The sequence below is a fragment of the Homarus americanus genome, unplaced genomic scaffold, assembly GCF_018991925.1.
Source record: "Homarus americanus isolate GMGI-L3 unplaced genomic scaffold, GMGI_Hamer_2.0 scaffold52512, whole genome shotgun sequence".
NCBI lineage: Eukaryota > Metazoa > Arthropoda > Malacostraca > Decapoda > Nephropidae > Homarus > Homarus americanus.
Genome location: NW_024735442.1, coordinates 15193900 through 15265988, shown reverse-complemented (window position 1 = coordinate 15265988; position 72089 = coordinate 15193900). Strand labels below are relative to the sequence as shown.

The following is a 72089-nucleotide window of genomic DNA, read 5'->3' as shown; positions in this document are numbered from 1 at the left end:
GCCTTAGTGTCTGATTCAGGAAGCTCTGGTAGCCACTTGTCATCCCAACCAAGCACTGTACATTCTACATCTATAGCTTCAACATTACTAGATGTAGGAAAACTTAATTTGTCAGAGTCATTAGTTCATAAACACAATGAACATATCACTGCTTTAGATTATAGGCCTCATTATGCAAGTCATACACATTGCTCTCACTGCCCCTACTTCACACAACCTGTTATTCAGTGTCATCATAACAGAAGATCATGTGGTCTTGTGCGTAGCAACAGTTTACCTAAACACCACAGCTCAACCGGAACAGACCAGTCTGGCCCAGATACCATACACGTTAACCGTCCTTGGCCTCTCACCCCAAAGAACAGAAGACGTGGATCATGCATAGGAGATTGTGATAATGAGCAAGGGAGGGAAAGTCCAGAAGGAGGTATGTGTTTTCCTTGTGTATCAGCACCATCAAGAGTTGCCATGAAATCAACTCCAGTGATATTCCATCACCATCATGGGAAGATGAACTTGCCGGCATCTCACTGGTGTCCTCATATGATGCATCATTGTAGCCCTCATGGTCACTGCTGTCATGGAAATCATGCCATTATATGTTCATCATTTTCAGAAATAACTGGTAATAAAGTATAACTTGAGAGCTTTATTTTGTATTGGTGTTTCCTACTTGCATTTTTTTTGGAATCTACAACATGAATTGCTTGATTCATAATTTGATTAGTCCTTCATAAGCCGAGGTACAACATACAATAAAAATTGCATAAAGAAGTACTGTACAGTAATTATAATCTTTTGAAAGTTTAACAGAAGTGCAATGCATGTGAAGAAAAAATAAATCCTATTAAGGTTGCTCAACTGAGTGTCCCTGTACAGTACCGAGTATGACAGCTCTTGACTGAAATTTATAATATTTGTTAAGATTTTCAAATGATGGCTGGTTATCAACCAATTACAAAATGTTTGTGGGTGACCCATAGCAATTGCCGTATTTGTACTTTAAAAGTTTAAAGGTTAAAACTCAAAGTATTTAGGAAGTAGAACACCAATCCTCCACAATGATGACTCGTATCAATGGTCAAAGTTTGACTTTAACTTAATCTTAAAACTATGGATTGTAGGTTAAATGAGGGTTGCCAAGATTTGGCAGTTAGTTGAATTATTGGTTAGTGATAAAGGAGTTTAACATCCATAAGGAGAGTATGAATAGGTAAGGGAATGGAAATCCTGGAGGTGTGTTCTCCTTGTGTAACTACACCATCAACAGGTATAAAATAATTTAATTACTTATTGTGTGAATGAGTCAGAGGCTTGGGAGAGTGAGGAAGAGGGATTGGAAGCAACAAATCAGGAGCCTTTTATCTATAGGGTTTCCCATTTTATTCCTAGGTTTGCACTTCCCCAGGTACTGTACAGTTGCAGAAATGTGTTTCTACATCCCCTGTGGTAACTCGTGTATCTAATTGGCAACGTCGCAGTAGTAGTAGTACAGTAATCAGTAGTCGTATTGATGCTTGGAAGATTATAATGAAATTTTTTCAGTGCTAATTACTACTTGCCAACTATGGGTTTCTGATGTGACTTTTTGGTGTTATTCTGGAAATACTTAATTAGTTAAATCCTTTAAATACCAATTTCAAGAGAAATGTATAGATTTGGTCCAAATATCTTAAACCATTAAGCTTACACTTTTGGCTGTTTTGGCCCAAAATTGGATTTTGTTCAAAATCTCATTAAAGGTACATACTGTATTCCTGAGCATGCTGATTCTGAATCTATGGATGACAATTAGATTGAGGGGTAATTAGTTATCGTAATGATGCTTGGAATATTTTAACAAATGTATTCACAGAGGTAATTACTGTATTTAATTTTTTCATGTTTACGGTACAATAAAATCTTAGTTTCTTTTATAATAATGAGGAGTCTTTGTCTATATTGTTTGTTTAATCTGCACTATCCGTTCATGCAATAAACGGATAATACAAACTTATTGTACCAATAAGGGGAGCTATCGATGGTGTATGGTTTGAATGTACGTACTGAAATTTATTTTCTCTGTTGATGAACGCCCTTACTTGAGAGAAGAATTTCTATCTGTCTCCCTTTCCCCAAATTACCAATATCAGATCTACACTAAATTCTTTATAGAAAAGAAGACATGGAAGGCCAGACTTAACCAACACTGGAGCAGGTTCCGATATATTCAGGAGCCAGTGCATGCCCAGTATCTGCCAACAGTGTGTATCAGAGACGTGACCGACCGCCCAAGCGGCTAACGCGCCAATTAGTGGCGAAGATGATAAAAGTAAGAAGTAAGAATACAATAAGGCTTGGTGTTGAAACTGATTATTACTTAAACAATTTGAAACCATAGAAGTAAAATCCCAATTCTTGTGTTACTTATGAAATCATTTGCTGTTCATGCACAGCCCCCCAAAAGTATCATTACATTGTCCGTCACTATAGTTTGAAACACTAGACAAAATTCTTTGATATGATCCCCAGTGCATCATCATAAGTTGGTATTCATGCTCGCTATATCATCACCAATTAGATATGGAGGTAGGATTGGGAGAGGGAGTCGTCCTTTTAAGGCATACTAGATACTTCAATATTACAAGAAATCCGTTAAACTATATTATTGTACAGTATGTATCATTCGAAAATGTATATACTTTATTCATGCTCAAAGATTGTGGATGTAGAACTACCAACCATTCAGAAACTGGTCCTGTAATATTGCTTGGGAAGCCTCGAATCTCATCAACCCTATGGTTAACGATCCTTTTTGGGGGGGACTGTACCTTTCTTACAAGCTGTGTCAAAAATTGGGGAAAAGATTCACTAAGGTATTCATTACTTATAAAAGTAACAAGTTAAAATAAATAAATAGTGCTACAGACACTATTAAAATATACAGTACTGTATTATGCTGAAATCGCTTTGTTTGTTATTTCAAATAATATCATCATCCAAACTCTAGTAATACTACTGAATATTTCAATAAATTTCACATCAGCAAAGGAGCAGTTAGCATGATGAATCTCAAATACTCCCTGTATCTTGTTCAATTTGAATAGACGGTGACTGGATGGAGATTATTAGCGTCATTTAATTCCTGATTTTGAAGCTATGGGAATTAACTATGTCTAAGCATCAGCAAATGTACATTAACTTAAATAAAATCTATATATAGTATCAAAGTTTTTAATATTTTGTGACTTGAATTTGCTTATTTTGTCACAATATGACAACAAACAAAAATTCATGTGTGACAGATACAGTTCAGTACATACTGTAGTTCTTGCAACATGATCACACACTCTAGGGTATATTCTGTATACTGTACAGTACTCGGCAGTCCATAAAAATATAAAAATACAGTAATTTCACTTTAACATTAATTCCTCTCTACACTATTTTCAAATATACATCATAAATACAACCATATTCTTAGGCACAAAAATGTACTGTTCAGATTATAAAATAAAGAAACAGTTTATAAACTTTGACCTCTCTTTAAAACTGTATACTGTACTGTACTTAACAACTAAAAATAGCAAACAACAAAAGTTAAAACTATTTTGCAGGTCTTTAAAAATAGTAGAAGCACTATGGAACATTTTCCTTAAATAAGTAATAAGTAGAGGGGTTCAGTCCTACAAAATTCCTAAACTGGGGCGCTCGAGGTCCCGTCTGACAAAAATGTAATCGTCGCCGAGGGTGGAGTGGAGGGTGTAGCCTCGCTCCTGTAGAAAGGAGCTGAGAGCGAGTTTCCCCTCAGGCACGTGACGGTACTCCACACATATTACCTCAATCCTCACTGCCTCCCATGGCACTGTCCTCAACACCTGCCGAAAAATTTCATTATAGAGTTTGGGTCGGTAACACCTGTCACTATGAGTCAAGTCTTTAACACCTGTGGGCAAATAACTACTTGGGTCATCATTTCATGTGGGTGAATAATACTACGGTTAGTCTTTGAGAGTCGAGACATAAATTTTCAATATTCTTTGCGTGTTCTCTGCCATAGGGGCAACTACAAGGGTTGAACCATACAATACACACCCAAAATATACTAAAACCCTTGACAGCAGAATCATACAATGCAGCATTCAAAGCCACCTTATTGATAACACTATCATAAAAAACCCTTCATTACATCTTTTCCAGTAAGCCACGACACACCTGTAACTCGGCGCCTTCCACATCGAGAGACAAGAGGTCTAGGCGGGTGGTGTTGAGGGCGAGGAGGAGGGAGTAAAGGGGGAAGCACTTGACTCTAGTGAAGATGCCGTGGCGACTAGCGTCATCACCTCCATTGACGATGTGACCCATGGTGTCGCTCTGCCTGTGTGGAGTGGTAACAGGTTGAAGGAGGAGATTGTTGCTAATAAATAGAGAGAGAGAAAATGATAAGGGCTATATAACAAAGAATGATGCTAACTTTGAAAAAAATTTACACAAAAAAAAGTGACACTCACTTGAAGGTGACCTCCCTGGGGAAGGGGTAGGGAGAGAGGCAGGCGTGGATGGAGTGGGCTCTCCTGCCTCTTTTGCGGAGCGCCCAGAAGTTCCAGGGGTCTGGTTCCACCAGGAGACCCCGCCAACCCAACTGTCGCTCCAGGTATAAGGTGTTGCTTAGCTCCTCCCCGTTGTATGCTCCTGCCTCCACGAACAACCCGCCACGCTAAACATCACACACTAACTCCGTGAAACTTAATAATAGGGAGGTAGGTTGCAGAGACTTCAGTTCCAATGGGGCCCAATATAACCAAACCATAAGGATTAGGTCTCCCTGAATACTAGGTACAACTAGGATCTTGATGGTTATGTTGGACCCAATTGGGCTGAGATTATATTTTAAACATAAATGAAACATAAAAGTTTCATCTTTCTGACGAGTTTGATTTACAAAATTGGTACAGTATTCACAATACCAGAAATTATTGCAAGGAATACCTGTCAAATATTTTTATTATTGCCGCCGATTACTGAGAACACGCCACAAAAATAAGATGTAGTTATGAGTGGCAGACTGAATGGAGAATGAATAATTGTTGTGTGGCTGTAAGAATGAAGTAGACGAAAGTATGTGGAAAGGTCTTGGGATACTTAATATGGATGTAAGAATGAGCAACATGAATAAAATATGAATAATTAAGAAATTATAGATGTTAGATGTCAGACTATTTGGGTTATCAAAGATGATTAAATGTTCTATTATACCTATGAGATTTTCTTGATCTCAAAAACTACTGAGTGAAATTATAAGAACACCCACAATGGATTTGCAACAATTCCTTAATACCTAAACTTTTAATACATAAAAACACTTACCCTAATTTAGGAGAAAAGAGCACACCTTAATAAAAAAATAATAAGAATTTACACAGAATTCCAAATTATTTTACAAGAATCAACCTTCAATTGCCAAACACATGTAATATTATTTAGAAAAAGCACAGAACTGTATACAGAATGTACTGCATTAATTCTGGAAAGACTACAGTACTCTCTCTTAACCACACCTTCTCTGATGCATAACAAAAAACTATCAAAAAGAAAAATAATGAAGACTAATATACAGTATTTCTACCTAGTAGGAAAACCCTAACTATCTTACCAAATAATACCATGAGCCTCACCTTGCCTTTCAGGATCTCCTCTATTTGTCTACTTTGGCCATTCTGGGAAAAGTCTGTGGTGTTGGGGCTGTGGAGGTTATAAGGTCCCAAGGATGGCGACACCAGGTGGAGCTGCCTGATGTAGGTGACCAGGTCTGGGTGGTGTTGCGGCGCCCCCTCGAGGTCATGGTCCTCTAACTCCAATACCTGGCGAGGGGACGAGTGGCGGTTCAGCGCTGTGGATGATGGAAAACAGATGATGAATAGGAGACACTGACATAAGAGGGATAATCAGAAGAATACCATAAACAGGAATGTAACTTAGAGGAAATAATATGGGATCGATAGAAATGGAAGTTCACCATGGAAGACCAAATAGGAGGTTAATTACCAGCAGAGGACACTTGCCAAGGACGACTTACTAAGAGAGGTCAAGTGAAAGGAAAGGTATCAAGGAAGACTAAAAAGTGCTAAAAAGAGGTCTCGAATAAGAGGTTCAATATATTGATTCATACGTGGTGCTGCTATTTCAGTACTATAACGGTACACAAGCATAACTAAGGATCCATCAACAATTATGTTACATCATCTCGTATGCAAAAGTATTATTATCACTTCGCGAAAAATCCACATACTAATTCTTTCTTCTGTATTAATTTTATTCATAGTCACATTGGCCGCTTGGGCAGTTATCAAGCCTATCAGTGGTGAAGAGGATAAAAGTAAAAAGTAAAAGTGCTTTAAGGGGTGTGTTACGAACCACGCCATCAATTGTTATGATCTACCTACCCAGCACTACGAACCACGCCATCTATTGTCATGATCTACCTTCCCAGCACCACGAGCAACGCCATCTAGGGACGAAAACCGAGTATGACTAGTCTTAGTCACCACTCCGGGGTTTCCTTTCTCTATATCCTGGTTGTTGCGTCACCTCCTCCAAGTCTTCTTCATCAGCTCCAGATCGAGGGGAGTTCAGTTCACTCTGGGAAGTGACCACACTAGGGTCACCTATCCTGGAGACCTACGGAACAGTGACTACCTACCATCTTCTTCAATACTCAGCCTTACTCGTCAGCCATCTCAGCACTGCACTTGAGTATTTTGTAATCTTATATTGCCTCCCCACCTCCACCTTGCTTCAGATTGTTGTATGTTGTGTAAATATGTATATACTGTTAAGCCAATGTTGCGTATGTTTAGGTTAAGTATGGTTAAGGGTAAATTGTAGGAAGCTGAATATTTTGTTAAGGAATTTATGGTACTTTATTATACACAACAAAAACTCCCATCCTTTGTCTACCCTTTTATAGTCCGATTGTCTTTGTTTTTTTATTGTTGTTGCCTGTTGGGATCTGGGTAGACGTTTAACTATATTCTAAATCCCCAACTCGTAACAGGGTGTTATCTGTGTGACTTATAGGGTTGGCGGTAAAAAAAATTGCGAGGCATACTCCACTTTAAAGACTTGCCAGATGAGTGTGCATCCCAACTTAATGCGAGGAAGGACATTAAGTCAACGTCGACAATACTGCACTTGGGTTAGGTTGAAAACAATTATTGTATTATCGCTCATTTTCATTCAACAGCAAAAACAGACACCGTTCCTGCAAACAAACGCTAATAAAATTTTAAATATTTATTTTCGCCAAAAATGAGTTGCATACTTAGAATCAGCATAAAAAACTGTACTTGTGACAAATTTAAAAAAAAATTTAACACAGTCCAAATTTTTAATAAGATCCCATCTGTGGAAAAAAAATACGAAATCGAACAACTCCTTCTGGTGGTAGTGTGGTTCTCAGAAATTACTGAGATTTGATCCAGAGCGGTGTCCTAATTTGAAGCATTTCGCATTCAAACACAAATTCTGAAGCGACCGATATATAATATGTTAGTACCCCTGCTACGATACTCGTTTTCTATTTCAAGCTCTTCAGAGAGCATGGAAATATTAATACGGAGAGCCAAAAAAATCAAAGCAGCGAAAAACGCTTTCTTTATTGCTATGCTATAACAGGCGGGAACAAGAAAGTTACCAGACCACATCAAAACCGGTTGCAGTATGAAGCAATTCAAAGCTAAAACAAAGAGGTACATAACAGATGAAGCTACAGCAAGAGAAGAGCAAGTTTCTATATTATTAATCCACAGAATGTACAACTGTGGTAGTGATCCGATACTCGGATAGTCCAAGATCAATGTAAAACTTGTTGACAAAGTCTATCAAATAAACTTTTATTAATACTCCCCTTGACATACAATTACTGATTAGAGACCATACGTAAGCCTAAGCAAAAGACCAGCAGCTTTGTCGGCTATCATTGGTCAAGTTGCCTGTGTACCGTTGTTGTTTCCCTGTAATGTGTCTGTCTGTACACAGGGAACTACACTCCCACGGCCTGCGTGCACCGTATACAACACCTACATTGTCTTTATCCATGCTGAACTGTACAACTACATAGTTTATAAACATTCTTATCAGATAGTAAACCTGTATGACAACTTTACAGAATAAAATATTATCATAAAACCGAATACCTATACTGTATGTTTCTGGAAACATGTACTGTACATAAAATGAAAGTCTGAATAGCAAAGCCACCACCAATGAGACGTTCCTGTCTCCCTGTTGTAGGTCTGAGTTCAAGCCTCCCTGGTGAGGTTTGGAATGTTCTATGCAGAACGAACATAAAGAAATATTCCTTCATAGAGGGTGGTAGACCTATGAAACAGTCTGCCAGCTCAAGCTGTAAGATCGAGAACAGTACTGGGTTTCAAAACAGCCCTAGACAAGACTATAGAACGATGGAGGGATCCTGCGCGGGCCACTGGCTTTAATGGCACACGATAGGCAAAGAAAAATAAAGGTAAAAGAATATACTAAATAAAAAACTATCTTTTCCACTTCTTATCGGCTTGCTAGCCGTTCGGATGGTCGGTCTGGTCTTTGTCACGACTTTCTTTGTCCACTGCAAAGTTTAATTAGACTTTGGTCCAGTGTTAGTAGCCTACAGGAGAAAACCTACGATGTTTGTTAGGACGAGTGGGTCACAGCTCACGGTTGAAGAAAAATGAGAAACTTTTTTGGAGTAAGAATTGCAAACTCTTAGAACAATCTGCCCGAGTGTGAGCTCCTTCAAGACCAGACTTGACCAACACTGAAGCAGGTACAGTTATAGTATTCTGGGGCCAGTACAGGCCCAGTACTTGCAAACGGTGCGTAACAAAGACGTGACCGACCGCTCAAGCGGCTAACGAAACGATTAGTGGCGAAGAGGATAAAAGTAACGCACACGGTAATAAAATCGTAATACCCGCAACTTTAGTGATGAGGCAATCGTTCTTTCGCTGTACCACCAAAGTATTCTAGTTAAAAAGAAAAACTTGAATTTAGGATTATTGAATAAAAACAATGGATGATATTTAATTAGCTGAAAATAACAATACTTACACATCAAAACACCAAAATTGGACGGATATTTGTTTCGGAGTCCTGGACCAACACTAAGCCGTGTGTGCGTGTGTGTGTAAGTTTCTGGAAAGGGGAAAGCCCATTGGCATATGATTGACTCGCTCAAACTTTTTGAAATGTTTTATTTTTTATGATCATGTTGAATGAGTTGAGGGCAGTAGCAAAGGGAGGGGGCCACGGCCACATACACCCCCCCATATACGCCACTGACGTGTATGTGTTAAAAGACTCACCTTTAGCATTGAGGAGGAAAAGAAGGGAGATGAGGGTGAGAACTGTTGCCAGAAGGATGGAGAGAGGCGCAGCGCGAGGTAGACGACCTGGCCTTGCGCACCACCACCACCACTCGCCACAGGCGCTCATCCTCTCCCACGCCCGCCTGTGGGTACAACATAGTGTTATTCGCCGCACACACTTGTTCTAGGCAGCACACAATTATCATAAACATGCCCATCTCTCCTGAGTATATCTATGAGTGTGAGCATTATCATGAGCCAATTTCATACAGTATAAAAAAATTAAACTCGATATCTTGATATAGAACGGGTTTATATTATGTGAATTAAAAATTATACAATCATTAATGTTTTTGTACATTATATTAGTTTTACTATAAAAGAGAGAGAGAAACTTTTTTTTAAACGATAGGCTATGTGTTTACCAGAAATGCCTCCAACGCTGCCTTAGATAAAAATCTCCTTTAACCAAGGTACTCAAACTATTGGAAACATTTCCTTTATTCTGTTGGTGCACGGGGCTAATAACATGATCGTACAGATTGTCTGTATGATAGACATGGGGTTTTCTGTACCCGTGTGTTTGGAATATCACCTTAACAAATGGTCTGGCCTTATAAATCCGAGAATATAATGCTTAACTAGAAATTTCATCATACTTAATTGCTACAAGTACGAACTGCATGTACCTAATAATAATATGGAATGAAATCATTATTTTGCTCAGTATACGGAGAGCGACACTGGCCAGCACCAATACTGCACTCTCATACACACTGGTCAATACGTCCTCTGCCACAATTATTGATCAGGTCCAGTAGCAGGTGATTCCCCCTCTCAACCTCAGCCGCAAAATATTGATCAGCTGAGTAGCCCAATGATTATTCACACTAATTTAGAAGCTCATGTTCCCCACTACATTTTATCACATTTAACATGAAGAATATTAAGTTTTCGCTTCCTATACTTGTCTTGCACCATGAGCCGATCAGTGGCGAAAACAATACAGTATTTCTTCCCTTTTCTGAAATTAGTTTTCTTTTATCCATCCCATCCAAAAGTGATGGGGTAAAACACTAAAAAAAAAAACTAACGAATGGTCCAGTATCAAAATGTAAGATATAGGTGGAATTATTAAAATATATAACAATATATAACGTTTGTGCCGTATTTTTTTTCAACGGGATAGTACCTTAACCCTCACATAACACCAAACTTAAGCTGATGTTAACTGTCAGGGCAAATACTCAGTATATGTAACGGTAGCTATCTTATTGGCATGAAGTTCAATCTAGTGTTTGTACAATCAAAACCTTACATGGAAAATACTTAGAGCAACCGAGCACTTTATACAGTATTGTAAAGGACATTGGACATTCCCTGGGTTTCTATGTCAAGCAAAAGTGAGATATTGCCAATTTCCAACAATAAAAAGCAGAGACACGTTTCTTTTATACAAAATATATGTTTTATAACACAAAGTTTGCAATTACAAATCATGCTTCTTGAAAACTACATATATAACACCCCCTTAGTGACGAAATGTTGTACCATCCGACCAAATGCAAACCTTGCCGGCTATTCATTAATTACGGCCATAGGGTAAATGCCAAACCAGTGACGATGTTGTTTTTAATTAATTCAGTCACCGCTGAAGATAGTCTTGTCATCATTTTCTTTAACACCCTAAAAATATATATATATATTATCATAGCGAGAACCGCTACCATGGTAACCTCGATAAATTTAGGCGCGATTTGCATCACGAGTTTAGGATGTAGATCTTGTCACATGTTGATCAAACCTAACAGGTTTGATGCAAACCCGTTCTAGAGTTATTTTGGGGACAGGCAGAGGACCAAAAACAATACCCTACCATGCAGGTGTGGGCAGAGTAAACACAACACACGTCGGTTGCATTGCAATTTTATACCTCCCAATTTCTGCAGGGTTAAATCATCGTTCTCAAAGGGTTAAATCGTCGTCCTCAAAGGGTTAAATTATAGCCTTTCAGGGGTTAAAGTCCCGTTATCTCTTTGCTATTCAAAGGCAAGACCCTTATCTAGACATCATTAAAGCTTTTGGACCACTTCATAACTGCAGTATATGACACCAACATCTAATACAAAATTAATGTACCTTAATTAGCTATTTTTTTAATTATTTCTAGGTTTGTTAACATGCATCATAGCAGATAAGCTAAACATTCTTGTTCCTTCTTCATTCAAATAAATTTCTGGTTTACGTAGCCATCCGTCAGCGTTACACAAGCAATTTACTTAACATATACAGTATGTGACCTACAGCATGTTAAACTATCATACAAGTTATTTACTACGCTATCTTATCATTCGGGTAACTCTCCCAACACTAGTGTTTTTTTTTCTTTTTTCAATTCAGAGAAGACTTAAGACGAATGCGAAAATAATATTGAGTTTTCGATATACAGTAGGCTATAGATGATAGTACTCTTATTACAAATAGTACAGTGGTATTACAAAAATTTGTAATAATAATAATAATAATAATAAAGAACCATAAAGAAATACAGAAATGAAAAAAAAAGATCAAGAGTGAGAAACAATATATGTATATTGTGTTGTCAAAGTAAGAAAAACAATTGAGACCCTGCAATTGTGTGTAAATGAGGCAGGAAGTCAGATCAGCAACCTGGGGACTTGGTGACAATTTTCGTGATGCCATATGGCAGCAGGGTCTACCATTAGACAATACATTATGCCTCCAATATCTTCCCTGTTTGGTAGCTGCGGTAAAGAAGGAAATAAGTGGTTATTGCTAAATTAACAATAAATCTTAGAACGAATCATGGTAGCAGACTTGCAATTTTGTAATGACCAGGATGGAAACTAGCGGTTAGTAGTTACTCAAGAAGTAATTACAAGGAACCTTCATGATTGGCTTAGATCTTTGTTGCTAGTCTAGGTTGTGGCTTCCGACAGGCTGATCGGGAGAGGGTGACAGGAGGTCGCGATGTGAACTACGCTGGAGGTGAGAGAGTATCGTGTTATAAGATTATCCAACCCCTCCCCAGCAGTGTGTTAGAGCGTGGATTATACTCGACCGGGAAGCCTGTTGGTGGAAGTCTTGTGTGAGGGACTGGCAGGCTTTCGAAAAGTGAGGCTACAGAAAAATGTTTTATTAGTTATACTGACAGAAAAAAATTGAAATGCGAATACTGATTCGAGCGCCAACAAAAATACTGTACTGAAAAGTTATAAATAAATAAGTGATATATAAGATGCTGTGACCATATAATTACAGGTGGGACTGATGCTAGGATAACGGTGAGATCTAACTTGGAAGGAACTGGGATAGGTTAATGATAAAATATAAAGACTGGGTCTCTGGGGACACGAAATTTGAGAAGATTAGTAGACACCCTGGGAACATTAGGATGGTGAATCATAGTTACCAACCCTCAGACTTGAGGATGAAACTTTTAGTGATTTTATTTACTATTAGCTTACCGGAGCAAACTGGATGATGAAATACTTGGAAGCTCTCCGTTTAAACACATTTCTGGCCAAGCGAGTTAAATGTGGACAGTAATACATTCTAAGGTACATGAAAAATGAATAATATTCTATGAAATCCAATCGATCATTCCTTTTCAAGATTTACTTGTAAAATATTATTATGATTATTACTTTTATTGTGTTTCTTGGTAAATTATGTCATGCTGTTGAACAGAAAAGTTAATTTTATGCCTGTCAAATTACATACGAATGTTGTCATTATTTACTTCGCGGTTCAATTTTACGGGAATTATTATTTTCTGTGATCTAATTTCTATCTTCATTTTTTTACCATTTTTAACAATTATTATGTCTTAAAAATTCAAGTTTGGATAATGCGGCAGAAATACTATCTGCGAACTACTACTTAATTTCATTGATCTATTCAGTGGTTGACACGAGTTGAAAAAAAATGGTTATTTTTCGTTATCCACCCATCACCTTTTTTGCACATGAAAAATTTATTTTGTCGCTAGTTTTCTTGCTGTTTTAGATGATTCTGACATTTATATTTGAGGCAAATCACTTCTTTTTTTTAGTTAGGTTAGGTTGGTTGGTTGGTTGGTTGGTTGGTTGGTTTCTTTGGTTTGAAAATAGGTGATGTTAGGTTAGGTTTGTTGGTTGGTTGGTTCCTATGGTATGAGAATACGTTATTTTTGGTTTATTACTCAAATCTGACCTTCATTTTTTGCGCAAATTACATTTTTTTGCAAAAAATTTAAATTTTCATTTTAACAGAAACTGCTAATTTGCACAAAATGGAGGTCAGAGTTGAGTAAAACGCACCAAACATAACATATTCTCATACCATAGGAACCAACCAACCAACCAACCTAACATAACCTAACCTCACCTAACTAAAAAAAAAAGTTATGTTCCCAAAGATAAATGTAAAAATCGTCTAAAACAGCCAGAAAACTGGCGACAAAATATATATATATTTTTTTAAGGTCATGGGGTGGATAACGAAAAATTACCAAAAAATAATGTGAAACCGCTCAAATAAAAGAATATAACTAGAGTAATGAGTATTTTTCTTTCTGAAAGTTTATAGATACAAGTAAGGAAAATTGTTTAGTCTACTAACTTGTTAGTACTGTTCTTAACCCCTAAATTACCGATAACACTTCTAAGTTATACATCTCCACGTTAGCCAACCTAAGTTTCGAAATTAAATGGAATAACGTAAAACACTGAAATAATAAAAAAAAACATTCGTGTCATCGGTGCAAATAAGGGAGGGGGAGGGGGGGGATCATGAAGCTGTACTGTGGGTTACTAAGTGAGCTCACGTATAGTCTAACTTCCAAAGAGTAACGCCGCATTTCCCAGCCCCTACTTAGAAATATACTCTGGGAGCCGAGCTAACTGAAAATCATTTTCCTGCGAATTAAACATTACGTAGCCAAACTTCATGAGAAATTCCACGAACCTAACAATCTAAAACTTCACCTAACCTAACCCTCTACAAAAACTAGGTAGCAGGTATTAATTAGACAGCTATCAAACAGGGACGTACTACCCGCCTGGGAAGATATTGGAAGCAGCATAATGTGTTCTCTACTGGTAGACCCTGCTGCCATGTGGCATTACGAAAATTGTGACGGTAGTCTCAGCTAGGTTGCTGATCTGGCTTTCTGCCTTATTTACACACAATCGTATGGTCTCAATTGTTTCTTAATTTGACAACACTATATATATATATATATATATATATATATATATATATATATATATATATATATATATATATATATATATATATATTTCATTAGCTTAACGTTCCCCAGTCACAGTCATAGGCTCGTGGGCCGTGGGTTCGAATCTGGCAGGTTGAGGTGTTATATTATATATATATATATATATATATATATATATATATATATATATATATATATATATATATCGTTTCTTACTCTTGATCTGTTTTATATTTTCGATTTTTATTTATTTATGGTACTTTCTTATCGCCCCCCCCCCCAAGCCCAGTTGTGGGTCGGTGACCTGTGACCGAGTGGGCTAATCCCCATAAAAAAAATCCATCACGCAACGTAATCAAATATGATGTATAAACATCAGGTAGCTTATCCCGTTATAACAAATAAACATCGAGTATCATCTTCAGAAGCCTCACCCCACCACCTTGACCCTGAGAACTGCGGAAACTCAGTTACTGCTGCTGAGTTTTTCATTCATCTCTCTATAACGTAACACTTCGATTCAGTATTAATCAACATTGTGATTATGTGCTTCGAGAATTTATTTTAAATCGATGAAATGACTTAAATATTACATTATATTGACGAAATATTACATTATTCCACTAAACATGAATAGGTTTTCCAATACAGCTACGGAGTCGTCTCCAGCATTTTCGTATTATCCGATAAACCAGGTACCATCCACCATATTAAGGTTTACCATGTACTTACCTAAGCTTTCTCCCACTGTATGTTCCAGAATCACATGGCTACACCTATTATTTATCACGTAATAACGAGAAAATTGCAAGAAAATTCTGGCCGGTCACTACTCCCTCAGTTTCTTCCAGTACACTCCAGCTTTCATTCTGTGTTTACCTGTGGCTCACCTGGATCGAGAAATGTTGAGCTACTCCTGCTTCAGACTGTACGGGCGGGAGTCTTACGTACATATGAAGATTTTCGACGTTCTCGTTTCAGGATATAAGGGGGACTCTGGGGTCATGGGGTGATATGCCTGGAGGCTATACTTTCATAGAAAATGGTTGAGTGAGTTGAGGGGTAGACTATATTCTTTATTGGTATAACCCTATATCCTTTTTTTTTAATGTGCATTTACCCTCCCCCTAAATCCAGCCAATGTTTTAGTGTATCCTTGGGAATTTTACAGACTCTGCCCTAAATACCTGTTTGTTGGTTACGTAAAATCTATTTTTTCTATTCACAGATTCAGTCTTGATATTCTTTTGTTCATATATCGTTTATATCAATGTTTATTTTTCCACATACAACGTCCCGTGTTGGAGTTGCTGCAGATATTACTAGCTCTTTCCCATAATTTTCATTTAACTTACTAATGTTCAATACCATAGACAGAAACAAGAAGAGGGGTGACTTAGCAAAACACCAAGAGGGCTGCTATGGGTCACCTCAACAAGCTCCCCAAAAACAATGCTACTGTCGTAATGACCCAGGGGTTTACGGCCAACAAAACAAGGAAATCAAATCAAATCAAATCTTAACCTATAGGCAGCTAACCATACCTTCGTACTTTCAGGATTTTATTCTGCTGATTCCTGTCTTCCCCTGGATACTTATTGTATACAGTATATTTCTACTTCAGGTCATCCTATAATTATATTTACTATGGATAAACGGAATTAACATTCATATAAGAAACGAAAGTTATTTTTAATACTGGAAAAAGAAGCGTAAAGGGTACGAGAATATTTTTTTCCTTGCAGCCATTTATGTGGGTGTTGGTATTGTGAGTGTGTTGGAGTAGGCAGGTTACCCATGTTTACGTTTCAACGTTTGTAAACACACCATCGCCATGATGCTTTACGAAGTGATTGTTTACCTTCTCCAGTACGGCAGCGTGGAACAGATGCTCATTAATATATACTCAGACGATAGAGTAAGTGTAGCCAAAGGCGCCGCGCAGAGGAAGGTGAAACTTTTACCTTTGATTGGCCGGTACCAAGTTATAGTAGCCACGGAGATAACGGATGTGGGTTAAATGATTTGCGGGAGAAAAATAGACAGATGGACAGATATACTGAATATAGACTGAGATGGATTAATATAATCTTTTTCTTATCTATTTTTAATTTCTTTTTACTCTATTTTTTCGCCCCCTAGGCCCCGTTGTGGGTCGATGACCTGTGCCCGGGTGGGTTATTCCCCGTAAAAAAAGACTGAGATTAAATGTGGACACGGACCCATAACAACAGATATACTGTATATACAAATACTGTAAATACATAAATGTGGGATTGTCTAAACACAGTATTATTGTAAGAATTGTAAAAGAAAAGTTAGACACGTCCATTTATAAAGATATCCACTTATAATAATAAAATAGTTGTCAATAACATCTTAAATTTAATAGTCACGAGGTGTATTGGTATGCGGAACTGTACAAATTAGCATGTGCGTGACAGTTGGAGCCACGGTAGACGCTTGTGTCTACAGTATACTCGCCAACGTATGTTCAAGTCAGCACCTTGTGTTTACATAAACTTCCGCTTTACATTCGCTTCATTATTAGCTGTTTCTCTCACCACACTGGCATCTTTCTAATGGAGGGTTGGGGCAATGCACACATTTAACCTCCTTGCGAACTCAATGAACCGCTTTAAATGTCTCTGTATAGTTGTTATTTTTCAGTTTGAAAAATTAATCATTACTTATTTATAGATATCACAAAACGTACTATATAATACCTATGAAGCCGACAGTGAGCAAGGTACTGTAAAGGGTATTTTATGTAACCAGGAAGAATTGAGTTACAACTGCGTCGTACATTCCATAGTAACAGACAAGGAACTATAATAAATCTCCTTGGTAACGGAGGTCTTACAGTTACACCATATTGGGTAAGGTAGTAAAAATCAAGTGGCCACACTTGATAACAAATCACGCAGAATACAATTCCAAATTTAAAGTTTTTTGTCAAGTTTCAATAAATTATGATAGGGAGCACTTCCAGGAAAATGCCAATCCATTATGGTTTTAAAAGACAAGAGTGGATTTACATGGAATCGGCATAGTGACAGCTGAAAGATCACCAAACAACTTTTGATGATAATCAGTGTCGGATGCACCTGAGAGATCACGCACAACATAAAACGGGCCTAACCCAGTGAGTGTCATCGCATCATTGTCCCTACAGTACATAATACGAAAATGGAGTTAGAAAACCAAATGCACTAGAAATAAAAATATAAATAAAGGGGGCAATATTGCAAATACATACATCATGATAGTGATGCGGACCACTAGACTGAAGATAAGCATTCACTATGTTGTATTGTATTAGATTCATATAGTTAGATTCGTATCCCATTTATGGGTTTTGATACATTTCCAATTTCTTTCGAGTAGCATTGGATTCTAAGTGAACTTGTATGTTCATGAGTTCTTTCTGGTTGGTTAGGTTAGTTATATCAGGTAACCTTCTTTTGGGTTCTGTTCATTATCGTTTCCATTTTCAGTATCATGCAAATTGTATCTAGAAATTTGGTGTAATTCCATAAGTTATTTCGGTAATAGTGGAGTAGGTGGCTAACACTAGAAGTTGTTCGATTACATTATCTCTTCCACATATGTTCTTTGGATGATAGTTATATAAACGATGCTATAACGTTATTCTAATTATAAATATTTGTTTTAGTTTTTTACTATCTACGATCACAAATCACCTGTAGTGGGTAGGGTATGAAGGATGGGGGAATTTGTGGGGTAAAATACGGCGAAAAACTGACCATATGAGACACGACTGCCAGAGTTACTACATACAGTATCCCTGACACACATCAAGCGCCATCTCAAAGCGCATGCCTAGAGCCTCATTAAAAACATCCGCCGGGAGAAAAGAAAGCGTTAGAGGATTGTAATATATGCCAAAAGATATTTTTTTTCGATAAAGCTGATAGTGAATCCTGTATAATCATATGATCTTAGTTAATATTTATGATTATTTGAACATCGTGTTAGCACGGGCTTCAGCGGCTAAGACATACTAAATGGGTCGACTTGATAGGTCTTGCTCTCTGACAGACTTGTTACATACCATATGCTCCTTGTTAAACGCCAGACACCGGATGCGAGACCTGGTACATCTCGACCATTGGTCCATCAAAGTTAAAAAGAAAAAGACTTTTCTGCATTCTGGTTTTTCGTCTGCAAAACTTCATCAGGGAAATTGTTCTTTCTCTTTGGGTTATGAACCATCTTCTACATTTTAAAGTTCAAACAGTCCCTCTGAAAAAGAATGATGCACAAATGTATTTGGTTTTCTCGAGAATAAATGCAAATATTGTAAATGCACAGTACCATAGGCCTGGGAAACTACACGGGCAAAGTATAATTTCATTTATTATGTTTTATCAATTTGCCCTTCGTTGGCCAGTTATAGTACAAGAGAAACAAGGAGTACCCAGAGAAAACCTACGATGTTTGGTAGAATTACACGAATTAAAATAACACCATCCCTAAATCCATGTTATCACTCCACGAAATTTATATTCTAACTGTGTGTGCGCAGTCATTCCAGTCATTTCATCGACTGGTCCAAATAGAGAACAGTGTAAAATGGTGTCCGATTCTTATTTTTGTTGTAGCGCCCCCCCTTCCAAATTGCTGTTTATCACGCAAACCCAGGCATTCCTGGTGGCTGAAACTAACCCAAAGGTAGTGTATTATATGACCTTAAAAGGTTAGGACGGTGCCTCTGAGCTTCCAATATCTCGGGATTAGAAGATGACCCATACATATACAGCATGTAGTACTTTATGACTCGTATTTATACTTACTGTAGTAAACAGAACCCATACATATCTAAGATGAAAAATATATCCTATATATATATATATATATATATATATATATATATATATATATAATTATGGGTGTAATGCAAATCATAGGGTCAATATTTTTAATGTTGAAAAGTAGGAGCTATTCCGGTGGTAGTAGGCAGTATACATGTAGCCAGTAGCCTTCCCAGGAATAGTTGGTATTGTCAAATTTCTTTCAAATTCGAAGAATCAATTTTGAAATAACAGCACTTGTGATTTCATACTTATTTAGATACAAACACAAGGGTTGTGCCTTGGTCTGTATGTGAACACAAATGGATTTAAAGGTACAAAATATGCGAAAAAATATAATCGGTCTCCCTCAAGTTTATCTCGTAAATAAAGTTCATACAACGCTAGATTAACTTCCCCAGGAGCAAAGTTGCATAGAAGTGCATTATGGAGATACTATAATGTTTGTCCTCAGAGTGTCACCAGGTTTGTATGAAGTGACAAAAAAGTTAACTTTCTGGATAGAACAGAGAGACATTGAGGAAGCATTAATGTAGTATGTGCATGACCGAGACCTATGAAGGACATGCTGCTGAGGTAGTGACGGATTATCATTGAGGCAATTGAGGCTGAAGCTTCAGACCCCTTGCTTGAGGGATCCCCAATCAATGCGCAAACGGCAAAAAAAAAATAGTGTTCTTTTAGGTTTGTTTCTTAACTAACCAAAGCACCTTATGCGTAAATTGTGTACTGTATCAAGGTCTATAGACCTGTACTATGTACTGTTCACGACTACATGTACAGGTATTGTTAATAAAATCTAAAGAATAGGGCTTGACAAAAATTTGTGAACTTGTTATGAAAGAGGAACACCATTGCAGAACATATCTGTGGCAATAATTAGACAGTATGAATGACATTGAATAAAGGGAATTTGTGTTGTTTTTGGCCCTGGCTTCCCACCATGCGGGGAAAGGATCGCGAGTGAAAAAATTTTCTACACCGCAAGCCAGGGTTAACGTACATGATCATGATGTATAACTTATAATACTGCCCAGATTTAAGACATCTTCTCAGCCAAGAATAGATGTCAGAGGATCAAGTGAGGCTTTGTGTTGTGACTCACAGGGGATGAGGTAGCTAGTTAAGTCTACCCTCACCTCCCCACCCCATCTACCCCTCCTTAGTACCTACTACCCTTCCTGCCCTCCATACCACAACCACCTCCATCTCCTTGCAACAACCACCACCACCTCCCTCTTCTACCCTATCACCACCCTCCCCCTACTACCACCACCCTCCTTATCCAACAGTACCCTGCCCCTACTACCACTATCCTCCCCCTACTACCACCACCCTTCCCCTACCACCCTTCTACCACCACCCTTCCCCTACTACCACACCACCCCTTCCCCCTACTACCCTCTCCACCACCCTTACTACCACCACCCTTCTACTACCACCTTCCCCCTACCACCACCCTCCCTACTACACCACCCTCCCCCTACTACCACCACCCTCCTTAACCAACAGTACCCTGCCCCTACTACCACCACCCTCTCCCTACTACCACCACCCTCTCCCTACTACCACCACCCTCCCATTACTACCACCACCCTTCCCCTACTACCATCACCTCACCCTCTGTACCACCACTTACCTCGTCACCAGCCTCTCGCTCATCACTTGGTCAAACCAGTTTAGTGTCAGGCCCAGGGGAGATGTTCTAATGCTCAGCGAGTTGGCTTTGACCAAGATCAGTAGTCGGCTTCATAATCCAGTACAGTATACACCAGTTTATTTAATTATTGATGTATTTATTTATTTATTTATATTAGTTCATATATTGCATCTCTCTATCATTCCCCTCATGAAAGTCTTTTATTGTTTTATGTAAAGTCGAGATACTTAAAGAATGTTTAACTTTACGAACTTATCTATAAAACCACGACAGCTCCACCGATAAGTCATAACAGGTTAACAACATTGGAAACATCTGCATGACATTAACACATAAAATACATCCATGTTTAATTAAAAGATGTCTCTCGATTAATGCATATCAAGGCCTGTTGGTGGCGAATGAATTCCTTTCTTATTCATAAATACAACTTTATTCTATTTGGCTAACACTAAGTAGGAACATATGGGTGATCAGATAATTTACTCGCCACTCGGTAAAACATAGACAAGGGTAAGACTGTAACATGCTGTACACTAGTGAACTTGACGTTTTGTTTTCAATCAACACCTCCAGGCAGTATAGTCCTATTTACTAGACAGTGTATAGGAGACATTAAACGGGTCTGAAAATGTGTACACTGAAGACGTTAATAGTAGTGAGTGGAGGGACGTTAAGAGAATGTTTGTGTGTGTAGAGACTTTAACAGTGTGTCTTATGTGTGTACAGGAGACGATAGTGGTACAGTATGCCTGTGTGTGTGTGTAGAAGACGATGATGATATCCTATTTATATTTATTTTATTTTTTGTATTATTGTGTGTGTGTACAGGAGACGTTAATAAAGTGCCTTCATATTTACAGGAGTGCGGCGGTCGAGTGGATACAGCGTTTGCTTCCACTTCCAGGCCTCGGTGGTTAGATTTTTCGAGCGGTCTCACTTCATCCGTTTGTAAATGCATACGTAAGATACAACTTGGGGAAGTGAAGGCGGTCAAGAGCAGTACCGTCCTTGCTGCCTTCTTTTGTACCGAAGGCGTATAGTGTTCTGTAACCATAATGTCCCTAACAAGCGGGCATGCCTATTGAACCCATTTTCACTTTTTTTTACAGGAGGCATTACTATTGTGCTTATGTGTATACAGGAGGACGATGATAATGTCTGTAGATGCAGTAAGAGTGTCTGTGCCTATGTCATTTTGGCACTTCAATAAAAGTGTTATGTCCTTCAGATTAGATCAACGCAAAATTGCATAAACAGCCTCCAGACAAAATATCTTCAAGAGTTTATGTCATCGGCTTTATTTAGATTTCCAGGCTGAAAAAGGAGCTGCTAATTATAATGACTACGGAATGTAAAAATCTTGAAATATTTTTAACGGAAGCTGATTAATTGCTACGTGCCATAATGTCATATACAGTATTTAGTTATTACTTTGTGGCGGCATATATTTTACACCCTATAATGAATGATAAGATCAAAATTATTTATTTAATAAAATAGAATATTTTATTAACACTCTCTGCCAATGAAGCCTAGCCTTATTTAGTAAAAGATTGTGTAAGTCAGACGTGGTATAGTTCTGTAAAATGTACGAGGAATTAGCAATGGTGATATTCAGGATTTGTACACAGTATAAAGTAAAAGGTTGAACTGCAAGATTATAATTTTAATCATTCGTTTGGTTATCTTTAAACTGCTACATTGCACTAAAAATTATTCTGTGTCCTAAATTTACATCTCATGACAAGTATTACGTAGCTAATTTGGTAGAGCGTTTTCCTCGCAATCAAATGATCGTTGATTCTATCCCGAATGGACAGGACTGAAAGATTGGGTTTCCTCATTATACACTAGCCCTTTTACACTAAGCGATAAGTACACTATCGGGTGCACTTGCCGATGGAAAAATAATCCATCGGTGGACTCGTATCCTGCCCAGGTGATGGGGTCACCCACTGAAGCAGCCGAGTGCGAAGCCAGGGATTACGTCACGACCTGCCTAGCAAACATGAAACGTGACAGAAAAAAAATCTTCTGTACAGTATATAATGTGTACGTAACCATATGTATGTATGTATGCACGTATGTATGTATCTATGTAAACAAGCAGAAACCGCAGGCAATGTTGACAATTCTCGCGGGAGGAGGAGGAGGAGGTTGAAGAGGAAGGGAACAAGGGGGCTCTCAGCTGGTGTTAGTGGTCGTCTGTCTTGCCCACATCTGGCCTCTGTTGGCCAAGATTATACTTTGACCCAGCCAACGGTGATGTGGCATCATGTGTATATTAATGACGGAGAGGTTGCGGAAAAAAGTATATAATCATCTACACATTAATATTGATATTAGTTAAATAGAAAGTATGGAAAGACTTGAAAATACACATGCAGATAGGTAAAGAGGCAAAATAACAATCAGACAAGTTTACAAAGAGAGGATAACTTTCCATAAATGACAAGATGCAACATACAAGATGTGCGAGTAGAACAAGAGCAAGGTACGTACCAGCAGAGTGGTAGAGATTGTGCCTGTCATGGTGGAACTAGCGCTTGAGGGCCCAGCTGACATGCCTGTGTTGGGTCCCCTGTCTGTGTTCCCAGCTGGTTGCCCTCTCCTCGACAACTGCTTTTCAAGGATCTCGATGAGTTCTCGGACAGCTGGTTATGGGAGCTTCTCCACCACCAGCTAGGTGATGGGGCCGGCCCATCTATGTTACCAGATGGCCGTCCCCACCCCCCTCCACCACCTGCCCTAGGTGTTGATGGTGTCTCACGCAACTGTAAACAGGATCTTTACGACAGTTGTAGATAATGATACGTTGCCAGTACATCACCTGGTAATGAACACTGTATTTGATATTAGAATTTCGTTTTTGCATCACGGTTCAGCTATTTTCCGTACTTTTCAACAACCTTGTCACCTCAGCTTATATATAATTTGATAAATAGATCTGTCTGTATTATTGTTGTATATCTAGGATATAATTTTATTTTGTTAACTTCAGAAATAGATAAATGTAATGATAATAATAAGAAAATAATATACTCCCAGCCCTGGCCTGACAACAACTTTACGTATTATTGTCCATTTCCTGATTCATGTTCTTTAGTATCTTCTATTTCGTTGCAAGAACATCTCCCCACCACTGATTCAAAATAACACTAAATTTTATTTTATTTTGCCAATTTTATGACCTCTTTATTATTATGGTTTAAAAGTTTGACGCTATATAGTACAGCAATAAAGAACATTCCCATCAATCCCAGAAATCCATTCGTGCAGTTTATTTACGTCAATGTTTGTCTTATCTAACTTTAATCTCATTGAACTATTCGTAAAACACTAGCACTGATTTATTCAGATTCATATTAGTAAATAAAGTAACTGCGTTTTCCCTGTCTGGACTGAATTATTTCTCGCTTTATCACAAGATTTACCTAACTATAAAATCCAAGCTACAAACGTCGCTGTTCTCTGAGCCTTGGGTTACCAGGGTGTGGTGACCTTTGATTTCTATAAACACCGAGTAAATATTTTTGTTTCATGTCAGCCGAATAAGGAAGAAAAATACCAACTGACACCACACATATTCCTCAGTTGGAACACGTCTTTGATTCGACTTTGATTGTGTATTGTAAGTAATGCTTCGCTGTGTCTGGTTAAGGCTAATTACTTGAAATATATATTTTTAAATTATGGAGCTAAAGGAGAGTATTCCGCCAAAAGTATATAAGAATAATTGCCTTACCTTATAAAGAAGAGTATAATAACATTGTTTTTCGTGGTAGGATAATTACAAAGAACAGCTTAAGATGAGAGTTTCGCCCTAAAACATACCAAACCGATTTAACCAGTATATATGTACTGTATTATATTATAAAGCTGCGAACATGTTAGAGTTAGACTATCTCCAAATTTCCTTGACTATCTTACGAGTATATAAAATAGATGCAATATGAGTAATATCTCAAACGACGATAGAATTCGGTTCATTTATTTTATTTGTCACTAAATTCTTTTATTCGAAAGTAGAATAATTAAACTTTCAATGATACATTTCATGGCCATTCTCGTTTCAGAGGATGTTTTATATTTAATTCTAAGCCAGTAACAAGTTTTTGTTTTCCTATTTACAATATTTTTATGCCTGATAGTTATGTATCTCGTCATTCCCATGGTAATCTTTCGCTTTATATAACCAAAAAAATATTTATTATTATTATTATTATGAGAGTTTGTAAAGGATCGTAATGATGGTAATTTTATCTTTTAAGTAAACCATAATGCGTTTTGTTAACTACTCTCAGTTAATTCTCGCTATCAAACACAATACACATATATTTTTCTACTCTATTTGTTCCTTGTCCCTTGTGCAGACATGTCTCTACTCTTATCGGGTTAAGTATAATGAGTTTAAACGTATATAAAAATATTAAAGTTATATAATACCACATTAATTTACGATTTACTTGTGATAAGTAAAAGCACTTGTCAGCGAAGACACAATATCCTTATGTTACGAACAATGCTCAAAATACAATACATATGGTAGAGGTGTTTAGGTCCAGCATGTAGCGGTAAAAAAAAGGGCATGATTGATATCCTTCCCAAGAGGATTTCTCTCAACAATTGAGCGAGGCAAACTAGCTCTTATGACCACGTGGCCCAAAGGCGAGATAACAGTGAACACTCTTAAATGGCAGAGAGCAACTGTGATATGAAAATCCCAATATATACTGTTAAAGCAATATATAAATAGTCAGTTCTTTAAATATTATAATGATATTGACTCTAATATAACGAAGAAAAATAATTGATTGGAAACCTTTTGTCAATCCAAGAGTTTACGAGCGTATAGTATACTCCTTTTAAATATAACTCCAGTTAATATATCTTAAGTAAAATTCTATCTATTGCAATATAAAAAATATAGAAGTTCTTAAAATATTTTTATAAACTACACAGCTTAGCTATATAATCAACAATTAATATTTACCTAAAAATATACACTGACACGAGCTACATTATTGGAACGTCTTAGGAAAACATTAGGGTGGCAGCCATATTATCGGTCCTGTACACGGGGAGTCTCGGTGTACGCCCATTAGACCTACGGACCTTATTACACGTGTACAAATGGAAGAAACTAAGATTATTTATCACATAGATGACGAGGAAACTCCATATTTAGTGAAAATTCCTAAAGCACCTGATAAAGTAACGTTATCAGATTTCAAGAATGTTCTCAACAGACCAAGTTATAAATTTTTTTTTAAGTCTATGGACGATGATTTTGGGTAAGTTGGAAAATTATGATGATTGATGATTGTTATTTAGTCAGGGAAAACTTGGGGTAATATATATATGAGAATAAAGAATAATGTCATGTTATGTTAGGGTCCAGCCTTCAATGTGACCTGTATCATTTTCTCCTAAGATTTTACCTAAACTACTTGGTAATTTTACTGATGAAATGAATTATGTGATCATTAGCTGTGTAAATGAACGGGGATCATATGATAAAAGTGTTAACTAGTGAGGAAGTGACAGTCCACATCAGTAAGTGTTGTTTGTCTTCTACTTATCGGTGTAAATACTGTACTGTACACAAACTTTTCACTTCATGTACACTTCTCATTAGCTACAAGATGTACTGTGATGTAACCAAGTCAATATTTAAAGTAAACCGAGAAGACATATATAAACTTTATTGATGGGTGCTTAGTAACAGCAGATGTTCATGGCAACAGATTCCTGATAATTGTATGACTGTAGCCCCAGCTAGACCCAGTGAAAGAATTAAACAATGGAAGAGCCTTACTTAATCTTGGAATCCTTGGACAATGATGTGACTTGTGCCATATTTTATTTAAATTGCCAGAATGCTGAGAGTGCATAGGATGTGTTGTTGGGGGGAAACAGTTGTATACAGGTATTAATTTTTATCTGATTTTGTTTAATATACAGTAATTCAACTTAAACAATTCGGAATAACTAAGACATTTTGTTGTATTTTTTGTTGTAAATTTATGGATGAGCTGGTGGAGCTTCTATTGAATTTCCTAATTTTACTGTTTTAGCTATATCAAACTTCAAATTTAGTATAAGCTGTACTGTTAGTTTTAGGTTTTAGAAGGACATTACTATGTGTACTGCAAGTACAATACATATCTTTTATAAACACAGCTACTGTATTTACTGATTAAGATTATTATTTAAAAAAAAAACCTTTTCAATGAGAATTTTGTATAAATTTTTTATGTAATTACACATTGTGTACAGCCGTACAAGAAAAGTATACTGTATACTTATTACAGTGCTGCATTAACAGAAACTTTCCCAAGTTTTAATACTTTATAAATAATGTGTAAAGTATATATTCCTGTAAAACACGTTATATACGAACAAGATTTCCTTATGGAGGTTGCCTACCAAAACCATTTGGGATTCTCAATAACACAAATTAACCAAACCCAACTTAACTAAAAGAATATTCCCTTCCCTGAGTGTTCCACATTAGTTTCCTTAGTATGGCCATGTGCTTTCTGCACTAATGTGTAGTGTGTGTGTGGAAGGTGGGTGTACAAGAGGTGCAGTGGAATAATTGGCAGACTGCAGGTGTTACTGACTTTTTTAAGTGTCCTGTGTGTGCAGGTAACCATATAGCCTTAGCAAGGCTAGAGAAACTCAGTGTTGGGGTAGCAACTAGGCTAGAGAAACTCAGTGTTGGGGATATATAATTGGACTGTGTTATGAGTTTTTTTACCTGGGTGACACAATCAGTGCTGGAGTTGTAGGAGTCAAGAAGTGGCTGGTGGAAGTTTAGGGAGTTACTGCCTTGATTGACACCAAGAGTACCTTCCCTCCACTTGAAAGGGGAGATGTATGCAACTGACATGAGAAGTGTGATGAATGGCAGTGAAATGTGAGCAGTTTAAAGAGGATGCCATATGCAAGCTTGAGCAAACAATATTGAGAATGGGTAAATGGATGTGCGATGTGACACTGAAAGACAGGAAACCCTGTTCCGAACTAAGTACCCAGGGGGTCAGACCATCTAAAATGAGGTGCACCTGACCTGGTGTGCTATTTTTGGTTCGATCATGTAGATGCCTTTTATAGGAACCTAGTAACAAATTAGGTAGTTACAACCCTTGCAGTTTTTTGCTCTAAGTCTAAAATCATAAAACCAAGATACCTGTAGTTGCCATTCAATTTATTAGAATAGCACAATTTTGGTTATATATTGGTACACAAAAAAATTTAAAACCTTTAACTAAAGCTTAACCATCCATTTACCTGTACGTATTAGGTTTTTCTATTGGCTCACCATAATTGTGATATGTCGCTATAACATGAGAAGAAAGTGGTGATATTGAAGACATCTCACACTCAGCACAAAAAGGAAAAGAATTTGAGAGACTAACAGACTGTTAAGCAAAGCAATGAAAGAGCGGCTTTACTGAAAATGGCACAGTTCATAGCTTGTAGTGAAGATGTAGTAGTTTTAAAAACTGTAGGAAACAATGAATGTAGTACATTCCTTCCCTTATTATTCAGTGAAGATGGCAACATGTGGGTGAAAGGGACGAAATTCAGCCTCAAGAAAGTGTTGATGAAGGAGAGGAACACGAATCCTGTTACCTAACCTTCCAGAAATAGGATTTCTATCAGGAAGTGGCTCTTCAACAAGGGTGAAAACTTTAAAACAATAGCAAATTGCTATCTGCAAAAGCTGTTTCTGTACATGATGTTCCTTCAGATAGCTATGAAGAGTATACATTTCAGCTGTTATAGGTGCAGAAAAGTCAGCCTGCCCCAACAGTCAGATACACCAACAGAGAAAAAACCTTACACCAGAGAGGCAAATTGTATGAAGTCAGCGAGCATTATTCTGCCGCAGAAACAAATGTCTTCTTTGCTCTGAATCAAAACAAGGTTGCACTTTTAAATGCTACTGACCAACTGGTGTCATCTTTTTTGGAACTGGAATCAACATCAGTTTATTTTGCATACTGCACTACCCATTTAACAAAAACAAACTCTTAGTATTAGGCACTCGACTATTCCTCAGCCTTAGGATTGGATTTGGATCACTTTACTGTATTGAAAGGCAATTCACATTTACATTTGTAAGCAGATTAGTTTTATCAATTTTGTTGTTGTTTATTATGGGCATAGTATGGAACATTTAGGTCTTTTCATTGTAGTGAAGTACGTTAGACTCGTACAACCAGGTTACACCGAGCTTGGATGATTGGTTTTCCTTAGCCTTCTTAGTAGCTTGTCTTTGGGATCATTTCGCTGGGGAGGAGTACAGGTATGGGAATTAAAGAGCATGCCCTTTTTAGAATTTCTGGACAATCCCTTTGCACAGTTGGCCTGCATGGGACCTAGGAACTTGCAGTGTTAAATCATTATTTCCAGAATACTGGATGCGAGTTGTGCTATTGCTTGGAGTTCATGTATCCACCTTCCCATTGTAACTGGCTGAGTTGAGCCTACATAAGTTGTTGTATCTTCTGTATCAGTTATAAATGATGGAGTGTTCCTGGAGTCTCATTTTATAACAGACATTGATTGGGTGACTGATCTTCCATCGCCTTGATGATCCTTAAGAGCTGGGAACTGAGGGTCAAGTGAACCTGCGTCTTGTTTTATAACCTGCTTGGGTTGCATAAGGCATGCACAGTGGATGATGGTGTAGACTGAGAAGCCTCACCTTGGCCTGTTTGTAGGGGCTGTACTTGAAGAATTGGGTGAAATCCCATCTTTAGTTTACTCATTTTATTTGATTTCTTGGGCATAGCCCAGTTGTACAAGTTCATGGAAACCCCAGAATTAAACTTACAACCAAGTTTCATTATGACTATGTCTTAATGGCAGTGAAGGACCCTGGAACCTTGTGATCAACATGGTTTCATGATTTCAATGTTAACAGTTTGATTCGAGAGCAGGACAATTCTATGAGTACTGTAGCATGTGTTTAAAGTATGGTGAATTATCAATAGAGTTTCACACATGTTATATTGATTATATTCAGGGTATCAGGTGTTCAAAGTTGGTACAGTATCTAATGGGAATTACAATACTGTAGTTAAACTCTCTTTACCGGGTGAGAGTTTGAATGTATACTACAGTACAGTATTTCCCATGGGGGTGAAAACTTTACAGACATCTTGTACTGTACAGTATTTGTGATCAAGTGATTTAAGTACAGGATTGATATTGTAGATTGTTAGTGAATGTTTTGTAATTTTACAAATGTATTAAGCTATTAGCAACACAAGTTTAACCTGTTTTAGTCATACAGTACTGTACTTGTACTCTTAATTTTATATTTATAGATTTACTGTACAGTACAGTGTATTTGATAGGCATGTGAAATACTTATTGTGATTCACATGGAATTCTCAATGCTGCATTTTCTTCTTGGTAATTACATTTGTTAATACAGAGTAGGTGTAATGTTTTGTACTGTATATATACTGTACAGTCTCTAGTAAAATCAAATGTTGTGTAGTAAGTCTAGTATAATTTAAATACCTTTACTGTAGCTCTATACATTATTGACAAAAATGATGCTACAGTACAGTAATAAGTGATACTGTTACAGTACTAAACCAAGACCATTGATGTGTATGGTTGACTTCATATGTACGGTAGAAGTCAAACAATTACTGCTAGATTAATTTATGATCTCAAAGATTGCTAATTACTAAGGTTTAAACTACTGTATAGATAAGTAATGAAAACAAAATATTATTTAATGGACAATGGATGTGGTACTCTTTTAACAAAAACATTTAATAAAAAGAAATAAGAAATTAATCTAATTGAAGAAATCAGATTTTTAACAAGTCAAATTTTATACAGTACAGTACAGCATTATATTTATTAACCCAAAGTATGCCTTGTAGTAAACCAGAACCAAATACTATAATTAATTTTAACACAACATGATGCCTCCAAAAGGAAGTTTATGTTGCAAAATTTTAATTACAGTACAGTAATCATCTTAAATTTATGTTATAGATACATGTAATATGTAAAAAAAATCTTAACTTTATTAATAAGCCTTTGATCTTTTGTAAGTTGTTTAATAATTTTGAGTGGCAATATCTTGTTTAATGCTTCACTTTGAGGTTTAGAATGGAGCTGCAGTGAAAAGGTTATAAGGTGCAGCATTTCTAGGTCCATCTTTTGACCTCTTGTTCTTGGTCATATAACCTAATGTTTTGTATCTCTTCTCATCTCACTCTTCATTACACTTGGAATAACTTCATTTAAATCTTTCTCACTGAATATACCATTTACATTTTTTAATACCTGTATTGTTCATTTAAATTTTCATCCACAGTACTTCCTGTTATTCATTTGAGTTGATATTTGGGGATCAGCTGCTTCTGGTGCATAAAGTTTAGAACAGATTTGTACATGAAGGAAAGGGTTGTGGTTTGGAATGATGATGCCATGTTGAAGAGGTTGTAGGACAAGGTAATGTGAGCCAACAACTTTCACCTTTATCTCTTGGATGACTATGAGAATACAGTATCACCTTGCACTAGATACAAGATATTTATCTTTATTATCTTTTGTTTTTCAAAGGTTACATGTTTACACAACTTGATAATTACAAAATAGCATTTAAAGTGTTGACTCAAGACCTCCAAAACTGCTTGCATATCACCATTTTCTCATTAGAGCAGTATTATAACAGTTCATTGGTAAACTTATACCACAACATATGAGCAACTTATTCTTTTATAAAGTTGATAGTCCATGTTTAATGAAGTATTTAAAATTCACTGGTAAGAACTTGTTAGGCATAATTGTTTCTTAGTATCTTCTTTTACTTTAGTATAACACTCATAAATATTTGTAGTTTGCCCTCATCATAGGGGGATTTTTTCACTGGACTGCAAGGAAGTTTGAAATACCCTGTATATAGTTCAAGAGTGTTGTTCTTATTTCATATATCCTCCGTCAGATTCAATCGTCTAGTTTAAAATTTCTTCACTCATGCATGGGGATGGCTCACTGAATAGATTTGACAGCAATAATTTTCTGATCTGTTACAGTGTTTTTTACTTGTTAGAAAAATCTTTTTAATCAATGTTTGCAAGGTACAACATATGCCCTAGAATCTAGATATTTATAAAATTGTGTAAGTGCCCTCTAGGCTGGAACCAAACTCTTTATCCTCCCTGTAAGCCAGACCAATGATTTAATTACTGTACTTCAGTTTACCATTTCCAGACACTACAGTACTGTAGCTTTTTCAAAGGAGCTTGTAAATGTATTAAGAATTTCCTTGCCACAGTTATATAACCACAAAGAAGGTTTATAAATATGGGAAACAATAAGTATGGTACTGTATATAAAAACAAGTAATTTATTTTTGAGTTAGGTAATGAGTTTAAGAATTTTACTTATTGTATTTAATTATATTCTTCAAGATCTCTAATTTTTTGTCATTTAAATGAACCCAACATAAAATAAGCAAATGGCAGTAAGCTAACTACTCAAACATATGTCTAACCATTATTCAAAGTACTGTATAGTACAGTATACTTAAGTGTAAAAATTTTCTCCAAGCATATTGTACTGGAGGCTTGGCTCAAATGATCAGTTTGACTTGTGATTCTTAGGTGGATACGTTTTTCATGGGACTTAATGTAAAAAAAAAAAAAAAGAAGCCAATACTACCCTGTATGGCAATAAATTGACACACTACTGTACTATAAGAATTTTTTAGTTTCGGTCAAACAACCAGTAGATGGAACTGGAATATTCAAGTTCTCTAGGATTTTGACTTTAATTACTGTACAACGTTGCCTTCCAGAATTTATGCTAGGCTCCTTCTAAATTTCAGATCTTAGTTATTCTTTTTTATTTTCCCATTTTTGCCTTTCCTAACTGAAAAGGTTTTGGGGGACATAGTCATGTTTCTATTGGTTGAATGTCTGTAGATAAGTGGTTTCCACAAAGTACAGTGATATCTCTGTTAGTCGGAACAATTGGTGCAGAGCACCTCCGGGAATGAGAGATTTCCGGGTAAGGAGACGACTCTCGAAGCCGGAAAAAAACTCACCCATCCCCGGAATTTTACGGGTATCGGGAAAATTTTCTCAGAATTTTCAGGAAAATGTGCCCCTCGGAAAATTGATTTTCCCAGAAAATTTCAACTCTGGCTATCGGAGAGTTTCATAATCAGATGACACTAATTAAATTTCACTTTTTTAAGTCTTGTCCCTCTATAATACTCGGTAGCCAGATTCAAGAACGAAGGCATCAGTCACTTTTACCGGTGTAAGAAATGTGTTCTACTATGCCACTCTTCCTCATCAAGTCCCAAATATCTGTGTGGATTATCCCTGTTACTTCACACACTAATTACAGTACAGTATTGTCTGTAACTTAGAACTTTAATTTTGAACCACCTTGTTATGTCTTGAATAATCCATTACCTTGGGTAGGAATCACAGGATTACAGAGTCATGTACAAGGTATATACTGTACAACATATAGCTACAGGTAATAATGTTACCTTATTTTATTTTTCAGGGTAGTCAAAGAAGAAATTATAGACGATGATGCACCGCTTCCATGTTTCAACGGCAGGGTAGTTTCTTGGGTGAGTAAAAATTTTATGAGGGCTGTGATTGAATTGTAAAATTCAAATGAGTAATGTAGGTGGAGACTCTGACTCGTTGTTATGATTAAAATTAAAGATTTTGGAGTCGACTCTGTAGTAATTTTTCTCCAAAGAATATCCAGACATTTTCAATAACGTTTTCAACTTTATTAGCTGTCTACAAATTTGATTGCAAACTAATTTAACTATTGATCAAAAGTTTACTGAAATGATTTTTCATGTCATGCCTCAGCAAAATAGTACAGTAACAGCAGCTGATTTGTGTTTGTTAGATTTTTTTCTTCAAATTATTTGTTTAAAAATCAGAAAAGCACTTGTTGTGCTTTAAGGATTTACCTGTACTAATCTTTAATCATGTACGTACTGTACAGTAATGTATCTGATTACAACTCATCATTTCTTTTTTATTTGTAAACTAAATTATTCAGTGCTGATATGAAGTTAGCAAATATTTTACTGTAGTACAGTACATCAGAACTAAGTTGTATAAAATTTTGGTAAACTTTACTGTCATAAATTCCCATATACTGTACAGCACAAAGATTTAAGGACTGCTGAATTTGTCTTAATGCTAAGTTCAAAACCTTGTTCCTGGTTCAGCTGACTCATATATAGCCAGCAAGCAAACAGGTTTAAAACCCAAGGTTCACTGGACCTAGACACATGATTGTAATTATTCTGAAAGTTAGATTTTGTTTTCTTTTCATATCCGGGTTTCTATAAGAGACCTGTTGGATACAGCGGTTACCACTTAAAGCTGAAAAAATTGAGTATAACTGTCACTTTAGCAAAAATAAAAATTTCTAGGAAAAAACTATTCAGTATGGTCATGTATAATGTGCCTGAATCTGACACATAACAGTTAACCCTCTTGTCACATGAGTCATCGGTATTGTTATTTTCTCTGTATTCCCAAGCCCCTTCAGAATTGAAAGTACAAATGCCTTAAGAATCTTAACAAGTATAAACCCCTTCAGTATCTGAACAAATGTTTCCTTATTTGTCCTCATCATCTCTCATCCTCCCTCTCATGAAACTTGAATTTAGAATAAGCAAAGTTACTGGTAGATTAAATATATCAAGTGAGTGATATATAAGAATACAGTAGTTTAAAAGTCTGAGGTCTGAGTTGGGTGCATATGTCTAATATAAGTGGTAGTGTATACACAGTGTGGATGTTTCTCTCGATTCATGAAATTAGGCCAATGCCCTGTTGAATTTTTTTATCAGCAGTTGAATATATTTATATATATATATTTATATATATATATATCAAGGAGTCTTGTGTCATCATAAAAGCATGAAGGAAGGTTAGTGAGCCTATGCTTACCCATATGACATGTGGCATTAGCTACAGGACTCGTAGGCTTCATATATTACTTGCTCAGTCAGCTGTTGACTAAGTTGGAGATTTTTTAATCTCTGAATTGTATAGTATTACAAATTTCTCACCAAGCAATTGTTTGTTTGCAGATTGTATCGGCAGATAGCAGCGTTGTGTCAGATAATGTGTCACAATGTGCGGAGGTGGAGGGCGGCCGGCCGCCTCCATATCAGTGAGTGTCAGTCTAAATGTATTATGGTAGGCTTATCCTTATAATTTTAATGTCTTCCCTGGTGATGTATCAAATTTTTTCTTGTACCTCTATCCAGTATACACCTGTATATCGTTTAAACACTAAATTTAGAATGATGGGATAAGTTGATTCAAACTTCAAAGGTGTGGATTCACCAGTTTGAAATATCTTGTACTGTATTGGTGACCCCCTGTATAAAGTTGATTGATAATGGAAATAAGTCCAAGGGTCACCAGTATTTACTTTCAAGATATTAAAGAATTATCTTGGTAAATTAATAACTTGTGTTAGAAAGTGCCAGTGGGTTGAGGGGGGGGCTCACTTGATTTCCTTCAGTCACAGTGGGTGTATAGTACCTTGCATTTCATCAGATGAGGTCATGACATAGATTTTGTTCCAATTTCTTTCAACGGTACTATTTTACATGCTGATGAAGGATCTGGGTTCATAATTTAAAATTTTGAGTAATTAGTGTTAATTAATGACCCTTGAAATAAAAAAAAAATGTTGAATAATATTCTGGAAGTCCTCTGTTTTTTATTATTTTAATGAACCCAACATAAAATAAGCAAAGTTAACAAAAGATTGACAATGAATATCATGGGATTGTCACATGCCTCTACTAAATTAATTTTCAAGCTCCAAATGAAAGTTGGTCACTGCCCATAAGGAACAGTACAGATAAGCCAGGATAATGCACACTGCAGTGCTAATTCTTCAGCACTGGTACTCAAGGAAGCAGTGTGGCTGGCACTACACTCATCTACCTTCACTTTCCTATCTTTGTAAACTTGGGTACCCATTTACAGCTGGGTGGACTGGGAGTGCTCCAGGATCTAGTAACCCTCAGAATAGGAAGGGGGTGCTGTATGAATTTGGCTACTGCACTCATAAACCTTAATACTGTACCCTCTTGTAATTCAAATTCAGACAATCATATGGTACATAAATGCATACATAGCATTAGATATTGAATATTATAAAGAGAAAAGAGAGAAGTTGTTTATGTTGCTTACTGACCTTTGTTCACACTCGAAAATGGGTTTAGGTAAACAAAGGACCCGGGGGAGTTAGTTCAATTCATCCTCCTTTAATGTCAGAGATATAACACAGTTAACTAGGTATAAAATCATTAAAGACAACATTCAGGTAGATCTATGTTACTGAGCACTTATTTGAGGATATAGTTAGCAAAATAAAATGTTCTCTACCTATAGGGGTAAAATATTTTTTTTTACCAAACCAGAGTTTAATTGTCAAAGTCCATCAGCATCTGGGGAAAGCTTTTTCCTCTTGACTTCCCACCAAAGGTCTTGCTCTTGGATCCTGCAAGGGGACTTAAGGCAGCCTTCTTGTCTCCACACCCAGTCTCACACTTTTTCCATAATTGCAGTTCTCGGGCCTGGTTTTGAGTATTTTTGGCAGTATGAGAGTATTCTAAGAAATTGTGCACTAGAAATTTTGTATTGAAAAGTCATAGGGTGATGGCCAGATGAGGCGACCTTGTTACTTATACTGTTATTTGTAAAGGTTGTTTGGTTAAAAATCTGTATAAAAAAAGGTTACAAAGGTGTTGTCATGATATGGCTAATAATTATTGTATATTCATAATGATGTTTGATTATTAATGAACATTTGTTTCAACAGCCATGGAGATACAACAAGTCAGTTGGAGGATTCAACATGTACTGAAACAGAGAGCGTTATCTCCACCCGGAGAGGTGAGCATGGTGCGCATCATAAGTTTTGTGTTTTTGTGCTAACCATTCTTCCCATAAGGTCATTTGTTTTCTTCAGATTCTAATTATTGTCCTCTACTAGTTCAATAATAAGAGAGTAGATCATACTTCATGGAGGTCACAAAGATACAACTCACGGACAATTGTACCCACAGAGTCATTTTGCAAGAGCTTTATCCAAATGTAAGTAAATTAATTCCAGGGCCTTCTATATTGCACTGTGTAACAGATGATTCTAGGTTTGAAGATAATTTTATATTTCTCTTCCACAAAACTTTGCTGACACTGTAGTTGCATAGTAAACCCTTGTTATTCGCGGGTTTGCGATTCGCGGTTTCAACTATTTGTGGTAAGCAGATGGTGGCTAGCTTAAGAGCCTCTTCCGCAGCGCAACGAGTCACTACTACGCACCTGCAGCGTGTCCTCTTCCTTGTTTGTGCTCAACCATTGCCTGCGATGCAGCATCTCTTGTGTTGTGGTCAAAGCTTTAGTGTTTCTGTGTGAAATGGACCCTAAAAGACTGCCTAGTGTCAGTGCTAGTGATGCTAGTGGAGTGAAACGTAAAAGGCAGAAGTCGGTGATGATCCTGACAAAGAAAGTTGAATTATTAGATAAGTTAAAAAATGGGATGAGTGCTGCCATGGCTGGTCAGTTGTTAGGTATAGTTATACAGTAGTGCACTAAGGTAGTGTAAGTTGCTATTCGTGGTTTTGCCTATTCACGCCATTCCTTGGAACCTAACCCCCGTGAATAACAAAGGTTTACTAATAGGTTTACTCATTATGATATATAATGTCGTCTATTGCATATAATTGGATCTTGTTTTTTTCCTAGATGATGGCCTCATCTCTTGGTGTAAATTATAACTTTTCAAATGTAATCCCATAATATTGAAATTTACAATTAGAAAAGATATGGTTAAAAAGCCAAATGAAATTGGAGCGTTTTGATCTTGTGCCCAATCAAGAGGTAGTTTAATGCCATTTTTTTTCCTTCATTTTTGTATCAACTAATAGCTCAGCCAAAAGGATATAAAATTTTTATTTTTTGAGTATTTTTGCTTCAACATTTACACCATATGCACATCATATATAAATTCATGACCATGATATTTGAAATATCTCTTACCATCAGTATAATAGATTGTGCAGCAAGTAGTGACTGTCTTGATTTAGCTTGGTATTTTGAAGCACGTATACAGTACAGTGGTCCCTCTGTTAACGAGCACAATCCGTTCTAGAAGGTTGCTCGTTAACCAAAACCATTGTTTCAATGGGTTTTTGGGTAATTGGTTCCAGCTCACCGAAAATTGCCTAAATTCAGCAAAAAAGGTAGAAAAGTACACTTAGTTTGAGGTGTGTATGAAGAAGGCTCCTGGATGATGATGATGGGAATTAGAATGTGGGTGGAAGAGAAGGGAGAAGAGAAGGCATTGGGGTGGAAGATAAGTCACCCCATGGTGCCTTTTCACCCATAAAATTTCAGTTCTCTTGGTGTAATTCAAGATTATTTTCTTTAAATCAACACTGCACTGCATTATATATTGTCAATATGTAAAATAAATTTCAAAATGACCAATAATTTGCTTGCAAACACAGAAAAAAAGCATTTAGTTTGAGAGTCTCAAGCAAGATGTTACCTCCACTGAAAAGACACAAAGACTGACGCCTGTATGCTGGGTTGGCAGGCTGGATGGCGTGCCACAAACTAGTGACCCTACCTTCAATTATGTTCAAAAATTGTTAAAGTGACTAAAAAATTTAATATTAAACTTTTAAAATGATTGAATAGTATAAACTTCTTGATATTTACTAAAAGGGTAAGGAATTTAAGCCCTAGAACCGATTACTGTATTGGCGGACTAGTACTACAGATGGTGGACCGCCAAATGCAAGCTAAAACACGTGGAGGTCGGCTCGTAAGAAACTCGTCAATCGAGGGATTGCTCGTTAACCGAAGTTAAAAATCTTATGGAAGGTAACTCGTTAACCGAGGCGCTCGTTAACCGAGGGACCACTGTACAGTGTACAGAACAGGCTGTCACTGGAAAATGTATGTAATATCCTTTATATAAAATCAGACATATTGGTAATTTTCTCTTTGTGTTGGTAACTTTGGTGATTCATAATGAGGAACATTGCCTCAGCCAATAATTTCAGGGAAACTTGCCAGTCCTTGTTCTTTAATCTGACCACTCAAATTCAGTCCCTCTGGAGGCCACTCCCTACTCCCCCGTCATGGACCCAACTCCAAAAAAAACCTCAAATGGGCCAAAATCAAACCCCTTGACCCCTTGCCCAGTTTTAGACTTCTCATTTTGCTGTTTTCAGACCTCTTGCTTGTCACCTCTACCATATTTATTTTTTACGTCAGTCCTCCGTTGTGTGTTTATGTATATGATTTAATAATCACTTGTACGTACAGTACATTTGTTGCAAACTCAAATTATCATGAAGATTAGTTTTTATATTAGTGGAACTATGGGCCATAATTTTTTTTTTTTAAGATTTAAATAATTTAGCTTAATGGATAAAATAAGGAACTGATGGTGTCAGAATGCTGTTGAGTGTGTATAGTAGTGATAATTACATGTTTTATGTTGTGGCATACAGTTTGGTATTTCTAATGAAAATTTTATATTCTAATGTTAATGAAGGTGAGCACTTACTGTAGTATAAATGAGAAAATTTTAAGTTTTACATGACATTTGTGTGATTAAACTTCAAGAAGACTTAAAATTTGATATAATTGCAAGAATGTATTTTGCTGAAGCGTATGTTAGGAGGCTAAGCTTTCACCAACCACCTTTAAATATAAGAAGTACCGGTATGCATATTGAAGAGAGTTATTCTTATTATCAATATTATTTTATATTTTCTTAAAATTTTGAATACAGTACTATTTTCTGTTTCAAGCCTAATTGTAGTTCATAGATGGAAATTAAAAGGTTATATGCATGAGGAATGACTGCTGTAGTTGACTCAGAATAGTTTAAAACCTGAAACTTCTCTGTCTGGTTGCTCTGTTTTGGGAGTCTCTACTTCCCAATTTCGATAGGAAGGTATTCATCCCAATAGGAGTCTACAAACATGTATTGTATCTTAAATGACTCGTTGATTAAGGTCCTTTAAGAGGATGTGTGTGTTTTGCAATATTCTGTTTGGTTGGATACCACCTGTGATGAGAATTGGAAGTATAAACACAGAGCTCTTTTGCTTTAGACAGCCATAGTTATTCTTCCCTTTTCCCTCTGTTGTGTACAGTGTCAACTGTTCTTTTTATCAAGGATATTGTCATGAGTTTAATAGACGGATGATTTCATCCCCATCTCTTTGTGTTTTTTGCCTTTTAGTTTACAGTATGTTTTGTTAATTTTTATTTTTAGAGCGGCACCACAGAAGTTCGCGACACCATAAGTATGATAAATACAATGACCGACACTTTGTGGATCGTAAGTACCTTTTAAGAATTGGCGATGAAAAATAAATAATCTTGGCTGAGCCTTCTACTTTTCTGCAGATCTATCATTACTGTGCCTTGTGCTTTGTCAGTGTAACAGTAATCTTGAGCCTCATTCCCTGTATTTGAAAGAAGTGCTGTTCCCTATCAGGTGGAGGTGCCTCTTGAACAAAGATGAATTTTAACAGACTGGTTTTTCGACTTGCAAACCTTCATTGCTCAGGTTTAGGGATTGGCTTTCACTTCATTAAGCTAACTTATGCAGTGAAAATGTTGTAACCTTGTAATACAGTACGGTATATGATACGGGGTCCTCGTTATAAGTGGTTAATAAGGATCAAAAAAACCAATTGATAATGGAACCACTTATAAAGGGGAATTAATTCCCATAAGAATTAATAGGAATAGGGTCTAATTAGGACCATCACATTGTGACAGACACTCATAAAGGTTAATTTGATACCTCTTAACAGTTACATATATAACTTAGAAACACTTGTTAAACATTTGATTACACATTATTTTATGAAATTATTTAACTACTGCTTATTTAAAGTACTTAAAGTCGTTTGGGGTCGGTGTGTTGATGGAGTGCATGCCACCTAACCATGCACCCGCACATTCGTTTCAATGAAAGTGGTTCATTGAGACATGCTCACCACTTTTCTCTGACATATAACTTCTAAAATCACATCCATCCCATAGCTGCTACACTTCCTTTTAGCCACTACACCACCTTGCTTCGGTTTGGAACTGACGGCTACAAAAACAGTCCACCAAAGACACAACAAAGTTGATGCTGTAATTATAGTTCTTGGTGCACATCAAAATAATGTCTGTGGACACTAGCGATTGGTACTGAACACTCATAGCGTGGGTGAGAAGGGTGACCTATAAGAGAATGGAAGGCTCAAACACTTGTGCTCCCAATGGTTGACAGATTTCAGCCCTAGAATCCTCTTAACTGCAGGGACTTTTTTGAGTAGGTACACAATTTTTTTTCCACTTAAAGTGTGAAACCACTTATAATGAACACTTATAACGAGGACCCCCTGTACTGCGTACTTTCCTCTGGAGGTGATTCGTGGCAATTAATATATTTTTTCCTATTAAATTGGATAATTTATTTACTAAAAGCTTTTATGGTGGTGTAAAACATGTAAATCATGTTTATGAATTAATGTGGTGCATTATGGTGGTCTCTTCCTGAAATTTACAGTAATTTATTTAGCTTAAAGAACACTTAAGTATGGGTTAATAAGCTTTCAGCTTAGTAGTTTGCCTGTTTCTACCTTTCCTTGTAGTTTTTCTTTTTTTTTTACATTATGATTTATTTACAAACTGTTATTGTAATTTTATGTCAAAGTTAAATGCTACTGTATTGACTTGGGTAGTGGCAGATTTATTAATGCAATCTGTGCTTCTAGTATTTTATGTGTTTTTGCGCACTTGGTTTGTTAGGGTTGTTCACTAATGTATATTTTGTTCATTAAGCATGAAGTGCCTGTGTTCAAAAAAAAAGTAAAATTCAATCCAAAATTTGAGATTTAGGTCACCAAGTTAGAAAAAGTTTTATTGAGTTTGACAAGCATGTCTAAATGCTATGAACTTATGACTTGAGAGCTTAGCCCTTATCATTCTGATAATTTTATCATGTTGAAACCTTGAAGATAGAGTTTATTATTATTATTATTATTATTATTATTATTATTATTATTATTATTGCACTTGTCCTCCTCTTGTGTGGGTGGTGTCTGTATGGTATGTTACATATTAGATTTTTGTATGTACAGTATGTATTGGTAGATGATATTCTAGGTCTATTTCCCCAACATGATAAAGTGAGGCTTGCCTTTAATGTACCTGTAATCTGTAGGGTCGTTTCTGTGTTGTCAGAGTTATGATGAATGTGGCTTAATTATGTGGTTGTCTGGTTTACAGAGACTTTAGATAAATTGTGGATGCAATAGTTTTATGTTTTTGACAACATACATGAATGTGATCAGCCTTCTCATTTTCAGGTGGATAGTAGCTATAAATTACTGCTTGTTTACCAAGTTTAGCCATTGATTTTAACTGTAATTGCCTCTGTAATTAAAGAGAATATACATTATTATTTCTACTATATTTTGTAAAAGAAGACTGGAAACAGCCTCATAAAATTCATCCTTATGTTTGTCCAACCCTGTCCACTGAACCCTCCTGGATTCTCTTGCCTCCTAGTTTAAAAAAAAAAATGAGAAGGCTGGTTAATGCTCCTTGCCCATTTGTTGACAGTAATGCTGATTAGGATGACACTTTTCAGAGCAGTGTTATTTCTTTATCTTGCCTCACCCTCAGTGATCTGCAATGAACAGAACCTCCCCAGTGCCTCAGTATTTAATCTGATTGAATTTTACAGCAGTATTATGCTGTACTTTTTTGTTAGAATTATATCCATAGAGGTGTAGTTTTAAGATGTGGAATTGATAGTGAAATATATTTCTGTGTTAAAGGTGATGATTGTCTCTCATTTTAGGAGATTGGGGTTTGTAGGGTCTAATTCAGCATAATACAGGCATTCCCCAATTTATGAAAGGATTCCTTTCTATAATTTTTTTTGTAAATTATTCTTTTCTTTTTTTTATCATATCTCATTTCCTCTTAAACTCCAATTATAAAAGCTGAGATATGTTTTAATGAAATTAAACCATTCCTTAAAACATCTTAAAATGTTACAAATTTTTATTGAAAATTGTTTGTGTACAGTTTCCTCCATTTGTAAAGGGGACATTGGCTGGCACGTTTTGTGAGATGTGGCATTACTGTTTATTTATATTGTAGTAAAACTAGCAGAATGGGCAGAAATACCTTTGCAATAGTAACCAGAACAAGGATGCTAAATAAGCAGCCCTCCTCTATCTGTGAATGTGCACATTACCTGCATGGTTATAGTTTTAATATAGATTACCAAATAGAGTGTCATTGGCTCCTATCTGTTGTTTGGTGGTGCCACTTCTCACTAAACACCAGCCACTGTACCAATTATAAATGGAGACAACTGTACATGAAGATTGTAAGTTTATATGATCATTGTCCTTTGAATGGACTGGCTAACATAATGGTTTTACATAACACACCACTATCGGGAAAGGTAAAGATTGTTGTATAGTATGTGTATACATTATTGTATAGATAAACAAAACTGGGTAGAAGAAATCTAGGATGAGTAACGATATTATCTTTTCCATTTTATGGTTTGACCACACACTATGAGTGTGCCCCACATGATTGAACTTAACAAGGACCAGTCCTTCCTCAAATGCCATTCTCAGTTAATCCTGCTCTCATTCTCTTAGTTATCCCCATGTTTATAGTTTCTTAGGCCACCTTTGTCCTTTTAGCACTTTATATGTTTTTTATGCAGACAAGTGGTAACTAACCTAAATTTGTGGCACCCCAACTAATACTGTAAGAGTTCCTCATTAAATAATGTTTATGTTGTTAAGTTTTCAGCAATTTCGGTAGTGAGGGTTGATAGTAACTAAAGAGGTTTAACAAAGGTTTTTCATTCTCAGTACCCTGTGACCAATTAACAAAAAAGTTAATAGAGACAATGCAGTTTTTACTTAAGTTGAAGTATATACTGCATCTAGGATAGGAAATTGTTTACTGGCATCATTGATCTGGTTCTCCTGTCAAAAATATGTACCTTGGGCCAAACTTAATGACATAATTAATGCAATAAAATGCAGATGGCTTTTAATATTTCATTATACGTTAAAAGAAATAGAAAGGTACTTTTTTCAATCTCTGCCCACAGCTGTTTTCAAAATTATTGGTCTTATGAACAATGTATAGACTTATGTCACCAGTCAGAAGGTAAATATGTGTTAAACTAGGTTTTCTTTCAATCAAAAGATGGCAGCCATATTGGAAAACCTGTTACCAGTAACGCGTCCAAGATCACGGGGCCATCCTTTTATCCCCATGCTCCCACATGTAAGAAATGTTAACATTGATATCCATAAAAGTTAAATTTAACTCCCGCGTTTTTTTTTGGGGGTATCCAGTACTGTATTATTATTTTTATGTATTTATTTATTAACTTTTTTTTAAACTTTGTTACCCTTAGCATGTGTATGTTGGAGTAGCTACATAATACTAAAATCTTGGTTAACATTATTTATTTCTTGATGCTTAATTTTTTGGGTGCGGGTGTTACTTCTAATACTGTGCGTAGATTATGTGTAAATTTGTGTATATTCTGTCCTTGATTTTGTGGGATTGCCTTTGACAACAACTTTATCTGAGGTTCTTTGTGCCTGAAGACTAAGAGAAATAATGTACATGTATGCTACACGAACACTCTCTCTCTCTCTCTCAAACCAAAAAAATACATTATTGAAGGACCTGGCTTTCCTTGGTCTCTGATTCATATGCAATATATTCATTGGCAATTATACCATGAATTCAAGGCTTGAGTTCTATGTTTGGGATGCATGTTACTTCTAGAAACTAGAGAGCTTGTGGTGTTTAAGACTTGGTCACCTTTGGGATAGACTAATTGGGCAAATTCTGATAGTTATGTTATTTTTTTGTAATGTTAATTGTAATCAGTGTTCAGTCAGCAAAATGAGTTCCTGAACAGCTGGGCATGACAGATTTCAGGATGAGTACTATGGCTCTTGTCATCTCAGAAAGGTTGGTGTGCCTAGTTGCGAAGTGACTCAGTGTATCGTAATAATATATGTTGTTCATATATACAGTATAATATTTACAGGAAAAAAGAAGTAATTCAATTTGCAGTAAAACTTCCTTAGAGAGCAATGTTCAGATTTCTCATTGGTTTTGTTGTATTATATTACAGAGTGTTCGAGAACTTTTTAGCCAACTGTACACTTAATTGTAGAGTATAAGTTTTGGTGTTAGTATCATATTTTATAACTACAGTATACTGTAGTTGACTTTGTAAGATGAATTAAATAAGGTAGATAATATTGAAATATGTTAGGCAGATGAAAAGCATCAGCATTGCAGAGACGAGTGTTAAACTAAAGACCATTTTAAATTAAATGTTATTTTAGAGAAGTATTTTGTAAATTCCTTGCAAGGCTGGTTTAAAACTGCAACAGAAGAATGGAACTGGTGTTTTCAATCAGGCAGCATGTTACATACATATTTTATTTATTGCATTTTTTTTAATAGTAACGGTAGCGAAACCAGCTCCAGATCTACAGTGACACTGTACTTCACTGTAATATTGTACTGTACCCGGCTAATGCTAAGTACCGGGTAAGCATATTATATGTAGTTAGGGTCTAGTGACAGGGAAACGCTGGTGTAATTTGGAAAAAAAAATTTGTGATTTATCTTAGTGTACAAACCTTTAATAGTCCAACTAGGTTAATTGAGATAAACATTATCAGTAATATGCAGTCAGTGTAGGAAAATCAAGAGATTTATACTGAATCAGAAGAGTAATGTGTAAAGTAACAGGGGCCCAGGAAAATAGTACTAACTTTGAAAAGATAGAAAAGGTTTTAAGTAATGTTTGATGGGTTTGAGGCCTTGAATCATTAACCCTTCACCCTCAAAGTTCATTGTCATTTCATTGGTGAGTAAAACATGTTCACAGTATGGTTGTTTATGTGTGTATACTTCTCTCATAAAAACATTATTAAGAAAGAGGTGTAAATATTGTACCTTAAGATGTTAAATTTGCCTAATGTGGCATGTTTTACAGGACACTACTGTATTGCACTTATGTCCAAAAAATTATATACATGATCACCCAAAAATGGCAATAGAAAACATAATAGACATGGAAAAAAATGAGAAGGAAGAAAATTAAAATATATTTTGGACACTTAGTAAGGCATTATAGATTCCTTGAAACAAACAGATACAGTACAGTATTGCTATCTGGGTCAGTAGATTGAATTATTAAGAACTTTACTTCTAAACTCTTAGTGCTTTTTTCTTCGCTCTGAATTACTAGGGATGCTGGTCCTGTTCTACCCCAGGAGCAGATATTACAGTGATATACCCATAGTACTTTGAAACACAAAAACAGTGTAGGGTATCCTGAATGTGAACCAGCAATATTTAGGATAGAAGCCAACACTCTATCCCCTTTGCCACTAATGTAGACTCCTTTCAAATATATGTGAACTTATTTTATATTAAATGTAAAAGTTTATGTACCCTTAAAAGCATATAATTTTGTTTAAAAATCATGTATATTGGGTAGGACTGTACAGTATTGTACATATAAAGACAATAAGTTGCTACTGAAACCACTGAATTATTTAATGCTGATTTACTTGTTTATAGTGTAAATAACAGTGTTTCTGGCATTCTGATGTACTTTTCAAGGGTACAAGGTCTTATGTTCATTTCAAAAGTCATTCATAAATTGTCAGTCCAGATTTAAGAATTTTGACTTGGCATACTGGTGTGTTTGCTTAGGCTTAACTTATACTCTCTGGGTGTGTTGTACATTAGACATACAGTACAGTACATGTACTTTATTAATGTGTAGGTTACACTAGATCAGGTGACATGAATGGTAAAACAATATATTGTATACAGTATACTGTAGTAGCATTTGTGAAAGATATGTCAATTACTGTACTTAAGTTACAGCATATTTACCTTAATACTGTGCCATGCAGTATAATTAAAGCATGTAGTGTACAGTTATAGACATTTTTCACTAACTTAGATGTGGTCTATGATGTTAGTACTGTATACACAGTGACACGTACAGTATGCTGAATCTACTATTTTAATAATAGAAATAAAACAACAATTATGTTATATAACAGAATTACATGTGTTAATGATTTTGAGAGAAAATATATATTGCCATCCAAGTTGTAGACTAGCTGAGCATATGGAGAGATGATGCCACTTTATACAAAGCATCTACCGGTACTTTAATCTCTGCTAATACATTACTGTATCACCATGACACCTGCTCTTATGATAGTTTAAAGATTATATTAATATCCCAACTTTGTGGTGACTCCAGGATGCAACAAAAGGCATTCATTCACCCCTGAACTTAGCAACTTTGGAGTTCACAATTAAGGTTTGAGATTAATTGCAAGCTGGAGATTTTGCCTGTCGGTATGTTTTGTGTCGTTGAGAACAGTAAAATATTTCTTACCCCCCTTTTTTTCTTCATCCTCCCTCTTTCATGTAATGTACAGTATGGATTTTTTTATTTATTTTTTATTTTTTTGTATGCATGTTATTGTATGATTGTTCAACTTTGATTTACGAGAGTGTTATTTGTATGTTAACTTTTGTGTTGGCTTGTAACATGACTACAGTTTCCCTCTTTTTCGAATTAATTTTAACTTCACAAAAAAACTACAGTACTTCACATGGTATAACTGTACATAATTCTGTGATATTGCTGGATTTTACTGCATGAAAGTTGTTAATTGCACCATAGCTCTTGTGAGAGAATGGGGCCAACTCCAGAGGCATGTCTTATCAGAGCCAATTCTAGTCTTTTCAATCATTTTCAGGTGGAACTTAATGCCAGAAATATTGAAATATGGACAGGTAGATGTGATAGTGTTGGGGTGTTCTTGCTGTGGAGGACTAACTTTTTGTATTTCTGTAGCAATGCGCATCAATGGTCATGGAAGTCGTGTGCCTCGTCACCACGGTTACGAATCCTCTTCCATGATTAGCTCTGATCTAGAGTCTACTAGCTTTTTTGATTCTGATGATGATGCCTCCAGTCGTATCACTGCCACAACTACAGGTAAGGATTTAATTAATCCTCTTAGGATCATGAACTATTTCTATGCAGTCTCTCCTCGACTTATGACAACCCGGACATACGACGGCCATGGTCGTATCAAAATATTTTTCTTATTACGTATTTTTGAATTCCGATGTTAGTGATTGCGCTGTGTACTGACAAAATTTAGTTTGTAATTCCCTTTAAAATGGCTGGCAAGTGTAAAAGTGAGAGTTCTCATGGTGCTGAGAAGGAAAAGAGACACCCATTTTAGAATTTCTATGTACTGTGTTATTTTTGCCTTTTCGACTTACGACCTGGTCATCGGGACGGAATCCCGTCGTAAGTCGAGGAGAGACTGTACTGATCATAATCTATTTCTATACTGTACTGATACACTGGTCAAAAACTTTCTACAATGTAATGTACTGATCATAAACTATTTCTACACTGTACTATTGTACAAATCATAAACAATTTCTACACTGTACTGATGTACTGATCATAAACTATTTCTACACTGTACTGATGTACTGGTCATAAACTATTTCTACACTGCACTGGTGTACCTTTTGGCCAAGAGTAATGAACTAGAGCTTGGCTTCCTAGGTTTGCACATTTGTGGTCAATTTAAATTGATTCTATCTTTGTAAAAGGGAATGCTAAAAGTTCATACAATTTTGCCTGCATATGTCAATGATTGTTAATATACCCAACAAGGTTTTCAATCATATATGTATGTATAAAAAATTTATTTCCCCCCATATGCTTAATGGCAGAGACCAAACACGTAAGAGCTGGGCATATCAAAGAAGGTTCATATCTGCTTCATATGTCGGGCAGCTGCCCACACTTCTCATTTAACCTAAAGCACTCACACTCGTGGCTGTAGCATGTTTGTGTGTGTTTATTCTTATTTATTTATATATAGTACTTATTTATAATTTGTTATTAATTTTGACTGATTTATTCTTATCTTATACTTGGGGCAGTAGAGTATAGGTTGTGGACTGCATCCCTATTTTTTATATTCAGATAGATTAGAAATTTATGAAAGTAGCCACATTATGACAAATTATGAATTGTGAAGTTATGAATTATGGTAGTTTTACTGTACAGTATTTCACTTTTTTTCTCTGCACACAAAGTCTGACCAAGTACCCTCTTAATAATTTGCTTATGGGACAATTGGTTTTGCATATCACATTTTTGCACTGTAAAGGTTTTCAGGAAAAGAACCTTTGTGTTGAATGAGGATTAGTTGTATGTACAGTATACTGTTAGTGTTATAATGGTTTTGTATTATACATTATCTGTTTAAACAGGAAGCAGCAGCGTATCAAGACTCCATGCTCGCCATCGTCGGAAAAAGCAGCGGCGTCACCGTCTCCAACCCGCCATGTCTCGCACCTCCTCTATATCCTCAATCACCGACTCCACTATGTCTCTTAACATCATCACTGTCACTTTAAATATGGACACTGTAAACTTTCTAGGCATTTCCATTGTTGGCCAATCAAGTAAAGGCGGCGATGGGGGTATTTATGTGGGATCTATAATGAAGGGGTAAGTTGAGATGTTATTTTTACGCAAGTTGATTCATTATTGTTCATCAGTTGCTATTCACTACTAGGGTGAAGGAAGATCCAGTTTGTAATACTGTACCTTTTTATAATTTTCTAATGGTGAAGCATAGTATTAAATAGATTTATTGATCTCTTTCCATGAAGAACTGTACTCAGAAGCCCATATTGGGCACACCCAAGTGTGTACCATCCATGGTCCATCACAAAGTAGAAAGAAAAATTGTCATTTCAGTGGAGCAGTAGCGTTAGATGGTCGTATTGAGCCGGGAGATATGATATTACAAGTTAATGATATCAACTTTGAAAATATGAGCAATGACGAGGCTGTTAGAGTTTTACGAGAAGTAGTCCAAAAACCTGGGTAAGTGTTTTACTTTGTTTTTCCATGTTTTTAAAATATGTTTTTTATTCTGGCAGTTCCTTTTGTAGCAGGAATGTCTTACAAAGTTGACATAAGTTTAACATTGTAAGATTGCATATCATTTCCTATTGTTAACATAGTCCATGTACAATGAAAGACAAAAGTCGTGTTGTGAAATTTGGTGAGAACATATGCCGAAGGGCTCAAACTTTTGGTGCGCACCTGCCTTGTGGTAGGGCTCTGATAATGTTTCGCGAGTTATATTTAATCTTCGGACAAAACCGCGACACGACTTTTGTCTTTGATTGTACAGTACATGAAATTCTCATTGTTTCGGAACAACATTAATGAATTATTTTTCTTTTTCCCCCTTTGTGTTTCACATATACTTACAGGCCTATCAAGCTTGTTGTTGCAAAATGTTGGGATCCCAATCCAAAGGGATACTTCACCATACCTCGCACCGAGCCTGTCCGGCCCATCGACCCCGGTGCGTGGGTTGCACACACTCAAGCATGCCGAGGAATTCCAGGTTGAGTGTAGCCATGTTTTATTGTCTTAGCAGTGCTACTAACAATACCTGGTGATGCACTTAGAGTAGGAAGGAGCACTCAAAATTGCAAAAGACACCTGGAATTAGCATTTATTATTTGTAGAATGATACATACAGATGTTCTAATAATCTGGGAAGGCTGCACAGTTTCTTATTGCTGTTTTTCTGTAGATTATGTAAATTGCTTCTTCCAGGTTTATTCCTTTTAACCTCTTTAAGTGTTAATTAAGAAATACTACTAATTTATGGAGTATCTTTGATATAAAATTGCAAGAATCTTAATGCATTATAAGACTCGACTAAAATTTTACTACATAACAGTTTATGTAGAAAAGTTAATAGAACATTTTATCAGTATGATGCATATTACAATAGTTTTACTGTTAGTTTGCCAAATAATGTACTTATCCTCTTGGTACAAATATACTTTGAGACAGTCATTGGCTTTTTTTTTTTTTTGCTCACAAATATTTATTTGAAACTCCCAGTTTTCTGAGAATATTATTTGTTCTCTTCTAAGGCTCTGGGTCCTTTCATCCTAATTAACCAGTTAAAGTATATATATATATATATATATATATATATATATATATATATATATATATATATATATATATATATATATATATATATATATATATATATATATATATATATATATATATATATAATAAAACCTCCATAATTTGGAACAAAAGGGCTCTACCCTTGTTGAAGTAAGCCAAAATCTGAATTGGGATTATTTGTGTACTCTGCTGCTGACGTAATTTTATTATACTGTAGTTTAATTTGATCAATGTTTTTATACTGTATGTTAGTGTTTAACAACAATAATGTAGTTCAGCAGTAAGGTAGGATAGCTAAGGTAATAGTTTACCTTTCTTGCTTGCCTTGATTACATCATTTAGCATTTTATGTAATAGATAAAAAAGTTGTTTTGTTACTTTCTCAATATTACAAGATCAGCATATGTGAATTCATTTATATGCAAGTACCCTTTTCCTTGTAGGTTTGTCAGAAAATAGGTTGGTACTGTAAGCCTCCTTTATGACCAGGTTAGTCAAATGAAGAGCAGGTTTCTCACTGGTTGTGTGGCTCCGTAACTCATCACCTCAGGCGCCAGTGATTGCTGTATTCTAATCCCCCATTTCTAGATTTAACCCCATTTGGTAAGTTTTGGATTTTATGGGTCCAGTTTTGTAGGATTTGGTGGGCATAATATATGAATAGCTCCTAACTGGTTTGGGGAAAGTTTGGGTTTTAAGAATCAAGCCATAATTTCTCTTTGGAAATTATTCTTACTAGTCTTGAGGTGAAGGTCCAGAGTTGTGTATATTTGTACCTTTTGGATGAAGCTTTTTAAAATTACAAAACCAATACATGATTTGGTATTATAAAGCATGTGCTTTGTATTCATAGGAGTGTTTAGTCTCAAAATATATTTAGATCATTTTCTAAGTGTATGAGTGAACAGTAGATAATTAATTTTGATACTAATGTGTTCTAGATAATAATGGTAAGCCATGCAATGGTATGTATTAGTACATTTAATATTGACATTAACTTTAACACTCAAAAAGGCCCTCCTCTGCCACAGAATGAACACACTGGGGATGTTCTTGAAACTTAATTGCTAACCTGCAGGATCTGAAAATATTTGTTTCCTGGTGTCCAGAGTTTTTGAAGGTCTGACTTCCTGGAAAAACATTTAAAACTCACACCAAAATCCTATTTATTACTATATTATTATTTTTTTTTTTTGGCATATAAAAGTGGAGACTGAAGAGTTCAAACATTCGCTGATCTTTTTTCCATTACTCACCTTTAGCCATGTCACCTGTTCAGAAACCTAAATTTTGTCATCTTCCTGGTGCTCTGGGTACCAGGATATTGGACATTTTCAGACCCTGCAATTTGTGGTATTTTGAGGGAGTGTTCTTTTAAACTTGTTTGCTGACCTGTGGTATTTTGAGGGTGTGTGGTATTAGTAAGGTGTAGTGTTGCCCTTGACAGGAGAGTTTCCTGGTCGCCCGCCATCAGTCAGCACCCTCACCTCCACCAGCTCCTCCATCACCTCCAGCATCCCTGAGTCAGAGAGTAAGACCATCATCTTTTTTCTTTGTGTGTGTGTTCCTGTTTTCCCTCATGATGCCCCTCTCCTCCCCCAGCAACTTCTCTACTTTTTCTGTATAATAGTCTTCCCTCAGGAAATTATCAACTCTTTCAGGATATCCCCCTGCTCAAGGACTTTTCCTCCCTAAGGGTTTTTGCCTCACTCCTGAGATTTTCCTCTCAGAATTTTTTAAGGAACCTTTCCTTCCATGCAGGAGTTCTTTCATCCGTTCAACAACTTTTCTCCTTTTCTATGACTTTTCTTCCCAATCAGAAACTGTTCCTTCACCTCATAAATTTATTCTTTCTTCATCAGGAGCTCTTTATCCTTCTGGTGGTTTACCCCTCCCCCAGTTTTATACCTCCCTCTCATTAGCTTTACCTCCCTTGGTGAAACTTTTTCTTCCTCGGGAATTCATTCTCACTTTTAGAAACTTTTCCTCCTCTGAAACTTTTTTGTTTCATGAGTTTTCCTTCTTCTTAGGAACTTATCCTCTCTGTGGAAGTTTTCTTTCCTTTCAGAAACTTTTACCTCCTGTCAGAAACTTCCTCAGTCTTAGGAACTTTTCCTCCCACTGGAACTTCTCCTTTCTCCCGGGCATTTTTGTTCCCTCCAAGGAACTTTTCCTCCCTCTCAGAAATTTTGTTTCCTCCCTCAAAATTTATCTTCCTCTCAGGAACTTAATCTTCCTTTACCAACCTTATCATATTCCATCCTTTATAAATTGGAAAGTTTAAGATCTATACATTGACATTGCTTCAGTTACATCAACTGTATATGTTGGGTGAATGAAAGTGCAGCATGTGATTTTTCAGTTTAATTTTCATATGAAATGAATGTCAGTGATTCAAACCCTCAATGTATTGGAAGTTTTAATCATAAGGCAGTTTAATAGGTGCTTAAAATTTACTGAAGAAGACTTATTTAGAATTTTGTTTTTCTCATTAATTTTATTAGAATAAGGCTTCATCTTTTTGGAGGTAGAACAATCTTGGCTAATATCTTTTGTGACTTACAGGACCATATGAAGAAATGAAGCTAACGGTAAATACGTCTATGGACACCATAGTGCGAACGATGGCAGCTCCTGATTCTGGTCTAGAGATCAGAGACCGTATGTGGCTCAAGATTACCATACCAAATGCTTTCATTGGTAAGTTGAGACACGATAATATCCTTCAGAGGGTAATATGAAAAAGAGGTGACAGGAAGATTAATAATCTGCTGTAAGCAAAGTTATTTTTTTTAATGATAAAGAGGGACAAGTTGTCAAATATATTTCTCATTCAAATCAAATCTTACTTGAATTGTTTAAGTACTTTGGTCTTGTAATATATATACTGTACTGCACTGTTCAGGGATATTTTTACTGTTAATGCTGATATAGATTTTTATATTTTTATATAAATTTTAATAGTAAAGCTAAAAGAAAGTGGGTTTGCTTGTGTAAAAACTAAACTGAAGTGCAAAATATCTTAGCAAGTGATGCAAGAACTTCTCTTAGGAATTTTATTTTTGTTATATTTATGTAGAGAGAGGGTGATTCAAGTCATTTTTGATGGGATTGTAATGCTATTCATATTATACAAGTGATATAGAATGCACCTTTCTGATTTCTATACTGTACGAGAGTTTCCATGAACAGGAGGTCACTTAGGTTTCTTGGCTCCAGGAAGAATAAAGTCCCTATTGATTGCTGGGCCAAAGGTAATAGTTAAAGCTTTATAGTCAACTGAGAGGATTACTTTGAGTTTTAAGGTTCTATTATTATTTTTCTGCTAATACATCTCATTTGTATTTTATAGGTGCAGATGTAGTAGATTGGTTGCATCAAAGAGTAGATGGCTTTCAAGATCGGAGGGAAGCCCGCAAATATGCAGCACAGATGCTCAAGGCAGGCTATATTAGACACACCGTAAATAAAAAGGACTTCTCTGAACAGTGCTACTATGTCTTTGGTGATCTCTGTGCCAGTAAGTTTTTTGCATTCATAAACCATACCACCTACCTTTCTTATGTTATTTAACAATTGTGATACAGTACTTCAAAAAACATTCTTATACAAACTACAGTACATGAAAAAAAGGCAGCTAAAACCATTAAGAAAACACTAAATGAAAGTTTAACATAACTTCCATTTGTATAGATACTGACTGTTTGGCCTTAACACTTGCCATAGTGTGCAGCCTAACTAGGATTGCCTCTGCCTGCCCCTTAGCAACGGAGCTCCCACACTCCGCTCCCTCCTCCCGCTCAGCCTGCTAACTCTCGTGCACAAAGAAATGTTTATTCCCTATATGTGTTTGAACTCATGATAATTACCCTGTATATCTTTTACTTTTTGTCTCACAATATATATATATATATATGTAGGATGGCCGAGGGAAGTAAACCTCGACCGAGCAGAGAGAGAATATGTATGGTGATGCAGTGGAGAATAATTAGAGTTAAAATGGAGAACTGTACTGACATGCCCTAATGCTTTCTTTAACTACACAGTATTCTACTTGATAGTTCTTGGTACAGTATTACTTTTGTATATTGGGGTATTACTTTAGTTGTAGTGAAACCTCTTCATTTTGAACTGCCTCTGTAATACAATATATTTAGTCAAGAGTAGGTAAGAATAGTCAATAGATGTAAAGGTTTAACGTTCACATAAAGTTTCCAGTGGCAGATTATGCACTATATGCTTCAACGCCAACAGCCCACCACACAAATAGAACAGATCGTGTAGAGTTCATGTACTGTATTTGAAAATAAGATTCATTTGTAATAAATTTTGGAACAATTGCATATTAAATCAACTTTTAGGGTTATACAGGGTGATTCAGCAAAGAGTACATTAAATTGGAGGATGAAATCCTTGGATAATTCTAAACCACAATGTGTCTTTAGTAAAATATCAGATTCTGCAGTTTCCATGTTACAATACATTTTAGATGTTGTGAAACCCACTTTGATTTCACATTAAATTCACTCTCATTAATACAACATCTTAAATGTATTGTAACATGGAAACTGCAGAATCTGACATTTTAGAGACATTGTGGTTTAGAATTATCCAAGGATTTCATCCTCCAATTTAATGTACACTTTGCTGAATCACCCTGTACAGTACACTAAATGTTAAGATGGAACACATAACAGAAGATTTTGATATCTCAGGACTAATGACACGTGATTACTTACCTCTCTTTGTACTGTATATAAAACCCGTACAAATAATTAAACTGTATTATACAGATAAAATTTCCAAATAAAGTTTCTTTTCATAAATCTGCTAGTTCTTTATAGTCGAGTAATTGCTGCTTAACTCTGCACTACCTTCACCCCACTTACTGTACACTTTTCAATTTTCTTATTAATTCAAACAATAGTTTATTTTCCTCTTCATGGTAAAGAGAGCTAAACCAATAAGTAAAGGCCTAATAAAGCTCTCACACACACATTAAGGAAAAAGAATCAATCATTTCCCAAGTTAGTTCCACTATACAGTGGTCCCTTGGTTAACGAACACAATTCGTTCCACAGTCATTCGTTAACCGAAAATTATTAACTTTATCATTACTGTATTTGTGTGTTAAATAGCTGGATGTTCCCCTAGTCTGTGCTAGGCAGAGGTTGTGTGAGCATAGCCCCTGCCTGGCTGGTACCAACAAGGGTTAGTGGCTCCGTTAACTTCCAGTAACAACTATAGAAGCTTTGCTATTTCTAAGTGATGAATTTAAACATATTTTTATTAGTACTATACATATTCCTCTTTTTATGCACGTGTGTGCGTCCGTGCATCCTTCCTTCCTTAAAAGAACTGCTAACTACATGCTATTCTTATATGCCTGGATAAAAAAGACATGTTTAGTTATCATGTGAGATATTTCAGAAGTTTGGTTAAATTCAAACTTAAAGTCAATTTTGTACTATTATTATTTGGTTCATATTATTCAAAATTTGAATTTGTATGGTTTACTGTGTACTTTTTTTCAGGCTTAGCAGGTTTGAAGTTAGGAGAAGAGGATACTTTGAGTGAAGCCGATCGGGACACACTAGCACCATTACCGCCTCCCTCTGGCACTTCCCCATGGGGTGGCCCACATATGCCCTATGCTGGTACCTACGTTCCCCCTGCCACGGGATACACGCCTATGCCATTTAATTATACCAATGAATCCTATGCATTTAATAGAGATGGCAGTACTAATAGTGGTTCTGGTAAGATTTTTTATGCTTACTATTAGGTATTATAACTTTAAATTTTCCTATACCTTTTCTTTACTGTTTGAATTTGAAATGTGTATCATGTTTGAAAGACATGAGTTTACAGTAATCCCTTTCCAACCATTGAATTATGTTTTTTAATTCGCCTGTGGTTGGTAAAGGCTGAGTAAGAAAAATAAATGAAAAGCGACTAAAGTTGCAAGGTTGTTGGATCCTGGAATTAGTACTCTTTAGTAATTCACTCGGAGGTCATCTGGGAACCAGTGTGTCAAATGGGGGAGTCTTTTCTATACACTTGTTCTTGATTTTAACAGTTGGACCTTCGACAAAGCCAGACACCCCTTCCCCCCTAATTAATCTGGACAACTAAAGGTTCAGTTGGAGGGGAAAATGTAGTAATTTAGGTAGCCGTGAAAAAAAAATAATAATAATAAAAGGTCACAAAATAACCCGTGGCTGTTGTAGTGTATGATATGAAGGATTTAAAAGAGGTTAGAGAGGGAAGAGGACCTAAGCATGGTAGATGTTGATAAATTGTTATTTGAGGAACATAGACACATTGAAGTAAACAAGATGAACCACATGGGGGACCTGATCCAGCAAACATTCCCACTGTGCTGAGCTGGAAGTCTCTTGAGTTGACTGTAGAAATTCCTGAATACTGTGGAAACTCAAAACTGTAGATGGTAAACCCATGATTTGTGCGAGATTGCTGTATTATGTTATTTTTTCATTAACAAAATATTAGATATTGATATTTATTGACATTGTCTATGGAACTTTCAGGTAGTAGTGGTGGAACCCAAAAGAAAGTAGAACGAAAATCTGCCTCTCCAGCCCAGAGTGGAAGCGACAGTGAAGCAAGTCAGCGTAGCGCGCGCCGGTTAGGGAGTGGTGGAGGTGGCTCTGGTAGTGGCAGTGTTGGTGGTGGTGGTGGAGGTGGTGGAGGAGGAGGTGGTGGTGGAGGCACTGGGGGAGGTTCCAGTGGTTCAGAGAGATCAACTGCCACCACATTGTCCCAACAACCACCACAACAGCCACTTCTGTCACATCCCACTCTTCAGCACCCAACAGGTGTGCCTCCATCGTACCCTTCACATCCTCCAGCCCATCTCTCTCATACAAAAGGATTACCTCCTCTTATTCCATCCCACCCTCCTCCTCATACTATCCATCCACATCCACCAGGCATTCCTCCCCCTCATACCACCCATCCACATACACCAGGCATTCTTCTCCCTCCACATAGCCACCCTCATCCCCCTCCACCAGCCTATTCCCTTCCTCCTCAGTCCAGCCAGCCACATCCAGCTCCGCCTTCCCGTCCTGTGGAACAGATGAGTCCTGACCTGGCTGCCAGTACCAACAGTTTCAACATGGCCATGGACAACCCCTGCAACTTTTTTGTTGATTCTGTTTGAAACTTTGTTTGGTTAGTATGTAACAGTTTGATTTGTTTTGGTTTTTTTATTTTTTGGGGGCCTTTTCTTTACACACTTATAACACCTTGGTAACCCTTTACTTCTGCAGTGAGCTTGAACCTATAGAAAACCTTTATTCACACTGTAAAGCAACTCTGACTTTCATGTTTATTTTTGGTTTTCTTTTACCTTCTCACAAACAGAATGAATTATGCATATTGCTAATCATACAAACAATGCACAAACACAGCTTGCATACTGCTAACCTCTACAGAAACCCCATTTATAGGATGGCTAGGTCAGTATGTAAAACCTTCTGCCAATATTTCAGCTACAGACCATTGCCATGCCCTCAGGCATTATAGATTGCAGTAGCAGTTGATATATGAACTGAAAAATCAAAATTTTGGGTTGGTGAATGCATGGAAATTATGAGGATTATCACTTCAAGCATTTACTTCATAACCACAATAATTAAGAAAAGTCAGAAAGAATATGATGGTCAAGCTCTGGGAGCTGCCATCTGGTAAAGGGATCCAGGTTGGCAGGAAATCTTTGATTACCTCAAGGAGTTATGACCCTGGTTTGCCAGCTAAGATGGTACTGTACTTAAAACTCCTACATAGTATACTCAGTTTCCACTCGGTGAAAGTGGGTTGGTGATAAAAAGGGCATCAATCCATAAAACTTGCTTCAAATTTGCCCAATTGGAACCATACCATAACCCATGCGAACATGGTAAATGGCAGTAAAACGATGGTGGTAGTGAGAAAGACACAGTTACTGGTAATAACAGAGGTAAAAAAGGATAAAGCATTCATTTATTGATAGAACAAAACAAAGCTGACTGTTAATGGGTGAATATGGTAATATGGTAAAAGATGAATCATTGATGGGAGGATGATCATTTCCATGGGTGACTGAGGTTTGTGCAAGACATTTAAGGATAAGATTTTATGACGTGGGGAGGGACCATTGGGTGTGAACGTCGCCTAGTGGTCATGGAACTATTGGGGGGTAGGTGTTGGGAGGCAGCTGGATAACATATAGTAGCCAAAAGTCGTATTTCCCTGAAGTAGTATTAGCATTCTGTGGGAAACCAATTGTTTGATGGGGTTAGTTCTTAATAAAAATACAGGTAATTAGGGTATTGGGCTATTTATGTAATCAGACTATATTTATTTATGAAGTATTCCTCTTGCAGAGTCTTGTGACTCATGAGAAGCTAATGGGATGTAAACTGGAAAAAATTTTAAATTATTATACTGTAGTGTGCCAAATACCTGTGAAGACTAAGTATACTGTAAGAGGTTTTATTTATATGGTAGCAAAGGATGTACAGACTTGGAGAGAGAACTTTATTTCTAATGTTTCGTTGAGAAGGACTTTATTAAAATAAGAACATTTAAGGAGGCCATGATACTTCACAAAGGAAGACAATAGAAGCATATGTCACTCTCAAACCAAACATAAACAGCAAGGCAGGAAGCATGGCCTAGGACCACACTAGGTGTCACCTGATTTGTCAAATAGGTGATGAACGAAAACAGACCAACGAGTGGACAAGCTTGAGATCAGGATTAGAATAATAAGTGTCTGGTGGACACTCATGTTCATTTCTTTCATAAAGTCCTCCAACAAAATATTTGAAATAAAGTTATCTCTGAGTATGCGTTTCCTTTACCAACATATAACCCTTTGTCCATACAAATCATCTTCATAATAGAAATTGCTTACTATAGCATTGATTTTTTGTATTATAGCTTAAAATGTACCATTAGATGCTAAGGTAAGTAAATTAGCTTATTCTGGTGCTATGCAGGCCTACCTACATACTCTGTTTAATACAATAAGAATTTCTTTATTGTATTGTGTAGGAAGTAAAATAAATGTCAAACTGAGTTTGAGAGTGTGTGTGAAAGCAAAACTTGAACCTAATATACTGGTAGGCCTAGGGTAACAGATGGTTGACCCCAGGAAAGAAAACTTATCCCAACTTAAGACCCATAAATTCTTTAAAGCCAGTTTGATCATGGTTCCCAGGGTTCCAGATTTTAGGGTTCATATCTGTAGTAGCTGAAAAACGAAATTGTTCTAATTTGTGTGTGTGTGTGCGCTTTTTTTTTTTTTTTTAAGTTCAGTTTATTATACATTAACTCCATGCCCCTTCATTACTTTTTTTCACTCCTTGGTTGTGGGTTTGAGCTTAAAAATCATAATTTTGTTAACCGTGTTATTCCTTTGGTACTGTATCGACTTACAGTCTAAAAATGTCACATTTGAATGATGCTTAGATTAGCATGAATATAAGAATAATTTACAAGAAATAATTCTTTACATGATCGTATCTTTCAGTGAAAAGTAACAGATTTGCTTTATGACATGAAAGTCATATGTAAACATTATTATTGGTTTCAAGGAAAACAGTTAACATTCGAAAATTATTATTTATTATCACTTCACATTATGTTTTGGCTTGAATTTTATGATGGATTTGTTCAGATTAGAGTAAAAAATTACAAAACATTGTATGTGGATAAATTAATTTACACAGAAAACTCCCAATATAACGGACCAAGGCTTTAACGGACACACTGACCAGTTTCATACAGTATCATGGAATCTGGACGTTAAAGTAAAAAATGATGGACTCGCGTCCATTCATATACAAATATTGCGACAATACCTCCATTTAGCCCTACCCTGCATAATGCTGATTCATTATAGAGCTCTTTGATCCTCTCCTGGGGTTATTTATAAAATAAATAAATAAATAAATGAAAGCCATAATACAAGGTAGAAGTTAAAAGACAGAATACTCAGGACTCTCCTACAGCAGCCATACTGTACTTGTTTGCAGTCTCTCTGCCAATGAGAGTGGCATACCCATGTACTCTCACAGCCAATCAGCACTCCCCTCCTTGTGTAAAATTTTCATGATAGCATTCAACTTACTTGACATGCTTGCACTTTATATGACTGATTTCCGCATATTAAAGTGAATGTCTGTGACCCCAAGTTATTTTTTGCAAGAAAAAAAGTATGAAAATCCATAATATGTACTAGTCAAGTCAGCTGTTCACTTGCACCTGACAGTGCAGCAGTCATTATTACTCATTCACCCCCCCCCATGACTTACAACCAACCAGTACTGTACGTATTACTAACATGTAGTATTGTAGAGCGACTTCGTTTATTCTGCTCAGCTGCAAACTGCCATTCTGTCACCCCAGTTTGAATGCATTTGCATCCTGCAACTGGGTGGTGAATGCTAGTGGTGATGATGAGTGTTGGTGGTGATATGGTGTTTATTGGTGGTGGTGAAAAGTGACCCACATGGCCACTTCAGAATATGTTGTTATATACTGGACCTTCGGCTTTAATGGACTGGCTTTCCCCCCAATTAGTCCGTTATATCTGGGGTTTACTGTAATTTCATAATTTAAACATTATTATCCACCTGAACAAACAGGTATTCAGGGGATGTAGGAATTGTACTATCCTGTATCTGTATTTGGTTGGCTTTTTTAAACCTTGTTTTATTTCTTGCCTTAAATGAATTATGTGGAAGTTTGGTTAATTTAGTATTTTATGATGATTAGTACTATAGTAGCCTTTGTATATTGGAAGGCCATATTGGAGTTGTTTAAAATAATTGTCTAAATCTCTGTAATGTCATTTAATCTTTAATTATTTTATCTCTAAATTTGGTGAAGTGCTACTTGGCGTGTGTGATGGCTTGTTAACGTTGCTCAAACCAGACATACTAGCTTTAATAAGGCTAGAAATATAGTTATCATGGCTTAGTAAGTATGAAATATAGATACCATAATGATCTTAAAACAGAAACCATAAATATCTATCTCCCTCCTCTCCCCCTAAAAGAGAGATAATTCAGGTCAGGTATAGTGTCTGTTGTCCTCCACTTTACACCACCACCCACTCCTTCCCCTTTTCAGATAATCCAAAATCCTGATGGTAAACCACCACCAAACATGTATACTGTACTCACTTCCCTTTATGTGATCCTGGTCATTTATTCTTGCCATATTTTTCTGTACCCTCATTATCATCAGTCCCAACAATTTTTGTATATTGTGGCACCAGTCTTGAAGATATACAGTTTTATACAGGGGGTCCCCGGGTTACGAACAAATTCATTCCTGAAGATGCTCTTAAGTCGGATTTGTACGTAAGTCGGAACACATGCTATGTGCATACCTTACTTGCAGAACAATGTTTTTAATCCCAGTATATCATAGCCTAAGTCCTTATATACAACTAAAATCACTTAAATTAAGTCAAAAGAAGAAATAGAATGACAAGATACAGTAAATGAAAGTAAAAATAAGTCATCAGGTAAATAAAATACTGTAAATTTCAACTTTAACCCAGTTCGTATCAGCGGGCATTCGTAAGTCGGGGACCCCCTGTACTGTTTAAGCAGATTTCTAGTAGAGAATTGTTTTCATTGAATGATATTCAATGAAAAGAATTCTCTTCTTTAAATACATTATATTTAGTGATTTTTTCTATAAATTGCAAATTATAGATTACACATGAAGAATTTAACAGTTTTGATTCTTACCAATCTTCAATAGGTTTTATTAATTTCTTGTGTCTCAAGTACAGTATATCCAGAGACGATTTACAGTATTGAATATTATATCGTACTATAAATAATCTTCTGAACATAATTGAAAGGGCAATCATGCAAAGCCAAAAGACATTACAGTACAACAGTGATATCCCCATTAGCTCTTCCAGGAATGAGAAATTTCCAGGTATTGGCATAAATTTCTCATCCCCGGAAAATATCCTGCATCCCCAGAATTTTTCCAGGTACTTGGGTAAGTTTTTTGAGAGTCTAAACAATGCATCTTGCACGGACAGACACTATCACACATTCCCGGAATGTTACTGGGTGCTGGAGAAAGTTTTCCAAGAGTCAAAGCTCTGCATCTTGTATGGACAAAAACCACTGTACACATACAATATGTTGTAAATAAACTAAATATACTAAATAGACACTATATAAATAAACAAACTGTACTCGCCAGCAGATACTGTTGTCTTGAGCTTGTGATGCTGGCAAGCCTATGTCCTGTACCATCTACTGTAGCAGGTGTTACTAACTGTTACTCTCCTCTCCCTCCATGAAGGAAGGATTTTACACGCACTGTATATTATACATGATGTCGCGAAAAGTATTGTGATGTATGTACAGTCTCGTTTAAGATTCTTCGATCACTGCTGGAGACAGGTGGCAATTCAAGGCTGTTTGTTTAATATAGTATGTAGTAAAAATTGTGAATAAGTGTAAAAGTAATCGGTTACAAAATTCCCCATTGCTTAATTTAATGATTGGGCTTTGTTGTTTTTAATTATATTATACTACGTACTATAGTAAACAAACGGCCTTGAGGTGCCAGCAGTGTTCGAAGAATCTTGAACAAGACTGTATATATAATTGTACATATTTCTTATTACTAAGTATGTATTGGAATATTAAGTTGTATATAACCTTATAATCCTAGTTATTCAAATGTGCTAACAAAGTACTGTAAGTGTTTAAATATGCCGTGAAATGAATGGGCAATTAGAGAACTTATTTGGTTGAAAATGGAAATTTATAAATCTTTTAAACTACGATTTGCTTAATTACCAAATTTAATAAAAACCTACTTCGTAATGAAATAATAAGTTTACTGAATATAAACAATTATAATTTATAGTTTAGGAGATAATTTAAATTAGGCCTTAACCAACCCTTAATGGACCAGACACTGAGCCTCGGGCAAGGAAGACCCGCCAACCACCAGATGTTCTAGTAACTTATATCAACCAATTTAAAACAGTAATTCACCTTATATTAATCGTGCATCTTAAGACTTAGAAGTCATCATGACAGAATTCATTCTAAGAAGCCCATGGGGTCCAAATGATCTATTGTACCATTTTATAAGCTAAGGAACACATATTTGTTATATCTTAGAGTACAATTTAGACTATCTAAATCTGTGTTGTCACTGGTACTAATATGCAAGTGCAATTCAGTTCGGACAATGTTTTGGCCATTGCATCTTATGACGGTGTAAGTAAACTCGAGTTATCACGTGTATTGGGACGACTTGCGACATCATCAGTCGTCAGTAATGGTTAATAACACGGTTTAAATCATATAATCCCTTTGTTATTCAATTATACCAGGATATGCCATGAAATAGGTCATAGACTACTCCCATTATATAAACTAAACAGTAATCATATGTAGTTTTCTTCAGAATTTTAATAGTGTAGCCGTGGTATTTTTATTAGCTGCAATGGAGAAGGTTCTCGTATTTTTACTTAGCGTATTACCATGGGATCTGCAGTCCTACCACCAATGTGTATTCATAAATCACTATTCCAAAATTCCTGGCACAAACACCTCTGCATACTAGCCTGCAGTAGATTATATACTGTCCACTCTGCTGAATGTATGGTTCAGTTTACATAACTTTAATCACTTTTTATGTCTTAACACTGCTTTAACACTATTTTTGGCCGAGTATGTCTTGGTACAGTAATGTACAGTACTGCACAACACAAGTTGTATACAAAAACAGCAGCGACCAAGGGAAATAACCTTGTACATTGGCACATGAGCCTATGGATTAAGTTACCCAAGCACCCAGCACATAGAGACCTAATGCAATCTCTTGGAACTCACGGAAAATTTGTTCCCATGCCCAGACCATAGAGAGTTTCCTGGAATTTCCTGGAAGGCTCAAAATCCATTCCAGCTATTGGAGAGTTCCAAGAGACCAGGAATTCCAGCTAATGGGGAGATTACTTGTATATATTTGATTTTTTTCTATATTACCTATACTGTATCTGCATATTCCATAATATTTTTAAATAGCACATTGTTTGCTGACTTGAATAAATATTAGTCAATATCTCAACATGTTTGTTCAGTTGACACTAATCATGTGTAGATTTTCAGCTTGGTATGCAGTATTTCACTAAAAATGTTCTTCACTTCTTTCCAGAGGAGGACATTCAAGGTTACCAGTTTAGTGACCGCAGCTAGTCACATTGAAGGTGGGCCCCAGACAACCACAGCCCGAGCTTAAATCTCAGTGGAAACTGTGTCAAATATCGGTGAAGCCGCTTAATGTTATCAGCATAAATGATGTTGCAATAAACTGCTTCTTGTTGCTTCTAAGATGGCCTCCCTAGATTTTGGTTTTTAATCCGTATAAACCAAGGCATTGTAATGAAATTTAAGTAGTGGTAATGATAATAGTGGAATAACTTATGAGCTCCAATAATATATTTTTTTAAGTGTACCAGTAATTACATACAGTGCAGCACAAGTTAATGTTACTCACGTTCACAGTTCATCATATTCTCTAATAATTTATTCAAGATAAGATTTCGTACCTGTCATTATTTCACGAGGTATTTTCCCACATTATCAAAAGTGGTCGTATGGGAGGATACCAGGTCTTTGAACACAAATCAGTTCATGAATACATCAAAATAGCTGCTAAAGTGGGTGATAACATTATTCAGGTTTTGCTATTGCTTAGAACAGCAGGTGGCCAAGAAAAATGACAGTGACATTTAGTATGAGACACATGTGTTTCATCGCTTCATCTTCAAAAGTCATAACAAGTCAGGCAAGAATTCTGTCTGTACCTCTAAGGGGAAATTGAAGATGTGAACCTATGTAAGATTGGTAGTGAAAATTTAACAATTTTGCTCTATCTGGCTGTATTCTCTCTAGTGGTCTTCAGTTTTATGGAAAACACAAGAATATGAAATACAGTGAGAGCTCTTGGTATATGCATGTTTTTTTTTAGCAATCTGGCTTTGATGTCAATGCAAGGAATATGTTGCAAAAATATTTTTTTTTTATTTTTTTTTTTGCATAGTCAAGTTGAAAATCAAAGCTACAAGTGTTTGACAACATACAATAGTTATTTCCTATTGTTGTGAAAAAAAGATGACTTTAATGTTGAAGGTAATCCAATTTTAAAAGTGCAAATTACTGAAAAAGGATTTTCATAACTTTAAAGTGACTTCCAAGTATTGCATTTCTACAGATTCGTATGCAATAATTTGACACAGATGGCAATTTTGGTTGTGGAGTTTCAAGATACTGTAGCTGACTCTGCAACTGGTTTATGCAACTTTGTATTAGAATTGTGTTTATGACTTGTAGGCTACAGTAAGTATAAAAAAAAAGTCAGTTCTTGAGCCTTGTACTGTACTTGAAGTCATTAGTTGTCATTGTTTTGTGATATATTAAGACTCCATTGGTGGGTTCACCAGGAAGTTCATCTTTTGGGTCTGAATCAAATCAACTAATGAAAAATGGAATAAGTATTGCTTATTAGCTCACCTTATCTTTTCTGTCAAAAAAACAGGAATGGTAAGGATCCTAAAGAGTGTTAAGGGAACAGAAGACAGGAGCAGTGTGTAAATTATGGGCGGAAGGGCCGTGACTGCATGTTTTATGTTTGTCACGGCGTTCCATAAAATGCAGCTATCAGATTATTAGGTAAGGTTTTAGTATTTTTTTAAACTCATTTTAAATGGCGGATATAAGTTTGAGTTATAATCAAATGTATTGAGTAATATTATTTATGTGCAAAAACTTATGTGTCTGTGATGAGCAGGTGCATTTCTTAAAGATCATTGAATTTTTATCAACTTTGTTGAAAGAGATAATAAAATGTATTTTATTAAAATGTCTCCATTCAGATCTTTTTAACTTTGCTTGGAATTTTTCACAATTCATGTGAATTTTGAAAAATGTATTTCCAATACTACTGTGCCACAGTAACAGTATTTATTAAATGGAGAATCATGGCAAAGAACTTCACACGTGCAGGAATGAGAGAATCAGTTAGATTGAATGAATAGCTTTGATAAATTGGGATTAATAAGTGGTTTTGATTACGTAATGTTCATAAATATTGTTTGTAATTCATCAGCTTTATTTATGCATTTGTCATATATTGAATTCACAAAATTTTAAAAGTTTTCCCTTGTTATAATGTGTGTGTGTATATATATATATATATATATATATATATATATATATATATATATATATATATATATATATATATATATATATATATATATATATATATATATATATATATATATATATATATATTAAAAAATGGTGAACTAGCAAAAAAAAAAATTCTACCAAAGAAAATTACCGAAACATGTAAACTGCATCAATGTTAGATTATCACAACTAATGGCTGTATTCAAGAATGTGAAGTGCAGGGTATCCTTGTAGGCAATGCCTATGGTTGGTATTCAGTTTATGAGATTTCGGTTGACGAATTCGCTCCCATAAGGATTTTCAGTTCTATTAATGAGTACAACTTGATACCAAATTAACGACAGCCTTACGAGAAACACGCTTTGGTGCACGCATCAGCTGATCGACCAGTCCGCCAATACAGTAATCGGTTCTATGTTTACATTTGGTTCCAGTGGAGTAAATATCGAGAAAGTTGTGCTCTTGAATATTTTTTGCATTTCTTATAGTACAGTACAGTATTAAAATTATTGGTCATTCTGAAATTTAGTTAGCTTATTGATAATATACAGTGCAGAAATTAAGAAATACGAAGATGGCATTAGAACCAATGCACTCTGTAAAGAATATGGCATGTCATCATCAACTGCCTCTACAGTCAGCTGTTTGCTATGTAAACAAAGCCTCCGGGAATACGACATACACGCCTCAAAGTAAGTTAAAATGCAGTACTGTACACTATTCTAATGTTTTTTATTTATTACTGTATAGTATACTGTACAGTATTGTATTTTGTTAATATTTAATGTTTTGTTTATTCTATTACCGGTATACAGTACATTGTATGTACTTTTTTTGTGAGTTGGAACCAATTACCCAATATCCCATTGAAATAATAGATTCAGTTGAAGAAATTTTCAGTTAACGACTGACTCTTTGGAACCAATTGTGCTCATTAATTGAGGGACCACTGTATATATAATGACAGAAATTTGTCAAATTTTTAGTAACACCACTGGTAGTTAAAGTCTATCTTATTTCTTGAAGTGATTTCGTTAACAACTCTCATAACGGAACATCCAGATGATCGTTTGCTGCTTGAAGGGCAATTTCTGTATTTTTTTTAAGTTGTAATTTACAGGTACAATACTAGACTTATATTTGAAGAAATTATATAAATTTCTTTGGGCATGATTGATGCAAATGAATCAACGTTACTTTCATACACCAGGAAATGTACTGAGGCTGTCAGCTTCCAAAATTTCAAAATGGTGAACCAAAATTTATCTTATGCACAAGGATGGATGTTATACACCAGTTAATTTAATTGAAAGTGACTATTTAGCTGGGAATTCTTGGCTGAGCCAACTGGAGGCTACATAACTGGGATATTTGGGATATTAAGTTAGGTTGAACGGTCATGTACATTACAGTATCCTGATATGTGAATCATTAGGTTTTGTTCCTAAGTTTCTTTTGGTTTTTATTTTTGGTTAGGTAAAACTTAACTCCTTCACAATATTTGCAATGTTCGTGAGAAAAGGTGAACATTTCCATCTACCGGGTATTGAAAAGTTTCCTAATGTTGCTCGTTAATCCACACACCTGATCCAAAGTTTTCCTTGGTAAATTTTTAAAATTATTCATTAATTGTTAAGTTAGGATGACAATGGGTTTTTCTTCTGTAGAATTTAATTTTGATTAAATTCTTTATGATATTTCTCATGCAAATTTATATTAATGGTAATATTGTATAAGCATATCAATAGTAAAAAAGTCCAACTCTTTTTTCATGTTGGCTGCCTTGGAGCAAGACACAATGTTTGAGTAATCTAGAATATGCATTATACAGACAGTGTAGGCATTCCTTACAGTACAGTAATGATTCCCTTAAGGGATACCCTAAACTGCACGATCTTGAATATGGCCGTATATGATATGGATCGGATTTTTTATGGTGGGAGGATTTTTTTTATCTCATAACCAGGTTCACTTTTATGATTGACAGAAAGTTATTTGTTTTTGTGCATAAAGTAGTCAATCTTGTGATCCCAAATAAAGTTAATCAAGATTATCTCTGAGGATGATCCCAACATGTGATAGTAACAGATGGCTTGCAATGGGTTACCTCAAATGTTTTAATTGTTTAGGCAGCAATTAAAAGTTCTGTGACAAGGTGCAGCTTAGATGTGTATGGCATCATTATGTATGTTTCAACCATCACTGGGAAAGTATGTAATAGGTATGCCCTTACAATTATGAATTGCTACTCATCACAAATACAAGTGGTTAGTGAGTTCCTAATTTTTATATGGAATTGTGGCAGAGATCTCCACCTGGCAATATACAGATGTGGCACAAATTTATTATATAATGGCTGTATGTTGCTCTTTATACTACAAATTTTCTGTATGTTTTAAATATTATTATATAGCAGCTTTGTTTATCATCAATTGGTAGTTTTAAAAAAAATACTTTATTTATTTTATTTTTTTTTAATATAAACTTCTGTCACTTTACATTCAGGGGCTGGAAGTCACCATATCTTACTGTACATATAGACTCTAGTTTTACAGAGTACCGTTGTGTCTTCACATACAGCCTGTGATGCAACTGTTCAAATTATATAAGTTTCATCTTTGTTGTCATTTGAATATTTGTCTCTGCCATTTTATTGTGATTTTTGTCCTGTTCCTTTATATTTTGTAATCTGTATTTATGTATATAAACAACAGTATAGGAGAATTCTCTCCTCTACTATGGAATGGCTTCTGCATATCTGTTACTGTAAGACAAGTATAGAATTTACAGACATACATGTATACAGTCTTGGGTTTAAATACCCTTAGAGCTGGGTGTTTTTACAGAGGAAAGTGTGATGTAGATACCACAAGATGTAAGGGTTACAGTTGGGTGGCCATGAGTAAGCCAAGATCAATATTCAAGTGGTACCAGTATATTGTTTTTATTACATACTCCTGCTTCTTCAGGGATACTCATTAATGCTCTTAAGTATGTGCTGCATAATTCTTGTCAATGGGAGATCATGAATCTACATATACATGTTGAAAAATTGCTTTGTTGGTACTGGTATATTATGTATTTTTCTCATGCAAATTCAACATAATTGTGTTCAGTGAGCAGTGAGCTAAGCAAGTCTCCTTTCTTCTGTTGTGCTTCATTGATGATAATGGATTTGTACTCAGTGGGATCCATTCTGGTTCTTATTATTGTAAGTCATAGAGGTCAAATATACTACTTGAACATGCCAGTTGTTTAGGGCTTTATACCATTCTAAATTTGTGTGTATCGTCTAGTATTATATACTGTACACGGCTTCTTAGTGAAGCACTTCATACTGATTTTAAGAATAGAATATACTGTATACAGTGTGATGCTTATCTGATGAGTCTATGCGGACCATAAGTGCCACCACAGCCCCAAACGTTTTTATCTCATTGTCTTCCCTCACACATATAGACTCTCTATACCGAGGGAATGTGAAGCAATGGTCAAAAATCCCATTTCCATAAAGAGATTGTCAGCTGCAAATTTGCAGAGCTGACGTGGGGTGTACAATGGCTCCTCTCCCTGCCTGCAGACTCTCCAATGATAGTGTGCAGTAAATGATGTCCAGGGAACCATGTGAGCCTGTGTGTGTGTGTGTGTACATTATATTGCATGCAATTATCCTTGTATGATATTCCGCGTTAAAGATGGTGATGTATTAAGACCACCCCCTTATTTACGATGTAAACTATCCACATGAATGATGGTCATCAACTGGCCAAAGCACTTTACAGTCACACACACACACACACACACACACACACACCACAAAAGGCAAAAATCACCTCACAATCACCAGAACAGAGTAAGTAAATGTGAACATTAGTGATGTCCTTCACTCCTCCTTATCCCTCCTCACCTCCTTCCATGCCTCCAATACCCCTCCTCCATGCCCCCATACCCACCCCCTCCTCCATGCCCCTCCATACCCCACCCCTCCTCCATGCCCTCCATACCCCACCCTCCTCCATGCCCTCCATACCCACACCCCTCCTCCCCTCCATTCCACACCCCTCCTCCATGCTCCTCCATCCACTCCACACCCCTCCTCCATGCCCTCCTCCCATACCCACACCCCCTCCTCCATGCCCTCCATACCCACACCCCTCCCTCCATGCCCTCCCCACACACACCTCCTCCATGCCCCTCCATACCCACACCCCTCCTCCATGCCCTCCATACCCACACCCCCCTCCATGCCCTCCATACCCACACCCCTCCTCCCACACCCCCTCCTCCTGCCCACACCCTCCTCCATGCCCTCCATACCCACCACCCCTCCTCCATGCCCTCCATACCCACACCCTCCCTCCATCCCCCCACCACACCCTCCTCCCCCCCCCATACCCCACACCCCTCCTCCATGCCCCCATCCCACACCCCTCCTCCACCACACCACACCCCTCCTCCATGCCCCCTCCATACCCACACCCCTCCTCCATGCCCTCCATACCCACACCTCCTCCA

The 72089-nt window shown here is 36.3% G+C and overlaps 3 protein-coding genes across 12 annotated transcripts in view; 2 read left to right on the top strand and 1 right to left on the bottom strand.

Moving 5' to 3' along the window:
• LOC121871061 overlaps nt 1–639 on the top strand; it is a 48580-nt gene extending 47941 nt beyond the window's left edge. The window contains exon 11 of the mRNA XM_042373170.1: nt 1–639. This exon is cut by the window's left edge and continues 451 nt beyond it. Coding sequence (XP_042229104.1) covers nt 1–639 — 639 coding nt within the window.
• Nucleotides 640–3200: 2561 nt separating this feature from the next.
• Nucleotides 3201–15440, bottom strand: LOC121871063 (protein Star-like). Of its 2 annotated transcripts, none has more exons than XM_042373171.1 (6): nt 15313–15440; nt 9342–9487; nt 5655–5869; nt 4491–4696; nt 4195–4357; nt 3201–3857 (listed from the first exon to the last, which is right to left on the bottom strand). In XM_042373171.1, the coding sequence occupies exons 2-6, from the start codon at nt 9469–9471 to the stop codon at nt 3666–3668; spliced, it is 906 nt and encodes a 301-aa protein (XP_042229105.1). In that variant the 5' UTR covers nt 9472–9487; nt 15313–15440; the 3' UTR covers nt 3201–3665. The 2 variants fall into 2 exon arrangements, with proteins under 2 accessions (XP_042229105.1, XP_042229106.1); XM_042373172.1 differs by having other exon boundaries at nt 4491–4675.
• A 10681-nt stretch (nt 15441–26121) lies between these two features.
• LOC121871060 (segment polarity protein dishevelled homolog DVL-3-like) lies at nt 26122–67569 on the top strand. 9 transcript variants are annotated; one of them, XM_042373162.1, is made up of 16 exons: nt 26122–26372; nt 33643–33712; nt 35207–35289; nt 36958–37031; nt 40435–40500; nt 44409–44489; nt 48127–48270; nt 49575–49815; nt 50068–50196; nt 50592–50728; nt 52763–52846; nt 53881–54015; nt 54668–54835; nt 56850–57074; nt 57867–58512; nt 65536–67569. In XM_042373162.1, the coding sequence occupies exons 1-15, from the start codon at nt 26212–26214 to the stop codon at nt 58499–58501; spliced, it is 2433 nt and encodes an 810-aa protein (XP_042229096.1). In that variant the 5' UTR covers nt 26122–26211; the 3' UTR covers nt 58502–58512; nt 65536–67569. The 9 variants fall into 9 exon arrangements, with proteins under 9 accessions (XP_042229096.1, XP_042229097.1, XP_042229103.1 ...); XM_042373163.1 differs by having other exon boundaries at nt 36958–37040; nt 50592–50686; XM_042373169.1 differs by having other exon boundaries at nt 36958–37040; nt 57867–58154.
• Nucleotides 67570–72089: the final 4520 nt, after the last annotated feature.

Coding starts and splice junctions, on each gene's coding strand:
- LOC121871063 (XM_042373171.1), bottom strand. CDS start 9,471: ATGAGCGCCTGTGGCGAGTGGTGGTGGTGGTGCGCAAGGCCAGGTCGT. Junction 5,870..9,341: donor TTTCCTCCTCAATGCTAAAG/GTGAGTCTTTTA, acceptor CATCATCCACAG/CGCTGAACCGCCACTCGTCC. Junction 3,858..4,194: donor TGGAAGGCGCCGAGTTACAG/GTGTGTCGTGGC, acceptor ATTTTTCGGCAG/GTGTTGAGGACAGTGCCATG.
- LOC121871060 (XM_042373161.1), top strand. CDS start 26,212: ATGGAAGAAACTAAGATTATTTATCACATAGATGACGAGGAAACTCCA. Junction 44,490..48,126: donor TTATCCCCATGCTCCCACAT/GTAAGAAATGTT, acceptor GTATTTCTGTAG/CAATGCGCATCAATGGTCAT. Junction 57,075..57,866: donor CAGTACTAATAGTGGTTCTG/GTAAGATTTTTT, acceptor TGGAACTTTCAG/GTAGTAGTGGTGGAACCCAA.